This window comes from Carex rostrata, chromosome 18 (genome assembly GCF_964058835.1).
Source record: "Carex rostrata chromosome 18, lpCarRost1.2, whole genome shotgun sequence".
Lineage (NCBI taxonomy): Eukaryota > Viridiplantae > Streptophyta > Magnoliopsida > Poales > Cyperaceae > Carex > Carex rostrata.
The window spans coordinates 7,882,415-7,954,503 of NC_135935.1; the positions used below are offsets into that span (position 1 = coordinate 7,882,415).

The window sequence follows — 72,089 nt, forward strand, 5'->3', positions numbered from 1 at the left end:
CATGAAATCTTAGGATTTGGTATTTGCAATTGAGAAATTGAATATTAGGTCCAGACCATAAGGAATAGGGTATTTGATAGGCTAAGTACCGAGATGTGATGCTTGTTTTACACGGGCTTTACCTAATAGTTTAGAAAATTATGCCAAGTACCGAGAGGTGAAAGATAGTTTTCTAGATCAATTGGGACAGTAAGAACTTAATGACTTTATATTATAGTAGCCAAGTACCGAGAGGTGACGTTTATTCTAATTTAAAGATGGTATTAATATAGAGATATCACTTTGTACCTACAACATCCAACTATGCCTTCATAAATATAAGAACAAAATTTACAAACTAATTAATTGTAACACTAGTGGATAGGAACCCTAAGAAACCCTAATTTCTCATACTTGTTAAAAATCAGATTTTGCTTTAAAGACTTTAGTTTAATTCAGTTTAATCGCAATCAAAACCAACGTTTGAACAAACAAAAATCTTTTTACTTTCTTTTACTAAATTAAATTGTTAGGTTAGACTTTGATATTCCAACTTGTCCCTGTGGAGACGATCCCTAAGTACTACTCGACAAGGTTGTACACTTGCAACCGAATTGAGCGTAAATTAGGATTTATTGCTTGTATTGCAGACAACACATCAATTGATATAATAAATTTTTTATTTATATTTTATTGTTTTAAAGTAATTGATTTAAGATATTTTTTATTTATATTTTATTTAACCTATTAAAAATAAATGAACATTTAGAAAATATATTATCAATTTAAAATGAACGTTTAGAAAATATATTATCAATTTAAAATGTAAACTAAAAATTTCGAGGTATAAATAAATTATGAAACTATATAATTAGAATGATAATTTGAAAATAAAATAAAATGACTCGTGTAAAGAAATAAAAAAAAATAGATTTGTACTTAGCTGAATAAATATACAAATTTTCGCACGAATAATTTTTATATATAAGTTACAAATTTTATTTATTTAGGAATTATAAAGATGTGACTTGATAATTTTATGTATATATATACACTATTTGATATTGAACTATTCAGATTTTAAAAGTCGAATTATAAACACGTAATAATATTCATACGACACTGTAAAAAAAACAGGAAAAAAAAACAGAAGAAAAACAGAAGAAAAAAATAGAAAACAAAAACAGGAAAAAAAATCCGGACTGGAGTGCCCCTACCCTGACCGCCCGACCCCCCGACCCTCGTACCCGTGAACCTGAGAAGGGTACGGGTATGAAACGGGTAAGGTAGAGTTTTAAAAAAAAACCCGTATACCCGTACCTGTTCTACCCGAGTACCCTTTGTACCTGTACCCGTTGCCCGCCCCGGGTTTACCCGTACCCGACTCGAGGTAGCCGCTAGCAAATGTCTAATCCAGAAGTTTTAATTTGTCAGAATCAGGATGGCAATGAGCCAAGCTCACAAGTAGTTTGCTAAGTTTATGCCTGGCCTGCCTGTTAAAAATTGATGACATATCTGCTTGGCCCAATCTGATGTGCCTGAAAATCTATGCCCAGCTCTTCCATGAGCCTTTTTTTTCCAAGTTCATGTCTACTTGTCCATACCCGCTAACCCATTCATATTCAACCACATCAAATAGACCGTACAAGACAGCAAAACAATTCATAATGTAATTTTTCTAATGGAAGAAAAAATAATTCATAGCTTACCAAGAAACAACAGTATAATTTTGCTACTGGAATAACAAAATAATTCATAGTTTACTAACAAATAAAGGCTACTGTTCTACTTTTTTTTTAAAACATAAAGGCCCGTGGGCTTCAACATAAGTCCAAACCTGATTTGATCTGTCCTTACCTGGCCCATCACAACATCGGGCTGATCGGGTAAAGACAGGCTGGACAGATAAGACCAGGCTACCGGACTAATTGTTACCCACCCAGCCCGCCAGATTAATTGAACTTTTATGTCATTCCTGGAATCAGCAGCAGATCCTGTAAGATAGAATGGAGATTCATTTTCAAAATTTTCTATGGATGTTGTAAAATAGTACAAGTATTGTAGATTTGGCTGTCATACTTACATAAAAATTTAATTTTATTGATTTTAAATGTGTATTTAATCTCAATTTAAAAGTTTAACTCTGTCCACGACCGGAACCGATTTCGCCATATTTCATGCTCATGATATGTTATATATTTTGTTTGAGAGAGATATATACCTAATTTGGACTCCAGATAGGTCCAAAATATAATCGAGCCCAAAGCCCATAACTTAAAAGGGATTTTAGACTTCTAGTACAAGCTCGTTCATCCGAAATACATTATAATATTTTGTTTTGTTTTATCATTTTTTTTCTTTCTACAGTGCAAACTCGAAGATAAAAACAGAAGAAAAAAAGAAGAAAAAAAGAAGTCAGAATATAGGTTTCTCATATCATGCCACGTGTCACGTTACATAAAAAAATGGCATGCATATACGTTATTTATGTTATACGAATCGGTTTTGGCACGTTACAAAATACATCACAACATAATATATGATAAATGTAAATATATAAATACATCATGAGCCACGGTACGAAAACATCACGTCACGTAACGAATAAGGGTATATATTTTTTTAAAACAAATAATACGATTACATATCTTTACTAATTACACATAACTAATTACGTAATGTCACGTCTTCACATCGTTAGATAGAGAGCAATTTCTCTCAAGAGATAATTCTTTTTGTATTTTGGGACAACAATCAAAGAGGAATGCAAATTGAATAACTACTCCCTTTATTTAATAGAATAAAAATAAAATTTTACAATATGATCAAATAATAGCTGCCAAATAATAATTGCTATTTTAGAAATGAGAAAATATCTTCATCTCTAACTGTATATCTATTTTCCAATTTTTTGTTTTCAAACTTCCTCCAATTTTCTAACCATCAAAGATTTTGAATGAAAATTCAGCTCTTTCCTACCCGACCATGTTCTTCTCTCATAATAGTCATCTCGCTCTTTCTTAATCCCTCTCGCCTCCGCCTCCCACACTACTCTCATTCTTGCTCTCGCCTTGTTGCCGATCCCACCTCCTCCTCCCTCCTCCACCCTGTCACCGCTTTCCCTCCAACCGCTGTGTCACCTACCTCGACCTTCAGCCTCTTTGTGTTTGGCAATTTACAAGATAAATAAGAGTCATTTAATTATAAAAAAATAAAAAAAAAAATAGAGAGAGAAATAAGGAGATGGACTATTAATATATGTTTTGGTGCACTATTAAGATTTTTTGATAGAACTATTAAAACTTTCTAACCACAATATTAAGATATGTCAAAATCAAATAGACTTATTAAAATAACCATTAAGATTTTCTGAAAATACTATTAAAATTTGTGTGAAACACTATTAATACTAACAATGTGAGATATAAAACCTTCATCATGGATCTTAATTTTAAAGAGAAAATCGAGTACATTAAGTACGTAATTTTAGATTTACAAAATTTCTCACAGATTGTTAGAAAAATGAACAATAATAATCGGAGGCAAAAAAGAGAGCGGGTGCAATGAATTTTTTTTTGTTTTTTTTGACTTGGAGACAAATTGAGAGAAAAAATAGTTATCACCATTAACTATTAAGACTTTGATAAAGCACTATTAACACTTGTTGATTTTCTTTAATTCAGTCGGTGCTAACTTTGTTGAATACGGTGGACGTCAAAAGTTGTCTAACTGGAGATCGAATCATCTGCCCCCCTGGGGGCAGGAAATTCCTGCCCCCAGAGTCACTGTTAGTGGGCCCCCAGTTTAAAAATAATTAGTGACCGGTCCCAATTGCAGGAATAGAGGGGGCAGGATTTTCCTACACCCCAGGGGCAGAGGATTTGAGTTCGTCTAACTGTCAAAATCCCTGACCGTTAGAGTTGGAAGACGGTTGAAAAATTGTAATTGAAATACTATTATCACATCAATCTAGAAAAATTCTGATTCTCTAAACCATTAACTCTGATACTGAATATATCAATTTTCAAATAAAATTATATGCTAGCCTGTCAACCTTTATCAATGAAAATTACTCGATCTAAAGGCCTAATTTAAAAAATATTGTTTTCATAACATTAATTGGTAAAATTTAAAGCTAGCACCAATTAGGCTTAAATAAGATAAGGTCAGTGGAAAGCGTTGATCCACTATAACGGTATAACCTTAAATAAGTCCGAATGGGCCCATAACATTCCAACACAACCATTGGATTGGACAGTGCATAATTTTGCTATTTGTTTAAAATCAGGTATTAGGGGCTGCAAACGAATCGCATCAAATTCAACTTACCTCAGTTTGAGTTTGAATAAGATTCGAACTAAATTGGTTTGATTTGTTTCAGAACGAACTAATTTTAAATCAAATTAATTGCGAACTACAAAGTTTTTGAAATGAAGTCAATCAAAATACGAACTACAAATTTTTTTGGCAGCCCAAGTTATATCAATAGTTTATGCATTAGTTTTCTTCACGCGGAACAAAATTTATACGGTTTTCTCTCACCTTTCATGAATTCACACTGATAGATTATAGGCCAGTTCAAGATTTCCTTATCTTTTACGCTGCTGGATTGATTAAAATTATGGCATGAACCTAGTCAAATGGAACTTATCCATTGTTAATTTGTTACAATATTGAAACATTTTTATATTATAAGTTACCATTATATTAACAATTTTGAGCTTTGATATAATTTCGGTTCCTGCATTATTAAAGATTGATGATTGAATCCATTAGTTATATTATTTGAGATTCGAATCTAAATAGTTCGTGAATCAATTTCGAACGAATATATACCCAGTTTGAGTTTGATTTGAATAAAATTCTAACTGAACTAATTTGATTTATTTCAGAACGAATTAATTTCAAATCGAATTAATACGAACTTTTTCAATTCAAACTTAAATCGAATCACAAACTGTGAAATTTTTGTGCAGAGCTAGATATACATGTGTGATTTATATTTATATTAAAAGCAACCAACTGCCATTCTACCACCTACTTTAAAACATTAATCACACCAGCAGACAAAGCACCTCATGGCAATCTCCACCGATTCAGTACAAGTGCTTTGCATCTCCCCTAAAATCCCATCTCCTTGTTTTGCCCCCATTAATTATTTAATAATACTTGTAATATTTTATATATAGTTATTATTTTTTATTTAATATTAGAATTAAGAAAAAACAATATAAATTATATTATTAGACTAAAAAGATCTGAGAACTAGTCTTTGGTCTAGTGGCAAAGACACATGGTATCTATATGAGAGATCATGGGTTCGAAACTCAGATGGAACAAATTATTTGTTATAATAATAAGGGTATTAAATAGTTGGGTGGCTTGACCTCCAACCTTTACTCAAAAAAAAGACTAAAAGGATGTACAATTAGAATATAGAGCAATGTTCTAAATAGTGCACTATAGTGTTTTCGGACCTTAAACGCTATACTATGGGATAAAAGTGCGCTATTTCAGCTATGACCGTTATAGCGGTAATAGTAGTTTGTTATCTGCGCTATACGCTACGCACTATAGCGCACGCTGTGCCACATAGGCTTTATATAAAAATTCAAACTGAAAATTAATTTTAAATATCATTTTTTTCAAGGTCCAGATTGATTTTGTTTTTAAATAAAAAAAAAGATAGTTTATTCCATGAAGCCTATGTTTTTTTAATAGAAAAAATATATAGTTTATGCCGTGATGCTTAGGTTATTTTGAATGGAAAAGAAAGATAGTTTATGATATTATTACAAATATTTTGAATAGCAATTTAGACTTTGTATTGGTTCAATATGAATATCTTAATTCCTTAATCAATTTTGTACTACTTATTGCTCAATGAGATTTTAGATAATATTAATAATTAGTAGAAATATAAAATATATTTTTTTAAAAGAAAAAAATGCTATTTAGAATAGATTTTGCTATAGCTACGCTATTCACAATAACTTTTTTTAAGCCTTTTATGCTATAACGCGATAATCGCTATTTAAATCTTGATATGGAATGTGGACTCAAAGGCAGGAGCTAGATTCTTGTGTACAATTTGGGGCGCTTTAAACATTAAGTGCAAACAGTTCCGTAAATCCGTTAACCCACAAACCACAATCTTTATCTCTCCCCAACTGCCCGATGGAATTCTTCTTTTCTCATTATTATCCTTTCCATATCAGGTCCATTGAAAATTCTTAGTGCGTCAAGCCTAGAATTTAATGCGCGCACCAATATTGGAGAACATCAAGTTAATGAACATCAAGTAAAGCATAGATATATATATTAAAAAAAAAGTAAAGCTAAAAGTTTAACCAAAAGTAAATTTTAAACATATAAAAGTGAAGCTATAAAAGTTAGAAAACAAAATCCATGCATTTTATTATTTCTGAAAATGAGATAACAATTTTTAGTAAGCGTATATGATTGTGTTATTTTAAACATTGATTCTCATAAATTAGGTAGTTGTATGTTGCTATCATTTCATTATTGTTTTGGATTTCTGATTCATTCTTAGTACGTAGCCAAAGGTCGTTTTGTTTTTTTCCTTTTGAAATGTTCCAATAATTAAAGCCATACAAGTAAAAAGTAGTTCATAAAATAAAACTATAAAATTCCATTTTTTTAATATATAACTTGTGATGGCATATTATTATAATTTAATATGCTCAACTAACCTATTTATATCTGTATTAATGGACCTTAAATTGACGACATTCTAAGAAGTAATTCCACACCCAATGCCACTGTAGTTGAAAAAGAGTTGTCACTACCTTGTTATTTTTTATTTTTTGGCTAAAAATTTATAGGCAGTTTCATTGATCGAAAAAGTTACAAAGTAGTTGTTACATAATATTAGACAATTAGTATATGTGAAAAACACAATTAAAAAAACAAAAACAAAAAACACAGAGGTATGTGCATCCTGTGGACGCAAATTGATTATCTTTGCTTGATTAGAGTGATAGGAGCCTAGCGATAGTGTCATCTGTACGCATATCACAATCGAGAAGACACTGAATTCAAACTAGACCGAGAACTGAATCGACCGGACCAAATCCAAACTAGACCGAGAACTGAATCGACCGAACCAAAACAGTCACTCATCAGCTCAGCAGGCACTACCTTGTTATTTGCGTTCAAGTTTAAAATATTTCTTACGTAATTATAAAACAACTTATAATTAGAATGAAAGAGTTAATAGCATGAATTAATATGGTAGAATTAAAAAAAATTACAATCAAAATATATGAGAATTTATACGAAAATCCATAAAAAAAGAAGAATAAATTTGTATGTTAATTAATTGCAGCATTTTGTTATTAGTTTAATTTCCATAGTTGTGTTTGTCTAGAATATAATGATGAGCTAAACCCATCTAAAAATCCCCTCCTCTTAAATTACATTTCTATATAAGCTCCTCTTTGCTTGAACTTTTCCTGAAAACACACTGACACCGTTACTCCAAAGAAAAAGAAAAATTGTTCTATCAAAATTTCTCTCCATGTTGAATCTTAAAAAACAGTTTTTCATCCTCTTGAGCATAGCATCTCTAGTCTCCTGTGATGATTCATCTCTCCAAACCAAGTGCTCACCACAATTCTCCAAGTTGATGCCATGCCTCGACTACTCAACCGGCAAAGCGAACGCGCCTTCGTCCGAGTGTTGTAGCTCTGCAACAGATATAAGAAAAAGCAACGCAGCGTGCCTCTGTTATGTGATCCAGCAGACGCATGACGGCAATGAAAACATTAAGAGTCTCGGCCTCCGGTTTGATCGGCTCCTCTTGTTGCCTGCCGATTGCAAGTTGGCAAACAGCAATGTCAGTGATTGCCCAAGTAAGTTTAACTTGAGCTTTGAGAATTGAACTCTTATTAGTCTTTTTAGCAATCACAATTTGAAGGGTTAATTTAGTCAGGATATATAAAGAGCAAATTGAATTAAATATAAGATTACTAAACCTTTCTAATTGGTGATTTTCGGTTGTGTTACCTGAACTGGAATATGGTTGGGATTCAAATTGTTTTATTTCTTAACTTTTTAAAAAATATCGTTTTTATGGGATAAAATAACGTCAAATCATTCAATTATAAATAATCATAAGGAATCTCAAAATGAGTTTTTTTTTTTTTTAAAGTTATCCTTAAAGTCCAAAGTTTAGAAGAACCAGTCTTTGATCTAGTAGTAAATAACAACACTCTCTGTGTGAAATGTTGTGAGTTCGAAATCCAATGAAGATCCTTTATGAACAATTAAATGAAAATTGGTAAATTAGACTTCTATTTTTTCTACCTAGAAAAAAAAAAAATGTTCAAAGTTGATCCTCATAAAGTATATAATATAAAGTTTGATTATTCCCCATCAAGTTTCAGTTGGAGTACATTTATAATTTTAAATTTTGGTTCTACGAAGTTATGTACTCACTTGGTCCATTTATGTCCTTCTTAATTCTAATTGTACATTCTTCTGGGTTTCTTCTAAGATTAACTTTTTTCCTGGCCTTCATAGAACCAAATGGGTCTATTTTAATATTTGCATCTCTTCTCAGAACTTTATCCATTGTTGAATACTCTTCTATTTTTTTTTTTTTTTCCTATATGAACTTTACATCTTCTGAACTGTACCCAAAATTTAAATATGTTGATTATCTGGTAATATAATCTTAATGTTTTGTGCAGAATTGCTGAATCTCTCTCCAAGCTCACCAGACTACAGCATCTTTACAAATACAAATGCCAGTACAGGTTATACTCTTAATGTAACTGTCATTAGTTTTTTGTATCAGGTTTCATAGCAATGACTGTTAATTTTACTTAATTTCTCTAAATGTCACATTTTCTTCCTTTATTTCCTGACTTTCAGGCAGTAGTTCATCAAATACTGACACTGCATCTAATGGCATCAAGCGTCAAGTTATGATGCACTTCTCCAGTATCACTGCCCTGATATCTGCTATCCTTTTGTCAATCTTCTAAGATGTATATGAACTACAAATAAGCACCAGAACTCAACAATTAGATCCCAAATGGTTGGGCTTTTATTGGATGTAGTACTTACAGTAATAAATTTCAGGGGGGGACAGGACATAACAATCCTTTTTTTTCTTTTGTTTTATTAAAAATTTGTATTGTAATGATTTTTTTTTTTTTCTGTTTTTAACTTTTGAGTTCATCTGAGAAGTAATCTGGTTTTTTGTGATAAAAAGAAACTTAACTATTTGATGTTCTTACTAATTATTTTTCGTTTATTTTCGAAACTACTATAAAGAAAGTTCATTTCTTATGGTGAATGATTCGATTCCCACTCATTCTTCATTAACACGCGTAACAACTTGTAGTTCCGATTTACAGTTACTTTGTATTTCTTAAAACTAGGGGTGAAAAAGGTGTGGATATATCCAATCCGTATTTGATTTTACGTTTCAATTATATGTATCAGAATAATAAATATATATTATATAGTTTAATATATATTATGAAAAAATTATGTTATTCACCATTATAATTAAGTAAATATTATGAAGGTTAGTATTTTTTATAATATTTTTAAATATTTTTTTAATAAATATCTGACTCGATCCGTATCTGTATCCTTATCCGTATCCATCTAATATTCAATTTGTATCCGTATCTGGAAAATTACAAAAGAGATATGGATATGGTTTTACCACTATCCACTCTGATTTCACCCCTACTTAAACCCCCCCCCCCCCCACAAAAAAAAAAAAAAAAGTTTAAACACAATTTCAAGTAGTAAATTTAATATCCAACAGAAATTGAGAACACTTATTATTTCTATATTGATTTACACATAACAACATAGTACCGATAACATCAAGAGCTTAATGAGTGCAGCTCCCCTGACATCTAATTGCCTTTGATCCATGCTGCGAGCCGAAATTGGGGCCAATTTCTATGAAGGCCATTTTTTGTAAGGTTCATTTTGTAAAGGTCATATGTGACATGTGACACTGTTAAGGCTCTTTCCTAAAGCTGATAACTGTGAAAGTAGTAATACGGAAGGGATACTCCATTTAAGGTTCTTTTCGGCTTTTATGATGCTGGTATGGATTTGGTACAGATTACAGTTGTCATGTGATAAAATGAAATCAATGGGATGCGATAAAATGAAATCCAACGGTCCAAGTAAGACAGTGTCCTATAAGGCTTAGACCTGACCCGTTCCACAGCAGCATCTGAAATTATAATTTTGTAACCGAGTTTATTTATGCAATGCCACTTTTGTTGTATTAATGCCCCTGAGTTTCTATAATTTTATCATTTAGTTAGTTATTTCTGCGTATTTAATCATTGGTATATCTGGTTTAGACAACAAAGTTTCCAAGAGAATAAAACTTAAAACTGTTGAAATGGAGAAATTTTATCATTGTAAATTATGTTTATTGAAATCATTGTTATTGTACAAGTGATATATCTATTTTTCCTTCCAATCATAGTTTAAGAACCAAAATGGGAATTTTGAAACTCAAAAAGCTAAAATGAAAAAAAAAAAAAAAATGATACTTTTAAGGACCAGTAAATGCATACCATCTAGTTTTATACTACATTTATTATTTATTCATTTTCAACTAATCAATACAATCATCCCAACAAAGATATTTACAGACCAAGAGTCTCTCATTTTATAACTCAATCCTTAATCCGTGTAAAGACTCATTGCTGATACGGTACCAGTGATAACCAGGAGGAAAACCCACAAAAAAAAAAACACTAAAATAACCTTCATTGAAAAAATCAATACAATCATCCAACAAATGACACTCAGTAAGCAGATTCATTGGTAACAAATCAAAATTGTACCATTAGACCCTTAAAAAAAACAAATAACACAATGGCAGAATTGCTCTTAGCAACATTTCTGATGGGAGGAGACCCTCATCATTTTATAGGCAAAAGCTCTTAGCACCATTTCTATCAGATTCTTTGGCATCCCACGGATCCATTACTCAACTAAAATTTGAACATTTGCAGAAACAACCCTGAAAATTTTGAAATTACCAGATTGAAAACATATCTCGTTTCTTTCAAGCCACACAGTCGGCAGTTTGCTGAAGAAGCAATACCAGTAAAGTCCAAGCAAGCATTGAGAGAATGCACAGAATAGTTCCTTTTAATTGTCCCACATCCAAACTTCCAGAGTATTTTGTAATTGAAGCCATATATTAAAAGTATTGCTATGCAGGTGTCTTCTTAAAATCAAAATTAGTGCTAATATTACCTAAAGCCTAAAAAAAAGAAAACTAATATTAGGTCCTCTAAAAGAAGAGGAAGCAAAGTTTATACAGATCAATGTTCACCACACCATCGATTTTGTAAAAAACTTATATTTTTTATTAACCCCTTATAATTGGATCCTGTCTCAATTACCATTTTCTCAGCATTGACACCTTTCCAAAGACTCGAGTAATGACTGTAATTGTTACTATTACAATATTTAGAAGCAATTAGCTCTTTTCACCATCCATGAAGAAGACATCAATTCAATTATTTCCAGCATTATTCTGGTAAGTAGACTTTATTCATAATCGCTAAGTTGATAATGCATTTTCCCTCATTTTCTTTTTGTCCTATATATGCACCATTTTGGCATTTTCCTGTTGACCAAAGTATACTTTCTCCTAATATTGTCTCTTTTATTTCTAACCATACTATGGCAGATAAAACACTGTGCAGCATTATCGATTTCTTCACAATATACCCCACAAGTTTATCAATTTTACACAAAGGTCCCTGTTTTTGCAATTACCAGTATCTCAAGTTCTCAACAGAGGAGTACCCAAGCATCACAACAACATTACAAGTCATCAAGCACAACTATACTACTACACAGAGGGGTATAAGGTGATACCATCTTGACCGAGTTGGAAAAATCAACAAACCGAACTCGGCAATTAATCAATTCAATTTCTACGGGTTCTCTAACTAAATAGATCGACATAAGTCACACTTGGCACATTACTTCTATTGAGTCGGGAAAATCAACAACCCGACTAGATGCTAATTTATCGGTTCTACTCTTTTCGGTTATCACGACATCAATTAGAATCAAGGAGACACAAATTAGATAGATGAAAAGGGTTTGTTTACCGGAATCGATTGCTCCTCTCACTCGGCTGGTAACCAAGGCAGCACCTTGTTTCACGGCTGCCACAAAAATCGGAAGTGCACAGTCACACCGAGACAACAAGTTCAGATAGCACCGGATAGGGAGTCACTCGGCTCCACAAATTGATACCAGCAACAAAATATCACAAGCACACACCAAGCCCTTAACGGGTCAAGGCAATTTGCAGAAAATCAGAGGAAACAGGGAAAAGAGAGAAGAGGGGTGCTCAACACATGAGAGTAAAGAACACTGTACAGATAAAACACTGTGCAGCATTATCAATCTACCATCTAAAGACAAATGAGAATTTCCTATTGTTGCAATCGACCTCAAATCATATCAATAACATGGTAGCAATAAGCCCTAGTAATATTTTTATAATGATTGGGTTTGGTATACTAAGTATTTGAGAGCAAAAGTACTTCATCTTCTTGAGTCCTATCATTTCTGCTTAATGAGAGCACATATTCTGATATTCAAATCAATATTAATAGGAACCAACAGAATCAGTACTAATGGGAAGTTGGGAACCAACAGTTCAAAAGAGGTAAGAGTAAACATTTAAAGCATGGTGATTTTAATTTTTATTAGAGTGCCAAATTTTTAAATTTGACCTGACAATGATATTATGGCAGTCGGCAGATGAATTGTCATACTCATACAAACCTCAGTATAAATCTAGCTGCAATTATAGGTGAGGTGTTTCGTGCCGACACACTAGCGCATTTTTTTTTGGCTATTTCTGATATTTATGAGATTGATTCTTTATCCAATTATGCAATTCCACCTCGGTACCTTCTCTTACTACTTGGTGACTGACTGAACACTTATCTTATAGAGATTTTCAATCTCCTGAAAGAAAGGATAGAACTCATTCCTGTGGTGTGCTTACGGGTCGAAGAAGTTTCCAATCATATCGGTAATTTATGTAGTTCGTGATTCGATTGACTTCAATTCGATTCGAAAAAAAAATTGTAATTAATTTGTTCGATTGAAGTTCATTCTGAAACAAATCAAATCAGCTCAGTTCTAATTTTATTCAAACTAAAACTCAATCTAAAGTTTGATTTGGTTCGATTCGTTTGCAGCCTAGTTGCAAGTTGCAACACATGTTTGCTATACTAGTCATATATTAAATTTACAATTTTGCATCCCTCTTGTAGTCTTGTGTTTCTAGGAACCATTTACTTCTCATAGTCAACACGTCCCTTTCTCATCTCTTCCCAGTCAATACATTTCACATGTTTTCACTACTAAAGAGCATATCCAGTTCTATTTTTCTCTCTACTCCCCACACCTCCTCCCACATTATCTCTTCCTCTCTCTGTATATTCCTAAACTCTCGCCATTGTTCATAGCACACAAAAACCACCAGAAAATAAAAGATAAAAGAAAAAAAATGGTGTTTGCAGGAGGCATGGATGGAGGTTTGCCCATGGGCCAAATTCTCACGCCCAAGTTTGCTGTGCAAGTGGTTCGAAGCCGATGGTTCATGGTTTTCGCATGTCTCCTCATCATGTCGGTTTCCGGCGCCACCTATATCTTTAGCATCTATTCGAAAGACCTCAAATCATCTCTAGGCTACAATCAACAGACCCTAAACACTCTTAGTTTCTTCAAGGATCTCGGTGCGAATCTCGGGATCTTATCCGGCCTGATCAACGAGGTGTCGCCGCCATGGGTCGTGCTTATTATCGGCTCTGCCATGAATTTATTTGGCTACCTCATGATATATCTTGCTATCATGGGTCGTATTGCGGCCCCAAAGGTGTGGATGATGTGCCTCTACATATGTATTGGAGCAAACTCTCAATCCTTCACCAACACTGGCACACTAGTCACATGTGTGAAGAACTTTCCCGAGAGCCGTGGCAATGTGATAGGGTTGCTCAAGGGTTTCGTCGGGCTAAGTGGTGTGATATTCACCCAACTCTATTTGGCCATCTATGGCAACGATTCAAAATCCGTTGTGTTACTTATCGCGTGGCTTCCAGCCGCAGTCTCCATTGTTTTTGTTCACACCATTCGTATCATACCATACAACTCGCCTCAAGCAAGGAACACCAAGCCCTTCTTTTGCTTTCTCTACATCTCCATTGGGCTTGCAATGTTTTTATTAATTATAACCATTGTGCAAAAATTTGTTCAATTCTCGCACTCTGCCTATGCAATTAGCGCGTTCATTCTTACTCTCATCCTTTTTCTCCCCCTTTCAGTTGTCATAAAAGAAGAAGTTAAGAACCTAATTGAAGCAAACAAATCATTCGAAACACCACCGACGACCATAACCATTGAAAAACCCTCCACCATCCCCAACCCATTACCACCACAGTCACCATCACCATCACCAATACCGAAACCGAATTCTTCTTCAAAAGTGACCTCATGTATAATCACCATGTTCAAGCCACCTGCAATGGGAGATGACTATTCAATCCTGCAAGCATTAGTAAGCATAGAGATGATACTTATCTTGTTTGCAATAATTTGTGGTGCCGGAGGTACACTTACTGCCATAGACAACATGGCTCAAATCGGCCAGTCATTGCGGTACCCTGCAAAGAGCATCAACACATTTGTCTCCCTGATAAGCATATGGAACTATGCGGGTCGTGTTACGTCCGGCTACGTATCCGAAATTGTGCTTGCGAAGTACAAGTTCCCCCGACCATTGGCTCTCACTCTCGTGCTTCTCCTCTCTTGTGCCGGTCACCTTCTCATAGCCTTTGGAGTACCACAATCGCTCTACCTTGCCTCCGTCATAATAGGTTTCACTTTCGGGGCACTGTGGCCATTACTATACGCTATTATCTCTGAAGTGTTTGGTCTTAAATATTTCTCTACACTTCACAGTTTTGGGTCAGTTGCAAGCCCGATCGGGTTGTACATTCTTAATGTTCGAGTCACCGGCCATTTCTATGATGTGGAAGCAAGGAAGCAGAATGCTGGTAAAGATCTGACATGTATCGGCGTGCAATGCTTTAAGTTGTCATTTATTATTATCACAGCAGTGACAGTGATTGGTGTTATGGTGTCTCTACTATTAGTTTGGAGGACATGGAAGTTTTATAGCACCGATATTTATGCAAAGTTCAGGGAGTCGTCAGAGGCTGTTGAGACGAATAGTTCGACAGGAATGCCACTGGAGAGAGTAAATATGGAAAAAAAGGAGAAGAATGGTTGTGAATGAAAGGCAGAAAGAGGTAGGCCAATGCGAACAAGGGACACAATTAAGAGGTGGTTAGATGTTGAATCATAAGTCAAAGAAACTTAAATAGTTTGGTAGCTAGATTCTTCTTTTTTGTACTCATTCATGCTAACTAGGTTTTAAGTTCGAACAACTGTGTGCTGAAATTCAGTATATGCAGGTGCATATATTATAAATTAGCAATTGCATATGGGACTGCATATTTAATATATATAGCTTCACTTTTTTTATTTTGGATCTTTTTTTTGTTTGTATTTTTTGTCTTCTTTTCTTTCCCTTTTGGAATGCCCAGTTGTAAAGCTTATTGTATGATTAACTCAGAAAATGAAAGATTGATGTACTTTTTCAAAGCAAATTCTTTGTTTAATGTATAATCATACAAAAATATAGGTCATGAAGAGAGGAAAAATAACAGTAACTTATTAACCAGCTAGTAATTATGCATTAGTTGAGAACTAGCATTTGATCTGATGACAAAGTCATAAACTCATAATGAGACAATCCTATATAATTATATAAATAGAAATTTGAAGAAAATTGATAACTAGACCTCCATCTTTTATTTCAAAAACTACGCACTAAGCTGTAGTGGTATACTATTGTACTATATACATTAAACATGAAAATTTACTGGAAATCTTGCTGGTATATTAATTTGTTGCATTGACTAGTTTTCTAAGTGATAAATTAGTCTTGTTTTTATGATGAACAAAAAGTTTGACTACAGAACTTTCCATTCTGAAAAAAAAGTAGTACTTTTCCCGAGGATTTTTGAAGAATTTTTTTTTTTCGAATAAATTTTCTGAGGATTTTTTGAAGAATAGTTTCTTATCTGAACTTCTAGCTCATTTGAGTTATTTCTCCTTTTTTTTTTTTTTGAGGTATCATGTGGGTTATTTCGGATAAAGATTTTAACCGAGTATATTTGATTTATGCAATATACGGACTATTAAATTAAAACAGTGCTGTATATAGTTCGTGAGTTAATTGCATGAAGTAAAATCTACTCTGTTAATATCTTTATCCGTTATTTCAAAGCACGAAAAAGATATATAAAGAAGGAGTTAGACTAATATGACACTAGTGTTATATCAAACTAAATAACACTACATCTTAAATCCTTAGATCTGCTTTAAGATTCGTACTATCCGCTTTTACTGTTCAAACACTTCATTTAGTACGAATCTTAAAGCAGATCTAAGAGTTTAAGATGTGATGTTATTTAGTTTGATATAACACTAGTGTCATATTAGCCTAACTCATAAAGAAGACCTGTAGATGCTGAAAGAATATGTTAACTCGCCAATCATTCCTTTAAATAAATGGCAGCAATCATGTCACCGTTTTTTTAGTTACCACTCTAATAAATCGATATTAAATAATTATCACCCGTTTAGCTATAATTTTATTTCTACCACTCTCGCAGACTGAATCCGTACACAGATCTCGATCAGTTCGCAGATCACGGATTGTACTTTTGTTTCCCTTGATTTGATGATTGGCAGCCTTTAAAAAATACATTGTGGCAGCGAGCTGTTGTTATTTCATAGAAGACAAAAATAACTTGTCTTTTTCCACGTTTTCTTCTTCTTTATTTGTTGAACTTTCTCACGTTGATTTGATGATTGGCAGCCTACTTCATCCGACATTTTTATTTTTACCCCCATTCAAAAATTATTTTAATAATAATAACCAAAGTTTAGCAAAAGTTTTAAAAATACCCATATGTAGAAATTTTCCACGGCTGAAATTTTAATTCCCGTTTTTTTTTTTTATAAAACAGAAATTTGTTTTTATTTTTTGTATTGAAATATTAGAAATGTTGGATATATTTCTTTGAAAATAGAAGGAATACAATATAATTTGATTTATTAGAAAGACTGTAACAAATAACCCGGATCAATATTTTTCAGATCGGATTTTTCGCGGCTGTAAGAAAAATTAATATATTTTTGTATGTGTTATTGGAAAAAAATAAAAATGTTTAGATTCTGAGTTATTGATCCCGGTTCAAAAGTCACTTCTATGTAATCTAGAAAATATTGTGATCATTCTAGGACATTTAATTTATAAAAAGTTGTATCTATTTTGAGAATTCTTTTTGAATAATAATTATTAAATAACTTAAATTTTTTGTTTTTTTTCAAAAATAGATACAACTTTCCATAAATTAAATGTCCTAGAAGGATCACAATATTTTCTAGATTACATAGAAGTGACTTTTGAACCGGGATCAATAACTCAGAATCTAAGCATTTTTATTTTTTTCCAATAACACATACAGAAATATATTAATTTTTCTTATAGCCGCGAAAAATCCGACCTGAAAAATATTGATCCGGGTTATTTGTTACAGTATTTCTAATAAATCAAATTATATTGTATTCCATATATTTTCAAAGAAATATATCCAACATTTCTAATATTTCAATACAAAAAATAAAAAATAAAAACAAATTTCTTTTTTTTTTTTTTTAAATGGAATTAAAATTCCAGCCCGTGGAAAATTTCCACATGTGGGGTATTTTTAAAACTTTTGCTAAACTTTGGTTATTATTATTAAAATAATTTTTGAATGGGGTAAAAATAAAAATGTCGGCTACTTCATTCAATAGTGCCTTAATTAAATTATGTGTGGATGATTGCTTTGAAATGAAAAAAACAAAAATATACAATCCGTGCGCAGACAGAGTTTGTGAACTGATTGAGATTCGTGCACGAACCTAGTTTAGTTTGTAAGAGTGGTAGAAATGATATTTTGATTAATCGAATGATAATCATTTAATTTTAATTTATTAGAGTGGTAACCAAAAAAAGTTTCGGTCATGTCCCTTCATATACTTAGTTACTAGCTGCTATATTTCAATAAAAAAAAATAATAATAATAGCTGGCATATCACTGGCAAACGGACTTGTGGCGATTGATGTAGTGGGTGACACTAAAAAAACCCTAAAAAAAATTTGTGCATAGAGGTATAAAAATGTTACAAATCCATATGCATAATTTTTTGTTTTTAATTAAGGAATTGGGGTGTTCTGATGGCCAGTATAATTTGATCTCATCAAGATTCACACAAACAACTTTTCAATTCATACGAATCAAGTTCGTATGAATCTTCATATATACGAATTGGACAGTTCTTATCTGACATTGCACCATCCTCCACCACTCCACAAAATACAACTTATATCTGTATAGTTGAAGAAAGAATCAAAGAACACATAATATTGTCATTTTGGACTTTTTTAATCTCATTTGGAAAATATTGTCAAAATTACCGAAGCCAATATTTTTTTGGGATCGACTAACAGTCCCCTACTTCAGTCCCCTATCTGTCCCCCGCACTAAAAGACAAAAAAATTAGTTAAAACGTGCTAACTACCACCAAAGAGCAAGATTAATGCTATTTTATTAATAGTCAAAACGTATAGTATTCATACCTACAAATTTATAGTATTCATACTTATTATCAGAACCATTCATCATATGTAAACACAAGCTGGAGGGGACCAGTAACGACCAAGGGGACCACTGACGTCTTGTGACAGCCTGGATTGGGGACCGCAATCGTCTGAAAGCGACATTTGCCAAGATTGGGGACCACTACAACGAAACAATATATTATTCATATCTAAATAAAGAAGTATTCATATCTAAACAAATGAAGTATTCATACTGACGATTACGAAGTATTCATACATGTTTGAAATAATTTATACAATTCAAAATTCAAAGTCAGATTCATCTCTCTCACCCCACCTCTTCCAAGAAGTATTCATACTGACGATTACGAAGTATTCATACATGTTCAAAATAATTTATACAATTCAAAATTCATTGTCAAATTCATCTCTCTCACCCACCTCTTCCAAGAAGTATTCATATCTAACATGAAGTATGCATATCTAACAAATGAAGTATTTATATCTAACTAATGAAGTACTCAATATCTAACAAATAAAATATTCATATATATAACTATTCATATCTAACTAATGAAGTATTCACACATGACACTAACAATATTCACACCTGTCCAGATTGGGACCAAGAAATATTCTCAACAGACTAGTATGCATATCTAAAACAATGAATTATTCATATCTAACTAAAGAATTAGTCATACTGATCATTACAAAGTATTCATACATTTTCGAAATAATTTATATAATTCAAAATTCAAAGTCAGATTCATCTCTCTCATCCCACCTCTTCCAAGAAGTATTCATATGTAACATGAAGTATGCATATCTAACAACTGAAGTATTCATATCTAACTAATGAAGTATTCATATGTTGCACTGTGACAACCTTCGCTGGGCTAGCATGAACCCCCTCCAATGGTGCACCACGCTCTCACCGCCGAATCTTGACGGTGCACCATGCTCTCCTCGTTGGATCTCGACGGTGCACCACGCTCTCCTCGCCGAATCTCGACGGTGCACCACGCTCTCCTCGTCGGATCTCAACGGTGCACCACGCTCGCCTCGCCGGATCTCGACCGCCATCACAACTGTCGGCGTGGGTAGATGGTGGCGAGCAGTAGAGGAGAAGAACAGGACGAGTTTTGAGTTGTGTTGAATTTTTTTTTTCTTTCTAAGAGAAGATTAAAGAGGGTGGGTTTTGACCACGTGAGGGAACAAAAAATGAAGGTTGTTAGGGGGACAGATAGGGGACAGATTCAAGGGGGACAACATCTTTACTCTATTTTTTTTATTATGTCAAGGCAACTCGCTATACAAAATGATTTGTGAGAAATGACATATTTATCCCTATATAATGTTCGGGGGATAAGACAGAAAGATATTTTTTTTTTGTCTCATGAGGAATTGCCAACACAACAAGTTATCTTGTTTTCACATGTAATTGCTTGATTGATCTGCGCTGAGTACAAGGATGAAGGATCTATCACAATTGCGTCTCACCAATGATTCCATCCGCTCAATACAAAATCTATCACAATTGCATCTCACCTTCTATTTTTATTTCTTTCATAGTGATCCAAGTAGATGTATGCATGCATGATTGGTTGTAAACTGTGTACTCGTTATTATCGAACTACGTACCAGTACCACCTGTTTCATTGATTACCAACCTTCAAAGAAAAGATCTTCTAATTTGTTTTCTATTTCTTTAATATCTAGATATGTATAGAAGTGAGAACGATGTTTGTCATAATTAATGATCCTTTCTCCAAGCTAGCTAGGGACAAATTCATACATTTCCATTCCTTTAATCTTATTCTACTGTAGGAAGAGATCAAAGCAAAAAAGGAGAATGAGCTGTTGATCTGATAAATGACCTCGAATTTTAGAGTCTTTTAATGAAATAAGAAATTTCAAATTTAACTATTGTTCTAAATAGGTAGTTATAGCTATGTTATAGCTGCGCTACAGCTTTTTCGAACTCTAAAAGCTATGGCGTTATAGGCGATATATAGCTAGCTATCGGCGCTATAGCTAGCTACTTAGTGCAATTGCTTATTTTTTTTAACCATCCCGCTATACCGCTATAATCGCTATTTAAACAATTGAATTTAACCATTATATCAGTGATAATTATGAGCTCTATTCAAGTCCTAATGTTCAAATGGTTAATTATGCATGAACGGTAAGGTTGATTGTTGCCAATTTAGGCTTAAAGACATAATAATTATAATGAGAAAGCTGAACATAAATTAATTAGCATTATTGGCAAGTTTATACCCCAAGAAGCTCTAGGGTTTCGGATAGATTATTGTACAACAATTTTATTCAATTTATGATTTGTTCACTACTTGAAAATTATAATCTATGTATAAAACTAATTTTGAAATAAACAAATTTTATCATTAGAATAACGGATAATTTGAGTCCTAACAGTAACCTTTTTTCTGATTCGATCTTGTCTCGGATTAACACAACAACGAATTAGCTACATCTCTATTCTTCTTCTTCGTGTCAAATAAATGCACCAGTCACAGCAGTTGTGTCTCTATCAGTATTCATATATACTAACAGATTCGAAAACAACCATGATTTAGAGTGCTAGCGCCGACTGGCAGTCCACTCTTGCATCTTTCTCCTTCTCTCTCGGTTTCTGAACTGATGTAAACTTAACTAGATCAGATTTTCAGTTTTTTTTATCAAAAATCTGTTTCTTTGTTTTTCTCTATCTTTTTCTGTCTGTTCTATCTAATCCGAAAACATAACAAATATTAGTTTAATCCGAAAATCAATAGTACATGTCTATATAATACATCGCACCCATTCAGTTTGCACTTGATGAGAGAGATCTATCCAGATGGATCAGATATATCAGATCAGAGAGAAGAATTTCGGACCCATTACATATCACATATGCAGCCCAATAAAACTCAACAAAACGGATTGGAGCTTCTGGTTGGTAATTGGTAACAAAGATTTGCCCCAAACGGGCCTTTAAGAAGCAATTGAGCCTTAAAAAGCCCATTTTCTCCAATTGGCAATTGCAACCTTCAGTTGGAGGTCCATATATACTTGGATCATTTTGAATGTTCCTTTCTTTCCGTTGCTCTTTTGAGCTTAACATGGCACTAAAGTTGGTACGTTGTTACAGTTTTGTATTTCTTTCTTTGTTTCCTTGCTTTTAGTTGTTCAAATTTAATTCTTTTTTTTATACATTGCATGTGTTAATTTATCCTACTATATACACTTGGTACGATATTCTCACTGGTACCTCCATTCCCTTAATTACTGATTACTGTGAAAACTGCCAAAATTGGCAATCTGAATGTTAGTCAACATATCAATAAAAAATATGTACTCTTTTCTTTTTTCTCCTATTTTTCTTAATTTCTAAGGATAAAAAATTTGCCTTCCAGACGCTCTTTTGGAGGACACGCGTCAGCGCGTGGGAGGTATAGCGTAGCGAAGTATCTTTTGGAGGACACGCGACGCGACGCTCTTGTGCAGGGATTCCTTCTTCTTTTTTCGATTCACTGTGAACCGTCCAATTGTGTCACTGATATCTAAGAATAAATATCATCCTTGAAATTTAAAGATTCTCCGCGCGCTGAAGATGAATTCGTATCCTCTGAGATATCTAAAACTTTGCGTGACTTTATGAAAAATCCTAACCGTTTAAATACGTTCTGCACGAAGCTCAAATCACACATAATACTGATCCCCTACATCATCCCCGAATAGGCACCGGACACGTCGGTCACGCAAAACTTGAGATATCTCGGAGGATACGGATTAGCGCTGAAGATGGTGCTACCGCAGGAATCCATATCCCCTCGGGGTACCGGAGGATACAATGGAAAATTTCCGATCGTTCTTTTAACTCTACCACGAATCTTAAAACGGCCCCTATGTTGGGATTAAATCCAGACCGTTCTTTCTCTATTGTACTCTTAGGTACGTGAGGGGATACGGATTTGCTGTGCCTGTGTAGGAGAGGATGATAATGTCAACTGTACTGACAAATCCGTGGTAAGAGTAAAATGAATATTTTTTTTTAAAGGATAGAGGTAAAGCTAGGCTATGTCATGGCTAGAGGCGTACTAAAACTGAGTCATCTCTAGAGATTTTTTTTTTTTTTTTTTTTGGACGAGATCCAGAGATTGTTTTAGTAGCAAACTTTGTATTTATAAAAATTATTAAATTCAAACATATAAAAATAAAAAGAATGTCTTGTTTTCAACAAATATAGAAATATCTGACTCAATGATCCAAGTGAAAATATTATACTTTTCTAGGATCATATGTGGATCAGAGCTTGATTCTCCTCTAATTGGACGGTCTGAATCCAAACTAAATAAAAAAAACATGGATCTGAATCATTGAGTCTGATCCGTAATATTTAAATCGGACTCAATGAGTCAGATCTTTCTATATTTGTTGGAAATGATGTATTCTTTCTATTTTAGTACATCTTATTTTAATAATTTCTATGGATAAAAGATTTTCTTTTAGTAGTCCTGCTCTAGACCTATTTTGTGTGATTTTAATTTTTTTGTTGATGTATATTTTTACTCTATCTTTTCTGAAGTAAATAATATTTTTATAAATTATTTCAGATATTATGTATTAATTTTGAAAATATAAATTATCTTTTTTATTATAGTTAATTTTAATTCACATAAATTCATTATGTTATTCGAGTGTAAGCAATTTATTTTTGCGTGGTATTGGACAATTTGATTTCAATTTGATAGTCAATGCATTGTTTATTTAGAATATAAATTAATGTACTATTATTTTTTATTTCAATTTGTTTGTCAATTTTTTTTTTTTAAATTAGGTGCTGGTACCTTTAAATTTTCAATTTGGATGCATGTGAGTATGTGAGTATAAATGGATAATTTTTAGATATGAGTATATGACCGAAATTTTTATTAATATCTAAAATTAATAAATAATTTCAAAATCTACATCCCATACGGAGGAATTTTGAAATATGTTCAAACCTGAGTAAATTCCCGGTTTCATACAAACTTTTCCCAAAAAAAGTATCTGGTTCTAGGCATTTTGAAACCGAAAAAAAAATCGGTTTGCGGAACCGGAAATTAAATTCCCGGTTTCTCATTTTTTTTTAAAACAGAAAAATTATGAATTATTTATTTTTATTAAAAATAGAAATATATTTTATATTTCTTTGAAAATAGATAGAATGCTATATAATTTGATTTATTAGAAGGACTGCAACAAATAATTGGATCAACAATTTTCAGACCAGATTTTTCGCGGCTGTAAGAAAAATAAAAATATTTTGAATCTGAATTATTGATCATAATTCAAAAGTCACTTCTAAGTAAATATAGAAAATATTGTGATCTTTCTATTTAAAAACAAAAAACAAAATGTATCAGAATACAAAAAAATCTGTTTGAATTAAAACATTTTCTTAATTTCACATTTCTGATACATCTCTGACATATTTTGAAAAACTTTAATTATTTGCGGTTTGAATCAATTAGAACGGAAAAAAAAAATGAAACGAAGAAAAAACTTAGAACCGCAATTTTTTTTTGTGGTTTTGGAATTCCAAAACTGCAAATTTGTTTTGCAGTTTTAGACTGAATTACCGCAGAAAAAGTTTACGGTTTGGACAGATTTCGAAATAACTCGGTATAAGGTATAGATTTTAAAATTTAATATTTATTTTGTATATTATAAAAATTTCGGAGTATATGAGCTACCAAACGTACTGTTATATTTAATTTTTTAACATTTTTTAAATTTATTTATAATCAAAACTATATGCCAAGGAAACAAAAAAAAATCAGTTTTAAGTCATTACTTAACCTTAGACTGTAATTGGCCATAAATAATTTAAATCAGTCTAAGTTGAAATAATCAATTTAAGTCTCCTTAATCTTATAGACCTCTATCAAACACCATCTAATAAGGCTCTGTTTTCTTATCCACCATATTATGTAGTTTTTAGAAAATTATGATCAGAAGATGTCAGGTTTATAATATGGAAAGTTTTAGTCATAATAAGATATAAAAATTGTTTGATATAGAATTATTGTTATAGTGGTTTTCATTATGTAGTTATATTAAATACGTTAGAAAATAGTTACATAATAGTACAAAAACAAATTAATTATGTTATAAAAAATTATATAGAATTAATCTATTTATTTATATAATAATTACATAGTGTTCGATATTGCATAGTATTCTAATCTAATCAAATATGGATTATTATTTTAGTTATCAATTAGGGCTGGCAAAGAGCCGATTCGGTCCGAACTAAACTAAGCTCATGGCTTGCTCGTTTTAGCAATGAGCGAGTCATGAGTGAGCCAACATTCGGATCCAAGCTAAAAAAATGACTTGTGGCTCGCTTGTTTTGGCAACGAGTGAGCCGAACCAACTCGTAAAAACTCATAGGCCAAAAACCCAAATGTATTAAATAATGTATTAAATAATGTATTATAAAGTTAACTACCATAAATTAAGTTTGAAACTAAATTCATACATACTAAAATACTAAATCTCCAAATTCATACATACATAGTTCACAAAATAAATTCATGCATACTAAATTCACACAAATTCATAATTGGACCGAGTTGGCTCATTAACAGCTCAAACTTATTAATTTTGAATCGAGCTAGTAATAAGCTGGCTCGTTAACAGCTCGGTCCACTGAAGAACAAATTGTTAACGAACGAGTCAGATGCGAATCATAATCGATCCTCGAGCTACGAGCTTTTTTTCCACCCCTAGTTATCCATATATATAGCATCCAAACAAAACAGTTCTTCCACATACTTCAGTTAATATAGAAAAAACAGTTGTCTTGCACAACAGCAAAATCTGCCAATTTTATATTTTGATTCTTGTTGGTAACCCATTGACGAGATAATATTTTATTCTTTTCATTTTTGTTATGCGCTACATAAATTATCTCATAGTGCTTTGTAATTAATAAGGCAGTTAGATATTTTGTCTTTACTATTTAGAAAAAAATAAAAAAAACAAATTGATGATATATCTGGTACCCATTTCCATATCAGGGGAAGATTAATTTCATCATTTTCATGTTCTCTGCTAATCCTGGTATAACTTTAGACTTATATTAGTTTAAGTATTTCTGGTGAGCCTTATCATAGTTATTTATCATGCAGAATATTTGAATACATTTAAGTCATTTATACCTTAAATCATTTAAATGTATATATAAATTAACAAATAAAAATTGGAATGGAATGCATAGTCATCAAAATTTAAATGACATCAAACAAAATTGAACCACAATTTTTTTATGTCAAACTTTTTTAATTACCATTAAAAAAAAATAAACGGAGTTGACATGGATTTGAAAAAAAAATTCAATATTATTATATTCGGTACGTAGATATTATATGCGCACCACTCAAAGGATGGCATCCTTGTAACATGCAGACATCATCAAATTCTTGGATATTGAATTTTGAATTCAATACTCATGGTGCTAAAATCATATCAAATTATTTATATATGTATTCTATTTAGTAAATATTGAAATAAATAGTATATTCGATGTTATGATTCAAAATCAAACTTGTAATTAAATAAATACAATATGAATTTGGATGTAAATTTTAAAACTAATAATATTATAATACTAACATATAAATAAAATAAAGTTGTGTATTTACCATTTACATTAATGAAATAAAAATAAGAAAATTGATGACATATATATATATATATATATTATTTGATATTCATAATAGATAACAAGCATATAAAAATGAGAGGACTTCAAAAAGACTATAATTCAAGATGCATAAATAAAAATTATAATAATATCAATAATAGAGATGCAAAAAAGGGGGGAATTTTGTGTATACACTTCCAAAAAAATGAAATTACGTATTTACCCCTTGAAGATTCATAATATCATATTTATCATTCTAAATTTCCAAAACTCACAAATTTATATAATTTATTACATTTTCTATTAAAACTCAATTTAAATTTATAAACTTCTCATTTTATTCTCTATTAAAAAAAATAAAAATATGTAATCATTGCAAGAAAAATATCCAATCTTTGAATTGTTCGATTTTCAATATCAAATAATTTATTTCTCTATTTGTGATGAATAACGGTGAAATTTGCACTTTTATTTTCTCACCTCCCCCATATTTCATCAGAAAATGAAGTACCGGAGATGTAGTATTTTCTCCATTTAAATTGTAACGGAGAATGTTAAAAAAAGAAAAAATAGTAACGGAAAGTAATTTACTTTTGGTATCTTATAGTAGTAAATGTTGGAAAACTTTATAGAATGCTCGTTTTTTCAAAAATTAAAAACAAACATTTTTTTTTGTAAAAATGTCCTCGTAGGTTAAAGAACTTGATTTTAACCCTTTCCTCCTCTTCTCTTTCCCTTTTCCTCACTTCCAAAATTTTAATATTTTTGCTCCTAATTAAAATTTTTATAAGCTTCAACATTTTATAATTAAGAAGAATTCAGCTTTGTATTTTACAAAAATATGTATGAAGTATTATATTAAAAAAAAAAATACAATGTAGATAGCGCTTCAAAAACTTCAGGGGTAAACATTAAATTTGTACCTATACAATTTTTAATGGCTTGTAAGTGCTAGTTATGTGTTGTAAAAGTTATTTTGCATTGATTATTTTTACATGTTATGTTTATGAATTGAATGTTATATGCATTTTATTTCATGAATTTTATGTCTATCTTTAGAAGTATTCAAAAAGATGTATTTTATTTTGAACTATAAAATTCTATATGATAATAAACATGCATCTCTAATATGTTTGCAAATTTGATTATTGGCATGGGAAACTAATATACCATGATAAGTTTGTTATGTTGATTAAATTGCATTGTAGTTCTATTGTTAACATAACATAGATCCTCTATATAGGTCGCATCAACTGAACAAAAAAAATAAGAAATGATATTTTATTCGTATGATATGAAATAAAATACATGTGATAAAATATTTTTAAAAAAATGGCTGCTTAGAACAAATATAAATTTACGAAAAATGTGCATATTGTTTATATAATGTGGTGCACATTATATAATATAATATACGTGGCACATAGATATAATAATGTATAGAACATTGTTGCAACATGAATTATTAAAGCCCAAAATTAGTATGAGTTAGAGAAACGAAAAAGAGCCAAAACAGACAGGACCCAACGGGCCCTGTGCGTCTGGAAAGGTGCGGCCCATGGTGCTCTCTTTTGTTAAGAAGAGTTACGCATAGAAGGTTATGCAAAGGAAACCCTAATATTTTTGTATATAAAGAGAGATGGAAAGGAGTTTTATGAAGCCCCCTTCTTCCTTCTCTCATATTATAGTCTCTTTCAATTAAAAGATAAAGAAGAGCTAGAAGAGTTATAACTAAGTTATAAACTTAGATTAGATTGAGATCTTTAGCAACATCTGTTTAATCTTTGTTTAGTTCAAGGTGAACAGTAGGATATCGTTTCGACAAATAAAGGTATTCAAGAGATCTAGAGAGAATACGGCTTCTCTACTTATCAAATTGATATTTGATAGAGGTACATTCAAATCTTCTTTTTTGATTTTTTTTTTTTTTTTTGAAAAATCAAATCTTCTTTAGTAGATAAATTTATGATTGATGAATAATGAATAGATAATTATTTGTATTTAAGAATTGCTTGTATAAAATTAGCATAATAAAGCAGGTTCATGGATGCCTGTAAAAGAGAAAAAAAAAATAGTTTTTACCGTCTTAACGCATCATGGAACTCTTCCTTTGAATTTTGTTGCTTTTATGAAAATAGTACACTTTTAAAATTTAGTATCATGGAGATAGAAAATTACAAAAGTCAAGTTTAATAGTACGAAAATTTGGAACTTAAAAATAAACAGCACAAATATTGAGAACTTCAAAATTTCTAAGTACCATATAAAAAAAAAATTCATATTTAATCATAATAACTACTCAGCTTTTCATGTATTCAGTCATTCTATATTCCACAAATAAAATGGTTAGTTTTACAATTCAACATTACTACTATACATTTACGAAATTATGAACTCGTTATTTGTATAAATTAAACATCCAAATATTTTGTCTTCAAATTTTAAATTAAAATTTAACATTTAATTTTTTGTCGATTTATGAAACTAATAATCATGTTTCAGAGTTCAATCAATATTATATAATATTAAAAAAATCACTTTTCTTATATTTATTTCTATAACTAATTTTAAAATTTATATTTTTAAAAATTTTAAAATTTATATTTTTTAAACTTGAACAAATTACAACATATTCAAATTTTAGAGGAGCAGATTTTTATTTTGTGCTTGAAGAATTTTAAGAATTATCCTTTGGACATATTATTTTAAATAATGAAGCTATAAAATTTTGGTGAGATGTTGGAGGTTTTAAAATTTTTATTATGAAAATTGGAAAATAAGTTTGTAAAAATATGAAAAAGAATGGGAAATAGGTGAGGGAAAGAGAAGGAAGAGAGAAACTGTAAAAAACAATTTCATGGGACTAATCGGAAGGTAATTTTATTAAAAATTTAAATTCAAGGATAGTTTCTTTCAAATTTTGACAAAGAAGATAATTTTTAAAATTTTCCTATATTTTTTGTAATTTTTTTTCTTTAGAATGAGATGATTTTTTTATGGAAATAAATATTTATGTAAGGCAAAATTAGTGCCTGGTGCATTGTATGAGATTATTAGCAGTGTAGAGTGGCTTCATGGCATTAAAGACTAGCAAATAGAAAAAGATATACTAATTATTAAGGGGTTAAGACCCTTATAAATATAAATTGACATTTTATACTTTAGTCTATTAAATTTTATAATTTACATATGTATTAATACCTTTTAATTCTTCTTATAAAATAAAAATTGCATTGTATTTGATTTTTTAGCCCTCTCAATCTCTATTTTCTAGTTCCGCCCCTAGAAGCTCTCGCATATATACAACAGTTATACTTATATACAAGCCGTCGCATGTTCTAACCTATGAATTTTACAAATAAAGATTGTCTTGTGTCATGTCAAAATGATATATACAGGAAAGTAAAGGTAAAATTGCAATTATGCCATTTCGTACTGTATCTTGTAGAATTTACTGGCTACTTAATTACCAAGTTGGATATATCAACAATATAAAATTCAATTTCAATATTTGTTTTTAAAAGCTTGCCAACTTATAATGTTTCTTCCATAGAATGTTTAAAATTTCATTATCACAAATGAAAATATTTTTTCCATTAAACAATTAGTACCCAAATTTTCATGCAGTTTACCATTCCTCTATATATTATATAGATACTGTAATGTAATATTCGAGCACTTATTTTTTATCAATTGGAAAAAATTTCAATATTTTTTTGTAGTAATTTTAGAACTTATTTCGTCCCTTCCCTTAAAAGGGACAAATTTTAGTTTAAAGAGTATTAGTTTTAATATTAAATGTAATATAATATTAGTTTAATCAATATTTTATTCATTCTCTTCATTGCTATTTCAAATATATAAACCAAACAACATGTTTACTAACCCGAATAGTTCAAAATTAGCACTATTCTCAACCATTAATCTAAAAATCGTTATTCTTACACTAATCCTTGCACAATTCAAATGGTACATCCAAATGTACCTAAAAGAAAAGTTTGGGATTTAGAAAATGTAGAATTTTTTTGATTAAATTTCCGGCCCAACAATTAAGCCATGAAATAATACTATTATCTCGTTTTATTCTTCACTATTCTAACTATATAATCCAAACACCACTTACACTATTTTAAATTGCCCAAAATTATCACTATTCTCATATTATTTGAATTAACACTATTCTTATACTACTCGCAACCACTAACCTGGACAAGAACTATTCTCATATTATTTTCTCGTAATTCAAATATATATAATATAACTATAATTTTTTTATATATACATTTTTTTAGTTCAACTTGTTGAATTCAAATTTTCACAAGACATAGTAAATTCTTATTGAGATCAATAAAAAAAAAAATAAGATCAACTGTGAGATCAATAAAAAAAATAGTTTGAATTAATTGCACATTTACTAATTTTTTTTTTATATTAGTAATGCGATGTATATGTGTAAAGTGTGAAATGAATGAATTTTAATTAGAGACGGACATAGAAATTTGATGAGAGGTAGGCAAAAGATTAAAGTTTACCAGTAACTTATTGAGATTTCAACTACTGAGATTGAGCTTATCTCAATCTCGCCGAATCTCTTCATCTGCACCTTGTTGTTTCTCTTTTATTTTATTTTTTCTTTTGCTAATTGTCTCTCCACTTCTCAGTTTCTCTTTTTGCAATTGAGATTCGAAATTGTTGATAGGTCTCCAATTGCGCACTGTAAGTTGTAGCAGATAAAAAAAATGCAGCGAGTAGCAATTAATTTTGAAATTGTTAGACTGCGAAAAAGAAATAAAATAAGAAAATGAGTTCGGTTGAAGAAGTACCAGACTCCGAGAGGTAACATGCGCAAGCAAAACTGTTCACAAAAAGTAGACAATAGTCCAATATATGTGCTAATTTTTAGTTACTACCACTGGGTTTTACTGGGCTTGGGCCTGGGCCTGGGCTGACCCTAATTTTGATAATGATAAAACTAATTATTTTATATGTATTACTCGTCTATAATATCTTGTTATTCAATAATTTAAACAAAAATTAGGACACAAATAAAATCAATTCTTAAATAATAACAATAAGGGATAAATAAGTTCAAATTTTAATAAATATGAGTATAAAAATATAAAAATACAAAAATACTTCCATCCGACTTGAGTATAAAAATACTTTTACCTAACCCGTATCGTATAGGTGGAGATCTTTTAAAAGTCTTTTGTCACTTTGCCAAACCAACCCTAGACCCCCAAAAGATTGCACCTTAAAGAATAACAATAAGGTATAAATAAGTTTAAATCTTAATAAATATGAGTATAAAAAATATAAAAATGCTTTCACCCGACTCGAGTATAAAAATACTTTTACTGACTTGTATCTGACCCATATCGTATACGTGGAGATCTTTAAAAAACCCTTTGTTACTTTGCCAAACCAACTCTAGACTCCCAAAAGATTGCACCTTAAAGAATAACAATAAGGTATAAACAAGTTCAAATCTTAATAAATATTAGTATAAAAAAATATAAAAATACTTCCACCTAACTCGAGTATTAAAATACTTTTACCTGATTTGTATATGACCCGTATCGTATACGTGGAGATCTTTAAAAGACCTTTGTTATTTTGCCAAACCAACCCTAGACCCTCAAAAGATTTCACCTTAAAGAATAACAATAAGTTATAAATAAGTTTAAATCTTAATAAATATGAGTATAAAAATATAAAAATACTTCCATCCGATTCAAGTATAAATATACTTTTACCTGACCCGTATCATATACGTGAAGATCTTTAAAAGCTCTTTGTTATTTTGCCAAACCAATCTTAGACTCTCAAAAAATTGCACCTTAAAGAATAACAATAAATATGAATATCAAAATATAAAAATACTTCTACCCGACCCCACCGACCCGATACGAGTATAAAAATACTTTTATCCGACCCGTATCGTATATGTGGAGATCTTTAAAAAGTCCTTTGTTACTTTGCCAAACCAACCCTAGACCCCAAAAAAATTGCCCTTTTCCTGCAGCAGCCTAACCATCGGATCCCACCTGACGTACACATCGACTCTTCGTCTTCCTCCCTCTTAATTAACGAAACATACTCTTACGCTGCTCCCAATCTCTCTTCCCTTCCATCAATCCCATCCACCGTGAAAAACAAATCCAATCTGAAGATACAACCCAGTCACATACAGACTAGAAGGAAGAATTGGTGCAACTCGAACGGTAAGTCTCTTCCGATTCAAGCATTCTTTTGCGCAAATAGTCCGATCGTGGGCTGCCGATAGGTTTTCCAAACCATGGTAGCAGCAACATACTGTTGCTTGCTACGGTACAAGGTCGTAAGTTTAAGTAAGGTACCTCACAAACAATGGAATTTGGGGGAGGGGCGGAGGAGGTGGTTGTGCTGGGGCCCCGCTGGCCACCTCCTCTCTCCGTCTCTGATTGCTACTGGTTCTCTGTTTAATTGACGAACTGTAATTGCTTGCATTTGGTGTTTTCTTATGAAAGGAATAAAGATGGTTCGTTCTGTTTTTGAGAATTAAGGAGAGGGTCTCTATATTTTGATTATATTTTGTATTTACTGAATTTTGGTTGGCTTTTATTATATTCATATCATTCGTTTTTCAATTAAAGTTTTGGAATTTAATTATTCAAGTTTTTTTGTAGCTGATTTGAAATAAATGGTTATTGGTTTTTTTTTTTTTTTTTGCTTTCAATCTTGTGGAAAGTTAATGGTTCAAGTAGAATTGGGGTAACCCTATAGCATTGGTAAATGTCCGCTATTAGTGCTGACTGTTGCTCATGGTGAGTGGCATAATATTTATTTAGGAAAAACAAATGTTGCAAACTTTTTAACAAAATAAATATGGTGGAACTTGGTTTTGGAATCATTGGCTGGAATCAACCAGCATGAACTGGTATCATGCGGGTACAGCACTAACCAGAATGTATTTCATTATGCTTTTAATGTTGCATTAATTACATGCATGCCGTGACGAACAAGAAGCTGTCATGTATACCCTCAGCAAAATGAGAAATATCTCAGTTGGCCAGTTGTCCAGAAACCCCTATTTTGTTCCGGTTCTCTTAATACAAAGAAACCAAAAGGATGATAAGTTTGGCAATTTGTCAATAGATTAGGGGAGAGAGAGGTGTAGTTGAGAGAACCAGTATCTTATCCTGGTAAAAAGGTCGTTCCTTATATCTCAGGATATACTGACTATATTATACTGCAGGTATTGGTGTGACAAAAGGTTCTTTAATATCCAATTTTCTCTGAAAGTTTTTGTTATTTCCTTATGTAGGTCTTTTGAAGATGGCAGGGGCTACTGTCAAATAGAACCATGACAACAACCTAAAATCGTAGTTAAAAATAATAAAAAAAAAGGAAATTTTACCACTCAGAAAATCCAAAACGTGAACAACAACCCTCCCAAGTATAGAAGTATGGAATGTAACCGGGATGATGCCCTACGGGCTAAAGAGCTTTCAGAAAAGAAATTACTGGCAAAGGATCTAGTGGGATCCAAAAAGTTTGCACTCAAAGCTCAAACACTTTTTCCACCCCTAGATGGCATCTCTCAACTGATTTCAACAATTGATGTATACCTGGCGGCCGATTCTATGGTTTGTGGGGAAAGGGACCTGTATGCCGTTCTTGGTGTAAGTCCCTCAGCTGACGACGAATCTATTAAAAAGCAGTACAGGCGTCTGGCTTTACTGTTGCATCCTGATAAAAATAGATGTGTTGGTGCTGAGGGGGCATTTCAATATGTTAATGAAGCATTTAACGTGTTGTCAGATAGAGTGAAAAGGTTGATGTATGATCAAAAGAGGAATATCAGAGTTGCTAAGAAGCAAAATGTTGCTACTACTGGTGCTGGTGGTTCGAGTGGTACAACAAATGGGCTTTATGGGCATACTAAGCATGCAGAGTCGAAGGCCCGGGCTCGGGCCACACAGACGGCTGCGCGGGTTCCTCCAAGGCCGGCTTCAAGGCCGAAGACCCAACTGAGCACCTTTTGGACGTGCTGCACTTTATGCAAAATGCAGTATGAGTATTTGCGCATCTATATGAATCATAATTTGCTATGTCCCAATTGCAAGAAGCCGTTTCTGGCATTAGAGACTGCACACCCTGGCTCTAGCAAGGCACCATTCCCAGCAACTGCAACTGAGACGGCAAACACTGGCTCCAGCAATATGCCATTTCCAGCAACTGAGGCAGTACACACTGACTCCAGCAAGATGCCATCTCAATCAACTGAAACAGCTCACCCCGGATCCAGCACGCATGGTGATGCATCTACTGCTAATAAATTCAAGTGGGGCCCATTTGATCGAACTGCCGGGTCTGCCAGTGCCCGTGCCTCTGCAGAAGAGGCAGCCTATGCAGCCGGTAAAGTGAGCCAGGCTTATGGTTTTGTGAAGAGAACAAGGGAGGAGGCACAGGCGGCTCTTAAGAGAGAGAGAGAAGATGTAATAAGGAGGCGGAGTGAGGGCTCTATTAAAAAGAGATCCAGTAATGCTGCTGAGAATGTAAATGTGAATACTGGGTTGGGCGGAAAGAATCATACACAACAATCCAGTAATAAGAGGATGAGGACAGGGGAAAGGGTGTTTACCAATGGCTTTGGCAGCAGTGGATCAAGTCAGATCCCGGGTCAGCATCTGAACTCAAGTTTGTTTAGAGCTTCCTTACTCAAGTTAGACTACAAGGGAATGCTTTTGAAGAAAGGTCTGTCTTATGTACAGAGAAAGCAGGATGAGCTGAAAATGCAGGATATGGCGAAGGTGAAGAAGAAACAGAAGTTAGTGGATGAGAAAGATGCGATGCAGGTTGAGAGGGAGAAAGGGAATGCACCAAAAGCAGATGAAAATGAAGAGGTGAAGAGTGGAAAGAACGGGGAGAATGATGACATATCTGATTCAACTGCTCACAATCAACATGATAAGCTGGTTTCCATGGATGTGCCCGACCCAGAGTTCCACGACTTTGATGGCGACCGGATTGAGAAACTATTTAAACCAGACCAGATCTGGGCCACTTATGATGATGAGGATGGCATGCCTAGATTTTATTCCTTTATTCAGAAGGTCATATCTGTAAACCCATTCAAGATCAAGATGGCCTATCTAAGCTCCCGTACTAATTCTGAGCTCGGAGACTTGAACTGGGTCTCGCATGGCTTTGCCAAAACCTGTGGTGAATTTCGTCTTGGCCGGTCTGAATTAAACAATACGGTCAATATGTTCTCCCACCAGGTCAAGTGGGAGAAGGGGCCCAAAGGGGTGGTTACAATATTTCCCCAGAAGGGTGACATATGGGCCCTTTACCGGAACTGGTCCCCTGACTGGGATGAAAACACCCCAGATGAGACCATGTACAAGTATGATATGGTAGAGATATTGGAGGAGTATAATGAGAAAACTGGCATATCTGTGGCTCCACTAGTGAAAGTTCATGGATTCAAGGCAGTTTTTAGGCAGGACCCGGACCTGGCAAATGTGAAGCGGATCCCTAGAGAGGAAATGTTTCGCTTCTCCCACCAGGTACCTTCCTACCGGCTGACAGCTGATGATGCTGGTGCCAATGGTCCAAAGCTCATAGGGTGTCTGGAGCTGGATCCTGCTGCCACTCCACTGGAGTTGCTACAGGTGACAACGCCAGAGGCTGCACAGGAGGCAGCCATGGCTGACAGTTAGAATTGCCCATGCCCAACCCCCCTTCCATTCCCCCAACCCCCCATTCTCTCATATAGTGGTACTTTGAAGTTGGATTTTGAATCTGTATAGAGTTTTATAGCCCTTTTTTTGGACAAGCTTTAAAGATGCGGATGGAGACTGGTGATTTTCTCTCTTTATGTAAGGTCAGTTTCAAAATCTCTCTTTTATGCACCTTAATTTTTATAGTTTGTTAATGACAAGGGTGCAAGCTTAGTCTGGAAATTCCAATAATTAACCTTCTTTGATGTATGTGATATGTGCTGTTCCAATATTAATTTCATAATATTATCTGATGTTTCATAGATTGAAACAAAGTAAAAATAAAAAAAGTAGTGATGATTGTATTAATAAGGAAATTTAGAAAAAGATCATCGGTGATTATTATATTGTTAATCAGAACCCTAAGCAGTATATGTCAGATTTTGGAAGGGAGAAAGTTTTAGTAGAATATATAATTTTTATCATAAGCAGCAAAAGGTAGGGTCTTGTAAAACTTTTGTTATAGTATTTAGTAGCAAACTCAGAGTGGCTTATTCAGTTGATCTATCTCTCCAAGATTTCTGAATCAACAACTGTTTAGCCCTAAATTTGAGCAGAAAGATTCAAACAAAATTCTGTAGATTAACAAACAAAAAAAAATCTAGTAATCCTGTATTCTAAAGAAAGAGCTAGATTTGGATTTTTTTTTTTTTTTCAGTTTTTAACGTAATCTTGAAAAGTTAAAACAAGTCAGTGACAGTACTTTAAGTTCAACAATTTAAATGGAAAAATAAGTAGATCTAAGTTCAGAACTGACCTTTCAATAGCTCTTGAACTTTTTTTTTTCTTTCGTCGTAGAACTTAAGGTGTTTAAAAAGAATTTAATAAAATTGTAACTGGAATCTTCAAATCAACTACTAAAGGATTTAAATAAATTACCTTGTATTGAAATAGCACAGATCGACACCAGACAAGATCTCTTGAGTCGCTATCTCTGTATTAGTTTGCATATAAACCACAAGATAAATGGAAGATCAATTGATATATGAATAAAGATCAGTTGAAAGATCAAATCAAATCACTTCACCTCAAATAAAATATAGCATGGATTGCTACGGATTAGATGGGTAGGGTCATGCGATAGCTTCTTTATATGAAATTTGGGAATTCTCTGCAGTAGAGATTGTGGTGCTCGAAAGAAAGGTGAATATTTGGGGAAGATGGAAATTTCTGAGGTGTTAGTATTTGGCAAGAAATAGGGAAAGTTGGAGCCTCGGGAAATCCGTCAACCAATCAACACGCTCCTAATAGCGGTTTCTCCTTCCTCTATATTTTATTAAGGGAAGTACATTGTATAGAATTGCACATTTATGGGGAAATTTTATACTCTCCGAAAACTAAAGGGCTTTTTGGGAACTTTTTTGATAAAATAAAAGGCATGTCCGTCTACTAATCAAATCACTCGTAATGGCCCATTTCTCCTCTCCTACCTTTAATTCAGAAAGAATGCAGTGTATCCTCACAAAATACTTTTTGAGTAAATGCATGGGCAAAATCTATTTTCGGAAAAGTGGGGTGCATTTTTGAGATTTTTTTTCATGTAAAATGGCTTTTAATTATCGAAATAGAAATTTTGTACAGCTTTGGTGAATATTAAGTTTATGTGTGCATGTACTGAGGCGCTGAAAGGATCATGCAAAAACTATCGAAATCTAGGAAATCTTGAGACTTTTAAGGAAATAATAATCTTAATACCTGTTGGCGAGTGTCTAAATTCATAGCTCGAAATTGAATACATCAACAAATACATTGACTTAGACTTTTAGATAAGATTCACAAAAATGAATATTATTTTGTGAACTATCTGGACGAAAAGGCAAAAAAGTGGAGAAACTGATTAATGCATATACAAAATGCCATTTTCATGTTGATCTCACCTCTAGGTGTCGTGTAAACAACCATCTATTTTTAAGTGCACTTAATGACCTAAGTGAAATGCATGTTGGAGGTTTGCATCAATTCCAGGGGCAGGGTTACTTTTGAGTAGGGTGAGGCACTTGCCACCCCTGGCCAAAGTAATTGTTAAATTACACCTGAAGAATTATATTTATAACCAAAAATAATTGTTAAGATTTGCTTTGATTACAAAATTATTACAAAATTGTGCCCTATCTTGTAATTTTGCCTTACCCCCTACTATACTGGCTCCACCCCTAATCAATCCTTGTCTGCAATTGCTTAAAACTGTTTCTACTTCATCAAATCCTCATCTAATTTTGGTAAAATGCATGGCCAAAAGGGATAATTTAAGTGGAGCTTTTGTTCTGTGCCAATTTGTACAAGCTAGGATTTTTGATGCACTATGTTTCTACTGTTATTAATCCCTTTTGTACCATGCTGGTCATACTTTCTGTGGCTATATTTCCCAACCTTTATGGAAAGTCCTGGTGTTTAGGGTTGATAGTTGTCTGGTAAATTCTTTAATAATCTGCTTTTACACTTGTGCAAAATTACTTTCAGGTTGCTAACACTTGTCAATTATTCTTATATTCTTTGTGCAGAACTGAAATAGCAAGGTTTAGGTGGCAGCCGGAGGACTAAAACTTTCTTAAGTTTCTTGATATACCAACATTAATCTAGGTCAACATTAATCTTAGGTCAATCCTCTGACCTATCTCCAGTTGTGGGTGGCAGGGTGTGTAATGAAAAAAAGAAAACTAAAATTAAAAAGGAGTTGTGATTGTTTTTGGATGTTTACTTTTTTTATTTCTGGAGTTGGGTCAGTTTTAACTTTAGGGTTAATGTCAGCTAGTTGCTAAGCTTTCTTTTGACTTGTGTAAAATGGTAGTTAATATAGTATTCAATACTGTGCAATTTTGTTGCTGTGGTCATGCTGCTTGTGAATCTTTTGAGTTATCAAGAAAAGCTATTTTCGTAGGTTTTGCCTCTGACAGGGGGGATATCCTTGTTTGCTGAGTTATGCCATCCAATAAAAACCACATTTGGTTGTGTGATGTGAAAATGTGAAACAGTATTTCCAACAACAAAATGCAGGTTGCACATTTAGAGTCTCTCTAGAGAAACATATAAAACCCTATGTTTTAGTTGATCAAGTATTGTTCCTGTAATGTTCCCTGCTCAGTTGCAGTTTAATTCGGCTATAAGAGCAACTACATGGGGAATGTCATTCCAATTGCAAATTCAAAGTGATAAATTCCTTTTTAATTTTTGAGATGTATGAGAATTTCACAAATAGTATAATTTATTTTAGAATTTTAATGATTACTTTGAAAACACCACACTGACAAAAAAATAATTTCCCATTTGTTCATGTCTCAAAAATTATTTTTTTAGATGTGTAAGATTTTTGTTTTTTCAGTTTTTGGACACTAAAACCATTAAAATTAGTTGTGTAAGTACAGCGTTTTTGAAATTACCTTTTAAGTTAATTTCAGTTACATTTACCCTAATTTTGGCAATGCTGAAATGCACTAAACCATAATTGAAGATATCTAAATATGTGTAAGAAGTCTCTTAATTCTCGTTCCAGTAATAATTAAAACAGGTAGCTAACAGCTATTTTTTTTTTTGAAAACAATTATTGCGCATCAACATAATATTAGCGCAGGAGATAACCTTTGGAAAATACTTTTTTAACATTAGCAATTTAACACTACTAAAGATGAAAACCAGTACTTAGTTTATAATATCACAAAGACAATTCTCAGAATATATATACTTTCTCAAAATAAAAACCGAGGAACACAATATATTGGTTATTTTTCTATTAGTTCCACCTTTGAGACTATACAAACTCAGAAATGGAGATTACACTCTTCAAACCAAAAATTCTATTCAAACCAAATACATTTTCAAAACGCAAAAGCAGGAAGAATCAAAATAAAAATCTGAAGAACAAAAGATCATGAAACCAGTATCTTAATGTTTGTTGAAAGCAGTGCAGTCTTTCCGAATCTCGCCATCCTTACTAGTCTTCACATCGAGCCTCCCGACCTTCCCAATCGCCGTCACAAACGCCTCAAAAAAGGCAGTCTGGTTGCTGGCAAACAGCTGCACAATCGGCCTCGACCTGGTATCGGTATACAAAACCTCATCTGATGTAAGCAGCCCATAGCCCTGAACAAGGTTACTGAAAAAAATGTTATCGAAGGTGATCGGTGTGTAGGGATCAAGGTTGACTGCAATGGTGGGACCAACATTTGCCGGGCAAGCCATTTTCAGCTGGTCAGCAAACACGGGATTGAATGAGGGATCGGTTGCACCATTCTGACCGTTGTAGTTGTACAAGCGGTCAGCAAATCTACTGCAGTGGCAAAAACCAACAGTGTGGGCCCCGGAGAGCGCAACCAAGTCCACCATAGTGAAATTGTGCTTGGCAAATATGTTGAGGAGCTGGTCGAGGTTGAAATCTGGGCCTGGAAGGTTGCCGTCGACAAGACTGGCCTTAGAGACGAGCCCATCGTACCGCCCCAATTCAACAGTGTAGGTGGGGCCCTTAGCCTGGCAGAAAATAGTCGAACATGTTAGCTAGTATATAGGCAATAATGTGCCAGGAATTGTAACTGAGGATTTGAATTCAGTTTGAAAAAAAAGAAAGACTCACAAGCTCTATGGCACAACTAGTAGCAAGTGCTAAGATATCAGCACAGGAGACAACACCTGGGCAGGCATTTTCAACTGCCTTCTTTGCTCGAACAACGGTGTCGAACCCGTCACCGGCGAGAGATTTGTTATCCGATGAATCTTTCTCGGCATCCTCTGTAGGTAATGCAATCATGGCTGATGCATCAGCCCCCTGCAACCAAAACAAATAAATGAGTAGTTAAACAATGATAAACAAATAAAGGTAAAAAAAGAGAGAGACTGGAACAGAAAACTTTTAACAGTAAATTATATTGTGCTTATGTAGTAAAATTTGCTGTTATACTTTCTAGTACCTTAGAGCGTTAAACAAATCGAAACTAATTTTCAATTAAATATAATGTATATGACTTGTAGGTTGTAAACTAATTTTCAATTGATATGTTTTGGGGTGGCATTAATTAGCTGTATTATTTTTATATTGTTGTTAATCCAGCTTCATCAAGAACTTTTTCTTAATATATAATCATTATTTTTCTACTATTTTAATACAAACATTTAAGACTCTGTCATGAGAATTAATGGCAGATTCTTAGTACCTATTGATCATAAAAAAAAAAAATAGTGTTTTTTTAGGGATTAAATGAATATTGCATCAACATAATTTTTTGCAGTACTTAATGGGGTACTTTATAAATATTTATATATTGTTTACAAGAGAAAAAAAAAAGTAATTAGTTTAATCAAGTCTCCGATATAATTTTATTTTGATAAACTTATTTAAATTTGAGAGAGCGTGCCTGCATGTTAGAACTCCATTTGAATAATTATTAGAATAATATTCTTTGTAATAAATTAACAAGTTGCAAGCACATTATTAGCTTATCCTGCAATTAGAAATTAATCAAATTATCAATCGATCAAAGGCATTTGACTTTTATATATTGTCTAAGTGAATGAATTTTTTGGTGTGGGAAAAAGAAAAATTGTTCTCACATTGGCAGGTCATATAAATTTCTCAATGCATAGATGTAACAGAAAAAAGAGGATCAAAACAGGGGTGAACTTCGGTGAATGAATGAATTTGTAGTATAATTAGCTTACCATCACAATTCATAGAAAAATTATGTAGAGCAAGAACAAGGATTGATAACAAAAGAGCAATTCTATTTTTTTTTTTCTGGAATATGGCAATGTACCTTTACTTGTATTTATTTATTTATTATTTTTTTTTTTGGGGGGGGAGGGGGGGAGAGACTATACTTGTATTATAGCCACACACAGCCATAATACAAGATTAACATTAGCATGATTAATTAAATTTTCACCAAGCCAAGCTTGAACTTTCAAATATGATTTCAATCTTAAAGCAAAGACTGGAGCAAATTTTTAACAATACCCTTTGGTGTTTCATTTTTTTTTTTTTTTTTTTTATAAAAAGAGCAGGGTCTAGCCCTTGCTTTCATTAACTATCTCAGAAACTCTGATAAGAGAAAGTAAGAAAATTTTCTTCTTTCTTGTTGTGTCTTCTCCTCCTAAATAAAATTAGGGAGCTGAACATTTCATCTGTTAATCAAATAAAATGCATCCCACAATCCAAGCGACTACGATTTGCGTTGACAGAAAATGTCTCCAATTATGATCAAGCATTATATAACACATTTTTAATGATGGCACAACTATGAAACATTTGGAAATTAACAAAAGGAATAACATTTGAAAATTTATCTACATTGTGTTTCTAAGTTTATGTTTACATGCAATTTCTTGAAATATAATGTTAGATTCCTACAACTGATAGTGTACATACAATGCCTAGCTACTTTCTTCAAAAACAAAAAGAAAATAGAAAAGAAAGTGCATGGTACCGTGATGAAGGCATCGTGGAAGAAGAGCCGAATGGTAGCAGGAATCGCCACGGCTGTCTCGTTGATCTTCTTCTCTACTGCATCACATACGATTTTTCGCACATCCGGACATGTTGTCTGGTAATAATCCAATGACAACGCTTCTCCGATTGCTATGCTACTCAGCACAATCAATGCGAAAATTATGATCGAATTACTTCTTCTCATCTCCATTTTTTTCTTTGCAAATTGTAATAGTTAATGTGAGTAATATGAGCTAGATAATTGGAAACTTGAGAGAGGTAGATGTTAGAAGAATAGCATGTAGATGTGTGTGTATATATATATGTACAAGTTCAACGAGGAAAAGTTGGTTTGGAATTATAAGGCAGGACGGCTTCAAAGAATAAAAGAAAAATTAATATTGGGACGGCTTTGTTTAATTTCAATAGCATAGAGAGATGGAATTAAAGAGCGATCGAGTTAATTAATTATCACTTAATGCAATTAGAGGCCTTCACTTATGGTTCACTACTAATTAAGATATTTGACTTAGGAAAATTGAATAATATATCGTGATGTTTGGTTTATTATTGGGTAAAGAATGGTGATCCAGGTTACACTGGATTTTAAACAATCCTGATTAAAATTCAGTGTAACCTGGATCACCATTTTTTTCCGCGAGGGTATACTACCTTAAAGGTGTTTTTACTATTAGTGACGGTAATATCCGCAATGGTATACTGACAGTAGTATTTATTGCGGATACTGTCCCATTCTTGTAATATAGATCATGAGTTGTTGTTTTATAGATATAGTTATCAAATCAGGGTTTAAGATTAAGGTTGGGGACCTATTTAAGATAAAGGGCATAATTTATCGAAAAAGTAATTTTAATTTTGATCAGGCTAAAATATTTTATAAAGTACTGATCATCCAGTCTAAACAATCAATTCAAACAGGTCAATGTCGATTTTCACAATTTCCTCATTTTTTTATAATTCTTTATTATGTTTTTATATTCTTCTTTCAATTATCAATAAATAAACATGCTTGATAAATCATCACATAATCCTACTATTGAATTTTTTTTTTTAATTGCGTTGATAATACAAATATAGAAATTTACTTTCGTGAATATCACATCTAATTTATTGGATAAGATAATATAATTTTCGTATAAAATTCAACCACAAAAACAAATTATTAGATAATTTGAATCAAGAACTTGAGCCATTTCGCCCGAAATTTTTATTCTTACCATAATCGAAAAAAAATAAACCAAAACACCTCCGTTTTGGGATTTCCACATTTACTCGGACTGCACAACCAATCTGCAACTCATTTATAGAAAGACCGCAGATTGACTTAGAAGTCTCAAAATATAAATATATTAAATATTACAGTGTATTTTTTTTTTACTTTTGGAGACCTCTAAGCCAATCTGCGGCATCTCATAAATAGCCCGCAGATTGACTGTGCAGTCCGAATAAATATCGAAATCCCTCAAAACAAGAGTGTTTTGATTTTTTTTTTTATTATGGTATTAAAAAAAAAAAAATTCGGCCATTTGGCTAACCCAAAAAAGTTTGTCTTCTCTCTTTTTGTTTTCTTCAAAAGATATCAGCCGATTTTTTTATTTTTATCCAAAAATTAAATTGAATTTCAAAAATCAACCGAACCGCATTTCAAATTTTAAAAGTACCCAAACCGCTAAACGGTTAACCGGACCCTAGGTTCGGTTAACGGTTTAGCGGACCAAGGGTTCGGTTAACCGTTTAGCGAACCCTTGGTTCGGTTAACCGTTTAGCGGACCAAGGGTTTGGGTTCGGTTAACGGTTAACCGGATTCGTTGGTTCGCTGAACCGTTAACCGAACCCATTTTTTTTTTTTACTTTTTTTTAAAACAGAAAATTTTCAATTTTTTTTTCTATTGAAAATATACATGAAAATTCGTATTTAGATTTATCAAATTTACACCAAAAATTTTTGTAAATCAAATATGAAATTTAAAATTATAGAAAAATACACATACACATACACATATACATATACATAAATAATATACAGTTACCAATTTTTTTTACTTTTTTTTTACTTTTTTTTACTTTTTTTGAAATATACAGTTACTAATTTAAACTGAGAAATTCATTTTGATGGTTCATGATTACGGATCTTATACGACGAATTTAAACTGAGAAATTCATTTTGGACGAATTTTGGATTAATCCGAGAGTAAATTTTTTTTTGGGATTAATTACTAATTTTAATCGGAGAATTATTAATTTTATTTAATTCTTTGGTTCGTATAAATTTTGAGAATTATTATTCTTGAATCAATTCATAATTATTCTCTATTATTAAAATTTATGGGAGATGCAAAAGTTGGAGACCTTTAACCTCCCAAGAGGCCTCACATGTGCATCTCTATTTTTGCTATATTGGATCTAATACAACTTAAGATGAACAAAAATTCGGTCCAACCTCAATGACAGCCATGCATTTTGGCAAAATGGGCCGAACTTACTGGATTTTGACCAAAAGTTGATTGCATGGCTAATAAAGGGGAAGGACCGAACTATGTGTTATATGTGTTGTATTGGATCTTGACTATATGTTATATGATAGGATAAGATGGGATTGCATGTACAAAAAACTATATGTGTGTATATGTTGCACAAATTGTATTATGTTGGTATTTTCTATGATTTTATATGAATTCATATATAATTTTCGGCCTAATTAATTTTCTGTTGCAGAAATTTATTATATATATTTTCATATAAATAATTTTAGACCTTATTATTATTATTATTATTATTATTATTTTAGACCTTAATAATTGGATGTTGCAGAAACTATATATATTCTGTCGGAATATTTATTTTATTAATATTCTATATAATCTATATACACTAACCCTAAACCCTAAACACTATATATTCTATATAATCTACATATACATATAAAATAAAATTCGTATTTAGATTTATCAAATTTACACACAAAAAATTTGTAAATCAAATCTGAAATTTAAAATTATAGAAAAATATACATACACATATACATATACATATAAAATAAAAAAATACATATACATATGCATTTAAAATTTTCTGTTTAAAAAAAAAAAAAAAAAAAAATTGGGTTCGGTTAACGGTTCAGCGAACCAACGAATCCGGTTAACCGTTAACCGGACCTATGGTTTGGGTCCGGTTAATGGTTAACCGAACCATTTTGAAAAGGTCCGGTTAACCGTTAACCGGAAATTTGGTCCGGTTAACGGTTAACCGGTTTGGGTAGATTTCAAATTTGACATCCGGTTCGGTTATTTTTTGAAATTTAATTTAATTTTTGGATATAAATAAAAAAATCGGAGATATCAGTGATCCAAATCTCTCTATCCTTTTTTTTTTAATATCAAATAAGGCCAAGATATATTTCGTATCTTAATCACATGACATATCTCTGGAACCCATACAAGTGAGTAACACACACTCTTGGATTGTTGCTATGATGTACCAATCAATTCCTGATTGAACAATTTAATTTGAGTTCAAATTGATCACGGGTCCCGCTACAAACCTACCTAATAATGCTAATTGTTGATTACACTTACAAAACTAAATTTGGGTGCTCTAAGAAAATTTGGATAATAATGGCCTACAAGCTGAGATTAAATAGATACTTTTTTTTTTAAATGGGGTTAAATATGAATGTACAAATCGTGTACATTTTTTTTAATATATATTTAGAAAAGAAATTGTTTATTGAGAAAAAATGTTTTACGTATGTACTTTTTGTATGTACTTTTTGTTGTCGCAAACAAATAAATCCGGCTCTTCTTTTGATCCACCACTACTTTTCGTTTTTTTAATTAATACCCTAAAACTGTCCTGACCGCTCAAATAAGGGGCGGCCAACTATCAAGACCAAACCGCCTCCTAGTGGGACGGTCAGCTACCCATACTAAACCGCTCCCTGCCTGGGCAGTCTGGTATAAAACCCCTATATATTCATTTTTTTTTCTCTCTTCTGTCCACTCAAAATGTATTATAACTTCAGAGGAAAGAAAAAGAGAAAAAGAGACAGAAGAAAAAGACGATATATTTCAAACGATTTAAGTAATTTTTATTTTGTTTTTTTCCTTTGACGTAGGTACTTTTTGTTGTCGCAAACAAATAAAAGTGGCTCTTTTGGTCGACCACTACTTTAGTTGTTGAATAATATTTGGTGATAAAAGGCCGTACGTATATGTGGGGAATCATTCTTTGTTAATATGTTGATATGTTATTATGTTATCTTGTCAACCAGTGCTTAAGCATATCATTAGGCTAACAAAAACTAAACATAAATTACTACTTTCTCCACAAATCATTTCTTTGTTTTTTTGTTAGCTCATGTCCACAAGCACCCATCTAAATATATATTGAACAAATTAATATTTTTCCACAAATCCATGATAAAGTAGTCTTGATCATATTTTATTTTTATATACGGAAAAATAGCAAGACACATCATAATTCTTCAAATTTGGAAGAAGAAAAATATACGAGTACAAAAATATTATCTATGATTAGATAATCGTATATTAAATTGATATAATTTTAAAAACAATTTGGTTATTTACAGTAATTTAAATTTTGACAGTTCAATCACATCAAGTTCTGATGACATTTCATATCTCATCGTACTTCACATCTTTTATCTTCATTTGCAAAATCTAAAATGTTGATATGAATTACTTAACACGATCTATCCGTATTAAAATATACTTGGAGATAATTTTTTTTAATTTTTTTTTTTTTTACTACTATTTTAGATAGGTACAAAATCAATATTTTTGGATGGTCTAAAAAAGGTGATTTTGTACCTATCTAGACAAAAAATAAAAAAAATTTCAAAAATATAAGAAAATTGGTCTCCAAGAACATTTTGATATGGAAATCTTGTTTAGCGGTTCAGATAAATTATTTGAAATTTAATGAGACACGATAAATTATAAAAGACATGAGCATTTCAGTCTTTTTCTGATAGGCAAATAAATATTTTTGAAAGTATGCTAAATTCAATACACGGTCTTTGTGCATAATTGTGAACAAAATATAATCCTAAATACTGAACAATGCAAATACCAGATTATATAAGTTTGAATATTGAACAGTTGGGAGTTTAAGTATTGGTCAATTTAAGTAAAAAAAAAAAAAAATCGGTATAGAAATATTTTGATATTTCTACTTACAAAACAAGTTTAATAACTCGATATTAATTCTAGTAAAAATGTCTTAATTAATATGCAAGTTTTAAATATCATATAGTTATCTCAAGTGTTTATAAGAAAAGGAAAACATAAACATGTAATAACGTCAGCAACGTAAGTATGCACAAATATAGTCACAAGATTCGCGAATTAAACCTGAATTATTTGTTTTTTTTGTAATGTCAAACCGAACGCTGAATTATTTGGTTGACCAAACTTTTTTCCCGAATTTTTTTCAGAATATTTTTGTTTGCTCTCTTACAGGAGTGAGATCTCTGATTCGGATAATTCCGAATTACTCCCGAATTATACCCGAATTATTTTCGAATCTCGAATTTTTGACTTTTCCGAACCAAATCCGAATAATTCATGTGCACAATTAAGACTTAGGCGTTGACACGCTTTTATAATTGATGAATTGCAATATATTATTACTAATTACAAAAGGTAAACAATAAAACAATTAGGGTACAAATTTGAAAATTTTAATTTCGGATGGCGTTAGCCGTTCTTCAATTATTTTATTCGTCAGTCGTATAAAAGTATTTAATTTGCTGCGGGTACCGACGTGACATTTTAACAACCAACATTTATTTGGGACTTGACAGTGATATGCCACACCGTGTCTAGTCTAAAATGGCCACAGATGATCTAAGCACCTTCGTAGAGAATGTGCCAAAGACCGTTAAAGAAAAAAACAAAATATTATTATTTAAAAATGAGGTGTGCAGCATGTCTGGTTAACAGAATGCATGCTCGTCACGTTACCTGTAATAAACTTATTATGCCTTGCACGACTTGTTTTTCACAATTTTTTATTTTTAATAATTAAATTCAAATGTTAAGCTTCTCTAATTAACGGTCAAAATTTCAAATTTTGGTGGCACTGCATGCATGCATCCTAAATTGAAAATTAATTTTAAATATCAATTTTTTCAAGATTCAAATTGATTTTTACTTTTTAATAGAAAAAAATAGATAGTTTATTCCATAATGCCTATGTTTTTGTTAATATAAAAAAATATATAATTTATGTCATGATGCTTAGATTATTTTAAATGGAGTAATAATAAAATATAGATAGTTTATGATATTATTAGGGATATTTTGAATAGCAATTTGAACTTTGTACTGGTTCAATATGAATATTCTAATTTCTTAATCAATTTTGTGTTACTTAATGATCAATGAAATTTTAGTTAATGTTGATAATTAGTAGATATATATAATATATTTTTTAAAACAAAAAACGCTATGTAGGATAACTTTCGTTATAGCTACGCTATTTGCAATTCATTTTTTTTTAGCCTTTCCACTATGATGCGATTATCGCTATTTAAAAACTTGATTATGAGCACATTTGCGCCTTGGCTGGTTTAAAATATACATTACTGCTTTAGGCAAGTTATTTTGTGTTCACCTTTGGTTTATTTAAAATTTATTTTTAATATATTATAAGTCACCTTTCAACTGTTCAATATTTACTTTGGATTTTTTTTTTTCAAATTTCAGGCAGATTTGTATCCTCCATTATTTCAGGCGAGTTATTTGCTTTATGTGTTTCCATCATTACTGATGACCGATTTTATTATTATAAAGTTTACTTTATTTGAATTGTTCAATTTGAAATAAACAACTTGAATTTTACAAATTACAAGGACCTTCCAATGAGTCCATTGTAACTGTAAACAGTAAAAACCGCCCATTTATTGTCCTAATTTCTGAAATTTTTCAGTAATTAATGAAACAAATTAAGAAAAAAAAACTGTTAGGGTTTATAGCACACCACATTCATACAACCACAAAAGAGAGAACGTTTTTGGAACAATTTGTCTCTTATTCTCTTTCTATTTTTTTTCTTTTTTTGGTTGGAAGCTCGTAGGCGATTTTATTGATACAAAGAGCAAACTAGTTGTTGCATAAGATGAGACAACGAGTGTCTTTGATAGTATGCAGCTATAAACAAACTAAAAATGCACAGGGAGTATGTGCATTCTGTGGACACAAATTTGATCATCATTGCTTGATTGTAATGATAGGAGCCTAGTGATTGTTTCATCTCTGCGCATAGATTGTCTTGTTCTTGCTGGTAGACTACATCGTAGAGGCACTGAATTAAACCACACCAGGAACTGAATCAACTGGACCAGGACAGTCACCACTCAGAAGTCCCAATAAAGAGCCACCAGTGTAGAGAGAAAGAGAACAGAAAAGAGGAGAGGCAAAAAGAGAAGAGAAGAGAAGAGGTAGGAACAGAAAAGACATGAGGAAGAGCAGTAGCAGCAACAACAACAACAACAAATATATAAAAAAAAAACAACAACAACAACAAAAGTACTACACAAACAGAAAAATAATATCTGCAGTGCGAACCGATAGCTTGTACCTCGCTCTACCATCAAAGCGACAAAGAGAAGAAGAACCGATGCTCTGAACAAAGGTTCTCAAAACAGTAGCTTTTTCTTTTTCTTTTGATTTTGATTTTTGCCTGAATTTCGCCGTTATTTGATTCTTATTCTCTCTCTTCAAAAGTAAATCTACACAAATTACAAAGAGATCCAAACAAAAGACCTATATTAAAATAAAAATGTAATATGTAAATAAGTTATAAACAAAGTCGGAACCCAACAAAAGTACCTATAAGTTTTTTTTTTGAATGTCTAGCAGAGACTGCCAGTTTTGATTTCATTAAACGTACCTATAAGTTATTTGAAAGATTTTGCCAACCTTCCTCATGTTATTAGGATTTCAAAATCTAAATACTTTCTTTTCATGTTTGAGCTGGAATAATTTATTGGCGAATCAGAATGTATATGTATGTGTTTGCATTATGCAATCGTTTGCACGTTTATTGTTTTTTTTTTTTTTTGGGCATCTAAGTCTGTAAGAGTTAATTACCATTATCACTAATTATAAAAATTACTAAAGATAGTAATAATTATAATGAAAGAAACTAAAGGCACAAAATTACAAGAGGAGGCATCAAGTTACAACAACCATTTTCTACATTTTCAAAGTCCAAATCATCGATCCAAACCATTAAATGTGATCTCCACAATAAAATGTGCTTGGAGACCAAATTTTACATTTTTTGGAATTTTTTTACTATTTATTAAGATGGGTACAAAATTCAATGGTCTGAATTTGACTAGTTTTTGTACCCATCTTAATAAATAGTAAAAAAATTTCAAAAAATGTAAAATTTGGTCTCTGAGTACATTTTATTGTAGAGATCACATCTAACGGTTTGGATCGACGATTTGGACTTTGAAAATGTAGAAAATATTTGTTATAACTTGTTGTAACTTGATCCCTCCTCAAATTACAAAGTTACCACCAAAATATAGTATAAATTACAAATTCGAGTAGAACTAGGGTGTTCTTAAGTTCACCAAGTTCCTTGATGAACTCAAGTCTAAAACCTGTCAAATAGTCTTCAAATGACAAATCCAAACCGTTAAAACCCGCCTACCTTACGAGTGATGCATCTACATGTAAAAATTTTAAACATTTGAATTAATTTAGTATAAAGTCAAGCGGTCAAAATTAGAAGGTTAATAAATTAATTTTAATGCATTCATTTTTTGAATGTTTTTTGACCTTTTGACTCTATGCAAAATTAATTTCAAAATTAATTTTTTTTACATGTAAATGCATTACTCGTAAGGTAGGCGGATTTTAACGGTTCGGATTCGTTATTTGAAACCGATTTGACAGATTTTAAACTTGAGTTCACCAAAAAAATTGGTGAACTTAAAAACACCCTAGTTCTACTCTTAAGTAATTATCCTAATAATTTATCTTTTTATAACTTACCATTTTAAATGTCTAATTTATATTTGTTCACATAGACAAAACATGGTCATCATTACACCTTAGTCTATATATCTCATCCTTCTCATGGCATTTAGGTAAGCAAGAAAAACCAGCAATATGCATAAAGCCTCTTTTCTTTTTTATATCCCCAGGAAAAAAAATTTCACAGGCTTGGCATATGAGGAGAAAAATATTTTATTTTTAAAATTTGTATTGGATATTTAATTCATTTATTTTAATTTTAATCACAATCGGGTATTTTATAACTCATGCAATTACAACAATATCCATCAAACGAAATTAAAAATGTTAGAAGTATTTTTTTTTTTGTTGCAAAAAAATGATATAACGGCTGAACATGGAAGTTAACCATGAAAAGTGTCCCCCAGCTGTCAGAAAAATTATTGGGAACATATTCGAAGTAAAAAGATCTCATTTTTCTCTGTCTTTTTTTTCCTTCTCTTCTCTATTTTCTCTTTCTCCTTTCTATTTTATACATCAAAATAGGACCAGAGAATTCCATTCTTTATTTGATCTTTTAGCTAGACATAATTTGCGCTTCTCCGCAGCACTGGGCTCTTGACCCGTTTACGGTTTATCCACATCCGATACCCGGTAAAATTAGATTATATAACAATTTTACAGTTATTGTTATTTTTTTAATTTAACATTTAGTTGCTTACAAATTGTTTTAAATTGTTTATATGTTAGTGATAAGAATATAGCAATAGGCACAACATGAATTTTAGATTCTCACATGAAACCTCCAAAAAAATGAATGTTGGATTAACAGTGTTCTTTTTTTTCAAGAATAAAATAAAATAAATAATGATAAGAATAAGATTACAAAAGGTGCAAATACATATTTTAATCTAAAATTGCAACCGGTTTATAGATTGGTTAGATTTACAGGTGGATATATTTGAAACATATTTGACCCTTGAAAAACTTCCCAACCTGAAATCAATCAAATCAGGATTGAATTTTTGGTCAGAATCTCACAAACATTCATAGAACTTTCTGTTTTACTTTCATGTTAAAAAAAAATTGAAACCTGAAGAACAAAATATAAAGCAAATATCTCAATGCTAATTGAACTTGGTGCAATCTCTCCTAATCTCGCCATCCGCACTCGTCTTCACATCGAGCCTCCCCAACTTCGCAATGGCACTCACAAAGGCATCAAAGAAGGCGCTCTGGTTGGCAGCAAACTGCTGCACAATCGGCCTTGACCGGGTATCAGTGTACAGAACCTGATCTGACGAGAAGAGCCCGAAGCCATTAACAAGGTTAGTGAAATATACATTGTCAAAAGTTATCGGCGTGAAGGGATCGATGTTAACTGCGATGGTGGGACCCACATTTGTCGGGCAGGCCTGTTGCAGCTGGCTGGCATACTTGGCATCTAACGTGGGATCAACCTGGCCAGACTGGCCATCGTTGTTGTATAGGCGGTTAGCAAATCGACTACAGTGGGAGAAACCGACAGTGTGGGCCCCAGAAAGGGCAACCATGTCAGTCATGTCAAGATTATGCTTTCCAAACATGGAGACTAGAGCATCAACGTTGAAATTTGGTAACGGGAGGTTGCCGTCGACCAGGCTGGCCTTAGAGATCAGCCCGTCATACCGGCCCAATTCAACGGTGTAGTTGGGCCCACCAGACTGACAAAAATTATGCGAATGTGTTAGATACTCCTTAGAGATAATGTATTCATAGTTCTGCTAGTTTTTACAGAGCCTGCCTAAGCCTAACCTATGATGCCCTCTCCTTGAATAATTTACTTGCTGCTGCTTATTTGTGTTCAACAGAGGTGTTTAATCCAACCCAAATTGTACAGAAGCACTGGGACATAGTTCTAAATAGATTTAAATTGTCAATTTCAGATTGAATGGTCCAAATCAAACTTGATTGCATAACTATCTCGACCTGCCTGTTCTGTTTCTTTTGAACTGTGCCAAACTTATAAGTGTAGAATTTTGAGAAGAAAAGATAATAGAAAGATACATCAATAGAAGACTTACAAGGGATATGACATCTCTTGTAGCCATTGTTAAGATATCAGCACACGAGACGACACCTGGGCAGGCCGCTTCAACTGCCTTCTTGGCTCTAATGACAGTGTCAAACCCATCTCCGGCAAGAGATAGGTTATCCGACGAATCTTTCTCAGCATCATTGTTTGGTGATGCAATCAACACCGACGCATCACAACCCTGCAATTAGAAAAAAATTAATTCATTAATTAACAAATTAACTATAAAACAAAATGCAAATTGTCATTTAGAAAAAACACCAGTAAAAAAGGATGATGGAAAAGAAACTTTCTAACAGTAATTATAGTGGGCCTGTATATCATTATTTGTTGTTAACTGTTAAGTACCTAACAAGGAGGCTGAATCAAAAAAGCAATCATTCAACAGTGCCCTCAACAAGCTTTTAACACCTCAAAAGCACTCAAAAGTTTTAACACCTCAAGAAATTGTAAGAGTTGAAACAGCTTTTGCTCTACTCCTCATTTTTCCTTTATTGTTTGTTTAGCCTCAGGCCCACACACCAAACCAATCATAGTTATGGGTTCCACAACACTGTTATGTTTTCTAAGGGAATTATCAATCATCTGTATTTTATTTTGTGAAATCAAGAACAATCATGTCCTTTAGTTTAGAAACAAAAATATGCTTCAAATTACTGCTAATCCATCTTTGTAAAGAAATTTCCTCGGCTTTATAATTCCAAAATTTATAACAATTGCAGAGATTTAGTTTATATTTTTTTGAGGATTAATTACTAAACCAAAGCCAACATTGAGTCTTGTGGTGGATAACATGAATGTTACATAAACATCATGAGCTGTCACATGCAATTATTAATCCAAAGACCAAAGGAGCCTTTCGTTCAGTACAAAACAAAGTCACATCTCATGTATGATTGCCTAAAATATATTTGATTAGTTAGTTAACAAATTGACAACTCGGTACGTAGAATAATGATATAAATGTGCTAAAAAAATAAGTTAATCAAAAGGAGCCTTTTAATCCAGTAAAAAAAAATAATTAATTAAATGCATAAACGAAATATCAATTCAACGCCATTTTATTTTACATGATGATGCATTGATGATAATGATGTTTACTTTTTTTTGGTAAAATATCTTTTGATGATTACAACCGCATCTCTATCCTAACAGAAATAACTGGAATGGGAGAATAGAATAATAATGAAAGCTCATAATTACTTTTCAGAAGTAGCATGCAATTTGAATATAAAGTGTACTAAACAATATAAAGGCGTTTGACTTTCATTGATTGTTTCAAGTAAACCAAGTTAGGTGCGTAATAAAATAAAAATTCTCGTCACATGGGCAGCTCGATTGGAGCGCAAATTCATAGATTGTAGATGAAAAGGAAAGGTTCAAAACAGCGGTGCATGTTGGAAGTTTGGAACGAGTTTAATTTTTGGCTCATTTTTTCTTTACTTATCCCTTTGGGGCGGTTCTTTTGTAACATAAAAAGGTGTAGCACTTCGTGTAACATAAAATGGTGTAGCAATTCTTTTACTAGCTTTAAGTACATAATTTGTATTATAATAGAATAAAATATTCACTAATTATACCTCTTTTATATCATTATGAAAATTTTAAAACTCTGTCGAAGCTAATTTTGAATTTTATCATATATTATGATCTTCCTGCTTGATTGCACCCATATTAAAAAGCAAAGAAAAAATGCAACATTATGAAAATTATACACCAGGTATTTTTCTAGAAAACGGAGAACAACAGACATTTCATTTCTTTTTAAAATATAATGGCTTGTACCGTGGGCAACATCATCACATGCCACAGAAGAACCGAGTATAAACGAAAATAAAGTCAGAGAAGACACAGCTTCAAAAGCTTCTGAGTTTGCAACACAATCATGTGAGAATACCCAACAAGCAACGCGAATACCAGAGCAAATGAATTCTACAGATCTCTGATATTAAATCTCAAGCTTGAAGTTTGAAGCTTGAAGCTAGATTTCAAATTTTAAAGCCAAGACTAGCAGGAATTCGTTACAATGTAGTTTTGCTTTTGTGCAATTTTTTCTTTTCCTCTAAATTCCAATGTAATTTGGGGGTTTCAATTCTCAACTTGTACTTGACTAAAAGAGCTTGAAATGTAAGAAAAAGAAGAAAAAAAAAGTACCGTGATGAAGGAGTCATGGAAGAAGAGACGGAGGGTGGCGGGAATCGTAACGACGGTCTCTTTGATTTTCTGCTGCACCGTTTCGCGCACGATCTCTTGAACGCTGGGGCACGACTGCCAGTAGTATTGCGGCATCAACGCCTCTCCGATTGCGACGCTACTCAACACAATCAGAGATAGAATTGTGATCAGATTACTTCTTCTCCTAGTCTCCATTAATTTGTGTATTTGAAATTGCAATGTGAGGTAGCTAATTGGGGAAGGTTTGTTTGGCAAGTGGAAGTGGAGATTAGAAGAGGAGTGTATAATTAGAAATGGAAAGTTTGTGTGGAGCACGGCTTCTAACTTCTAAGAGTAAAAAGAAAGAGGAACAGTAGTGGACTGTCTGGCTTTGTTTTCTATGGCCTAGAACTAGATACCTATAGGCTATATATACACAAAACAAGGGGGAGAGCGGAATTAATATCACTGAATTGTAACCGTCAGATCAGAATCTGCATTGGACCAGATTGGTCTGAATTCTGATCGGACGGTTCAGATCTAAACAGAAATATTCCGTTACTTTATAGGATATGGACAAGAGAAAGAGAATGGGGAGAGAGCAGCTTTCACTTGAAGCAATGAAGGGCTATGAGCGGCTTTCATTAATTACATAAGAATTATTTAACTAATTAAGTGTTTATCTGGGGAAATAGGATGCTTGGGTAGCAAAAATTATCCCTTGATTTATGGCTTAATAATTGGTGGGTGCTTGGTACTGTGTGTGCATGATTCAGGGTCCCATGTTACGGTCAGAGTCATGGTTTTTGCTTTCGTTGGGAAGAAAAAAATGCTCATCAACTCATCAAGCCATCAACCAAATAACGCTGTTTGATATAAGAGGAGGATCCACTTACACCCTTTTTATATGACATCTTATTACACTCTATATTTTCAAAATTCAAACAGTTGATTCAAACTGTTCAATGTAATGGATATATTAAAATGTAATTGCAGATCAAATTTTACATTCTTTTTAAATTTTTTTACTATTTATTAAGATGAGTACAAAAACTCAATGGTCTGAATATAGCGATTTTGTTAAATACTTAATAAAAACTAAAAAAATTCTAAAAAAAATGTAAAATTTGATCTGCAAGCGCATTTTAATATATCCATCACGTTGAACAGTTTGGATCGACTGTTTGGACTTTGTAATATTTAGAATTTTACAATATATGTTTAGTTTCTCACTATGTAATATTTAGAATTTTAATTCTCCAAAAAACGAGGAGGAAAAAAAAGATAATTTAGATATGAACTACGAACTATTGCACCTTATGAAAAAAAAAATTGTTTAGTTTAAAAATTTGTTAATAATAAATGTATTTACATAGCTGAAATTTTTATTTTAGTTTTAGAAATTTTGGGAGAGAAAAAGACTTGTGTAGATTTTAATTATAAATCTATGAATTTTATTTAAGGGTTTTCATTTTTCACAAACATAATTATCACGATGGTTACAATTCAGTGATATATGTTTCTCACTTGTAATTTTTGAATATATGTTTAGTTTTTCACTTATAATTTTTGAATTTTAGTTATGTATATTAAAATTTAATTGAATTGAATTTTTTTATAACTTTTTATACATATAGTCCAGCTTCCCTCATAAAATATCACATGTACATCTGTGGAATGAGATCCGGTATTATTTTTCCCATACTCTTTTGTCTATCTCTCTCCCACGTGATATTCTCTCTCTCTCTTCTCTTCTTTGAAGAGAGAGATAAAGAGAAAATGAATAGCAGCAGATTGGGACTCGTACATCTGTAGCCTAGCGGTTAAATCATATTTTTTATTTATGGAAAGCCTGAGTTCAATTTTTACCAGCAATATTGTATATTTTAAGTTTTAACACCCTTATTATAATTTTCTAGCTCGGTCCCTAGTTATACTTGTTGTATTAACCAAGTTCAAGTGTTGTCTGGCTCGATTCGTAACGTGAGAGGCTTTTAATTTTTGCTGTGCCAGAGTCTCTATTCTCAAATGACTCGAAACATAATTTTAACCTAGACAAGGACCACAGAAGATCAGATATCAACATGAAGTTGGTTCGTACTTCGTAGTTTCTACCGATTCAAGTTTAAGAAAAAAGAACATGGGCCCACGCCAGGTGTTTTTATTGTCTTTTGTTTTCTTTTTTGCTTCACCGACAACTGGAGCCCACCTGTGTGTCTAACGAAAAAGCCATGGAAAATTTTGTTGTTTGGACTCGCACCGTTTTCAAGAGAACCAAATCTAACGCGTTGCAAGCTGCAACCCAAAAGATGTATCATGTATATAATGATAAAGCTTCTAGAGAACTAATTTATCAATGCATTATAAATAAATAATAATTGGTTGTGTATCCACATGGGTTATATTGACAATGAAACAAACTTATTTTATAAAATAAACAGCAAGTCAGCAACTACATTAAGTAGAAGAATTATTTTATTTTATTTAGATTAAATGTGTATAATCTTGGATTATACTTTGAAAACTAACATGTTGCCTCAGGGGCGGAGCCAGACTTACAAGTTATGGGATTCAAACGTGAATGGAAATCAGTCATATAAAATTTTCATGTTGCGAATGGGGGTCAATATAAACGTATCTACAACATTTTACCCTATAATATATAAAAAAAATTGTGTATAAGTAAAAAAAAAAACTAAAATAAATAGGGTTCAATTGATCCCATTCCTTGAATGTAGCTCTGCCTCTGTGTTGCCTACAACTTAAGTAATTTGGAAAAAATAATGATTCGGTTTTATGATATTTGATCAGTAGTCAAATATTATTTAAAGTATTTCAAATTTGAAACACAATGTTAAATTATTAAAATTGTATCTACTATTTTATCAATTGCATATATAAAAAGTTATACTTCTGAAAGAAATAAACAAGAAGAATCAGAGTCTCTGGTTAAGCCCAGCTTATCCTAGTATGAAATAAACAAAAGTAGAATTAATTGCAAAATACAATATTTAGGAATTCAAAAAATAAGTTGGTAGTTCAAGACAGTTGTGTATAAACTGATAAAGACAATTATACATTATGCAATCACTGAGCATCAATTTTACAATAAATTAGTGCATATTATATAAAGTGTGAAAAAATTATATCAGAGCCAGAGGTGGTTGAGGGATAAGTTCAAAAAAGTGACTATCAAATCCTGTAAATTTACATAGAAAAATAATGAAATATGATTTGAGTTCAAACTGATTCCAACCTACCTAATAATACCAACTACTGTTTACAGTTAGAAAACAACTTCTTCTTTTTTCTCTCTAAGTTTGGATTAAATATTCCTTGGAATAGTAGTTGATTAGAAGAGGACACAACGAACTAGTTAAGGTTCCCTTGGGTTGTTAAAAAGTTTATTGTTGACAGAGGAATATATATTCTAATTACAAGAGTTTAAACATATTTAGTATTAATTTGTTGACCTAAAGACAGGCAGCCATGTTGATTCACCGTTACTCCTTCTTGAGTACTTAATTTATTAATTTATCATATGCTACAAGAATATCTGCACATGACTAGAATTATCTTTTCAGGTACCGAATCATTCTTTCTTTCTTTCTTTGTTATCTTATCAAAGAGATAGGATTAGGTACGATGGGCATTGGACCTATTTTAGATTCAATTAGTTCTGACACTGTACGATTATCATTAAGATCTGTGTGCATGGAAATTGATACAGATATGCACGGATTTTAACGGAGCGCACGAATCTTGATGCAATCGGATGGTCACTACACCCATCAAACCTACTCTGAACACCTTATCAAATCTTCTTACCAAATTTTTGCATATCATTAGACTAACAAATATTTAACTAAATTTAGCTTTACAAAATATTAGCAACTAAAAGGATTAAACATAATTTTGTCAAAATATGTCCACAGAAACCGATCTAAATATTTAAAAAATTAGTAATGACTTCTTTCACAAGGTCAATGATGATGAAACATTAATTAGATCTGAGCATTATGTATTATCAACTATTTACCAAAATAAAAAGAATGCATATTCTTGAAACACTAAAAGATTTAGAACTAAATATATTCATTGATGAAATATGATACCTTGATAACAATTTTTCTTTCGATTTAAAAAAAATCATCAAATGTAATATGAATTAAAAGTATACATATATTCAAATAATTATGATAATTAAAGAAAAATTTATCAAGAAAAATTAATAATCCACATCACATATTTTGTTAGGCTCGGTTGCAAGTACTATGTCTGCAAATGAATCAAACCAAATCAAATTTACTCTAGTTTGAGTTTGAGTTTGAATAATATTCGAACTAATTGATTTGATTTGTTTTAGAACGAACTTCAATCGAACAGTTAATTGTGAATCATAAACTACAAGCTTTTTTGGTAGTCCTACTGCCCTTAGTTTTTTTTTTTTTTAAATTGGATAGCTTAAGCTAAGCATTGCATTGCATCTTATCTGATCATATCAGGTGCCTATTTGTACCCATTTGAAATGAAACATTGATTTTGCACTGAGCCACTGGCGTTAGTCTAATTTGAACGGTACTTGTTAATTTGAGATTCGAACCTAAATAATTCGCTAACTAATTTCGAACGAACTATTCAGTTTGAGTTTGAGTTTGAATAAGATTCAAACCGAATTAATTTCATTTGTTTTACAATGAACTTTAATCGAACGAGTTAATTGCGAAAAAAAATTCAAATCAAAGTCAATCGAATCACGAACTATGAACTACGAGTTTTTTTTGACAGCCGACAACAAAAGGTGTTCTGGCAAATAATGCTTACACATATTAGCAATAAAAATGAATAATAAAACAATTAATAGGGAAAGAGCTATTCTGTGCGCCACACAGAGCCCACCACAGATGATCCGAAGTTCCAAACGCCCCGAAGTTGAAGGAATGTGTGCTAAAGACCGTTAAACATAAAACAAATATTATTATTTGAATGTGACATGACAGCGTGTCTGATGAACCAAATGCATGCGCCTGAATCCTGATGCGCACCCCGTAACCTCCAGCTTTTTGTATGGTTTTTTTTTTCTTTCTTTGTCAGAAACTTTTTGTAGCAAGGTTATCCAAGCCAAACACAAATCTTTTGGATAACGAACACTGAATGTGTGCTTCTTTCTTTTCCAGGGTTAGAATATTGTATATGGAGCGTTGTTTACAAGACTATTATAGCTTCATTGTTATCTTAAGAACTAATTCGAATCAACTGTGTTCACTTGAAATTTGAGTTAATACAAAACAAATCCGGACCATCCAATCTGTCCTGGCACAAATATTAAAAGAATTCCGTACATTACACTTCGGACCTAATTAATCCGGATTCTGATCAGACAACCAACTCAATTTCTGCATTAATGCAGAAGTAAAAAAGAACTCGAATTGATGTCCCAAAAATTTTATTAATATCCAAAAAATTAAAATATTTTAAATTCCACCCGATTTTCAGCGGGATTTCAGAAAAATACTCAAACCGGTGAGAATCTCACCGGTTCTATAATCTCTTTCCGGTGAGATTCTCACTGGTTTTTTTTTTTTTTTTTTACAAAACAGAATTTTTTTTAATTTATTTATTTTTTGTATTGAAATATTATAAATGTTTATATTTTTTTGAAAATAGATGAAATACAATATAATTTGATTTATTAGAAAGAATGCGACAAATAACCCGGATCAATATTTTTTAGGCTGAATTTTTCGCGGATATAAGAAAAATTAATATATTTATTTATGTGTTATTGGAAAGAAATTAAAATGCTTTGAATTTGAGTTATTGATCACGGTTTAAAAGTTACTTCTAGATAATACATAAAATATTGTGATCTTTCTAGTACATTTAATTTCTAAAAAGTTGTATCTATTTTGAAAATTCTTTTTGAATAACAATCATTAAATAATTTAAAGTATTTATTTTTTTCAAAAATTGATATAACTTTTTTGAAATTAAATGTACTAGAAAGGTGACAATATTTTATGTATTTACTTAGAAGTGACTTTTGAATCGGAATCAATAACTCATAATTCAAGCATTTTAATTTTTTTCCAATAACACATAAAGAAATATATTAATTTTTCTTACATCCGCGAAAAATTAAGCCTAAAAAATATTGATCCAAGTTATTTGTCTTTCTAATAAATCAAATTATAATGTATTCCATCTATTTTCAAAGAAATATATTAAACATTTCTAATATTTCAATACAAAAAATAAATAAATTTTAAAAATTTATGTTTTGTAAAAAAAAACAAAAAAAAAACAAAACCGGTGAGAATCTCACTGAAAGATACTATAGAACCAGTCAAATTCTCACCGTTTTGGACATTTTCCAAAATCCCGCTGAAAAGCAGAATTTGAATTTTTTTAATTTTTTTGGATATTAATAAAAATTCTCACCGGAACCCAATACACCGTGAGGGGCGCTTATTTATCTAGCCCCCCCTATCTCTCAAATTCTAATTCCATCCCTACACACCATAGATGGCACTCAGCTCAGCTTCTTGCAAGTTGTAACCATATTAATCTTTAGCACAATATAAATATTTTCTTACGCAGTTTATAACAGTATAAATATTTCATTGGCAAAGATAATTTCATATAGATGGCTGATGTGATGATTCTATTTTCAGTGTATATAATAGGAATGCAAGACTCAACCAACTGAAGATGTTAGTTAGATAATTAGTGAACTGTTAGACAATTGGTTAGAGGATTAGTGAGCTGTCAGTTAGTGTGTATGACACTACTAAGGTTTTCCACTAGAAATTCTGCACTACAGATTTATCTGTGCGCCAAAAAACAACCTACACCTGAAACATTGAAACCAACATTTTTCAACCAAAGGTGGGTACTATACAAGGGCCTCAAAAATCCATAAACCTAAAAGGGGTGGGAGTTGACATCTCTACTGTCCTTTTTGCTGTCTGTTCATTCTTTTCTTTTTTTTCCTTCCAACTTCCAGCATTTCAGATGTGAGACATGAACTAGCTTTCTGTAGTGCATAAATTGCCATCTTTTCTACCTGCAAACATAAAATTATATTAACTTTTGGGAAAAAATTACGACCAAGCATTTTCTAACAAAAAACTAGCATCATGAATAGAAAAAAATAATAATCAGGATTTCAGTGAACTTTATTTATCTCCACATTATGGGAATATTATCATTCCGGGAAAAATGATCAGGACTTATAGTGAACTTATTACATAGAGGTAGCGGTTTTTATCTTTGGATTTCCTTTCTAAATGCCAAAACACTCCACATTTCTGGCAACTTTGGTTCTAGGTTCAACTGGGACACAGTATATACTGTTTTGGACAGTTGATGAGAGCCTTAGCTTTCATTTGTAAACTTTTTCTCCTTATTAGTATTCATATGTGTGTATCATATTTCTACCATTTCTACTGGTAACATACGAATTCCAAATGAAGTAGGGATCAGGTTTTTTTTCCTTCCCTTCAATTTTCCCTCTCTGAGCTAAGTTGAGCAAGTCCAAAACCTGGATCAAGGAACTTATGGATAATTCATGCTCTTATTCCTTGATCAAGTTCCTGAATCTAGATGGAGAGACTGATGTTCTTATTCCTATAAAGCCTTTGTTCTCTTGCAAAAGGTGTTAAGACGGAGAGGGGGGGGGGGGGGGTCCTGTAATACCAACCTCAAGTTTATCCTCCTTTTGTCTTGATTGTAGACGCAATTCATCAGCCAGACCCAAGCAGACCCGAAAGCTCTCAAGGGAGACAAAACCAAGTGTGACATTTATGCATGACTGCCCAACACAACACAACACCGATAAACAAACACGAACAAAGTCATTCTTTTGTAAATGACATTCCAACACTTTTCTTTAATTTTAATTTCTGTAATTTTAAACGGGTCTAGGAGGGAGGCAAGAGGGTCAGGTCCAAATGTGATAATTTATCAAACGCAATGTTATAATTCATTTCACAAATTAAAATTACAGAAAAGTGTTGGAAATTAAACAAAAAGAACTCAAAAAAAGCTTAAGGTGTGCCCACTAAAAATTTACATATAAAATCTCATCTGAACCTAACATGTAAGAAATAACATGGATTAACAGATCAAGGTCAGTTCAACAGTGGTGACCATTTAGATAATGAAGTTTGGCTCTTGCAAGTGATGATCACCAAAAGCATGAGGACTGCAAGGCATTTTGATACCAGTATCACTTTCCTAACCCAACATAGTCTCATGCCTTGTTTAGGCACCTACAGTTTCTGATGGGGCCAAGTTTTCGACCACTTGATCCCTATGTAAAATAAACAATTTCCAACTCTTACAGATGTTTAAAGTACCTTCAAATTTCGGAGTTGATATGGGCATCCAGCTGGGACAAGGATGGCATCCCCAAGATTCTGCTCAAATGTCCATGCCTCAATCCCTACAACAGCATTTAGAAGCATTTGTAAGTTTAAAAGGTATCCATCTACAACCCTATTAAATAAAATAAAACACCAAAAGTATTGAACATCCTTGAGACCTTAACAATAATTTTGACTAGTAACAAGTCATATTTCATAATTTTTTAACAGATCAGAAATTTTGGACCAACCGTATTCATCCTGGAGTTTTCTTTTATGCTCCATTGTTAAATATACAGACCCATGATGAATGAGATCACCAGCCTAACAATAGAAAAATAAATAAATGGTCATAAGAGAAGTATCATCCATATGTTCTCATTACATTAGTGCAAAAAAAGTGTTAAATTCAATTCACAAAACATTGACATTCAATGTTATAAACATAGTCAATATTGGAAACTGTTTCCCTTATCTAGTTACTCAATTAATCCATTTTTACCTGAGCTCAACGAAGAACTAAAATCAAATGCAAGCTTCTAAGGTTTCAATTTCAGAAAAGAAAAAAAATACCAATTCAGAGATGAATTTGAGTTGATATTTAAAAAAAAAAAAACAGAGCAGTTTAGTCGTGTTTCATTCCTTAACTTCAGTTATGACAAATGGCATTGTCCGCAAATGACCCATCAAAACGTACATAATATTTCGAAGACAGAATAATAAGGCATGTAGTTGCAAAACTAAAATAACAATTAAAGCAATGAAAAATATAATGCAAACCAAGTATGAGGGTAGATTGTAGCCATTTGTGAAATCTCTTGCATGCTTGGTAAGGTAATCACGCAATTTGGGGACATCTTCCCTTCGCCAGATATCCCACAGAGCACCTCCATAGTTATTAGAGGTGGTCATTTTCTGATCTTCGTCTTTTTTTGCTTTATGTTTTCTCAAAATAGCATTATGCTGTTGTTCACAGAGATGTACTTCCTCAGTGTGCATTAAAATATTCACCTGGCCAAACAATGATAACAACAATAAATGCATACAAATGTTGCTAGAAATGCGAAACCCAAAAAATTGGTCAGAGTGTCTCGTTTTTCTTTCTTTTCTTTTCTTATTATAGGTGTTATAAAACACCCTGGATAAGATGCCTGTCTATCTAGAAACAACATAAAGTGGTCGACAGATGACAGACATCATCATTTCAGCCATCTTGCTATTGCAACGTCTAAATCCAAATCAGATGTTCTTACAAGCTGGGTCTAAATTTTCACATGCTGCATGCGACTTTAATCCGGCCTGATCAAGAAAAGCCATATTTTTAGTACTTATTCAGAGTGACATCAACATTGATGTCCAGTTGTCCACATGTTTATATCACAGTAACCTCTGCACTCAGAGCATAGTAGAAACTCCAGGAAAGAGAATTTTCTTTCTCGCAAAAAAATAAATAAATAAAGAAAAATGATTACCACATCATGCAAGTCATAGTGCAACTTTATAACAGAATCACCCTCTCCCAGCTCCTCGCGAACCCCATAAGCAATATCAATCTTTGGTCCTATTTGGCGCCTCAGTTTAAATGGTAAATAAGACACAAGATTGAGGGGCCCATTCCAGGGGTCAGTGTATTCTGGAAAAGGCAGAACATCCATAAATTCTTCTAAATGGCGCGGCGAATGCTCCGCAAAGGAACTGTCATTGTGACAATATTTTAGCCTCAGCAGTCGAGGCCAGCCATCCCGGTGATACAGCCCTTTTTGGTATCCCATGAAAAAACAGTGGATGTTTATTTCCACCTTCTGATAAGAAAAAAGGAAAAAAAAATATCAGAGGAGTCCAATTTGTAGCTCAATTTGAGTAAGTAGGGATGTAACAAATAAGAAGCACACTAGTTCTGAGCTGACTTGAAAGACCTCACCATTCAACCAAATCCTAATCCCTAATATTCTAAAGCTAGATATCTGACCCATAATCAAATCTTACTTAAACCCTGATGGAAGTAGAACCTGCATGACTGGAAAAAAAAAAAAAAAAGCAAACTCAAACATAACTGACTAGAAACCAAACCTACAGCAGACTTATAACACAGGGTATAACTGAAAAAAAAAAAACGGAGTTGAAGCCAAAACTTTATTATACTTTTAGAATTAACTCAATAAACCAAATCAATACCAGTAGCCCAAACAGAGAGTTTAGGTATAATAAAGTTGGGCTGCTGGTATTGATTTGGTTTCAGATTTGGATTTGGTTAGGTCCAGCCCAACCAGAGAGTCCGGGTCATTCAACCCAAAGGCAAAGATGACCTGGACCTAACATGAATCCAAATGTACAGAACACAACCACCTGTTTGACACAGTTAAAATTCTAGTTGACCCATACAACAGATAAACTAGAAACCTTCAGCATTCAGTGATTCGCATTTCGCTCGTCAAAGCATCTAGCAATCAATAGAAATAGATAATTCCATGTCGCAACGCAAGAGGAGTGAAGTGAAGGGGCAAATGACCAAATCATTTTTTCATACAGGTCATTTCAGAAAGTTCAGCTCAGCATAGGCAAATGCCACGACATCCAAGATTATTTTCATCATTTAATTCTAAACTAAATCTTTTACAAAAACTTATTTACTATGTGTTAAGATACGCCCTAATGTTCTATTTATTCTCATTAAGACCCCAATATTTTCTGGGTTATTTACAACTTGCAAAAGCAAAGTCAAGTCAACAAAAAATTGAAAAATTAAAAAATTTACCAAAAATTTTGTAAGGAACTCATCCAAGTTGCATCCCAATAATTAATCTAAAATTATATCCAACCTCCAAACCAAATAAATTACTTGAGCTAGAGTAAAGGGTAAAAGCATCTTATTAAGTCACGGTAACCTTTCAGGTGAAGTACAATTTCCATATATACCAAGTCACTTATTATTTTCCAAATTTCAAATGCCAGGTGTAACTTGAAAATTTCAAACATAAGTGTATTTGGTGGAACTTACAACAGTAAATATTCTGTTCAGTTTGCAAGAAGGGACAATTATATGTTCTGTAAGCAAAACTCACCTCAGACCAATCACGACAGTCTACAGCAAGTGCTGACAGCTTGGGTCCTTGTCCTCCATTGTCCTTCTCTCTCAGAACTCGCCACATCACCATGGGATCCCAGCTTAGACCAGATGTCAGCTCCAGCACATTCCTCACAATTACCGGTTCACCCTTCACCCAGTGAAACTCAAAATGACCAATATCCCTGCCCTTGACTTCCTTCGCCATGGGACAATACAAATTAACTTTTCCAATAGAATTGGTCGAGCAACAACATTTGCTGATATTACCCGTTGATTCTTCAAAATTTGGATCATTGTTAATAATTTCACTGACCTCTTCATATAATTTAGATATGAAGCTTTCGCTGAGTACAGATTTTAACTCCAGAGGAATATCACATATGCCATCATCAGAATCTGGACCCCACTGGTCAGATCCAACACATGGTAGGGCCTCGCTGGTTGTGGTTATGTCTGGCTGAAGTAACTCTCGCCAGCATGAGAGGCAGCTGATGCAAGTACAATTGCGGCAGCTCCAGTGATAATCGACTATATAGGCATTGCATTTATAGCTAAAAAGTTAAAAGTTTAGTTTATATTAAGTGTTAATTTGACCTTTAAGACCTTAAAGATTGCAATCAGTTCTGATTCATTGAAACTTTGCATGGAATGTAACTCAAAACAAAAGGTTAACAATTAATGGTGTGGAGGCAAGTACCAGTATATTTGCTCATTTTTATACTTTGCTTCCGGTATTAAGAGGTCACGTGCATCAACTCCTTTACAAAACCAAAAGCATCAGCAGCCAGAAGTATAAAACAACAAATTGAACGAAAAGGAAAAAAGAAGTGTATCACTAATGTTACCTATCTATGCACCTACATATACCTTTAATTTCAGCCTCCCTTTTCTTCTCTTCATTCTGATGTTCATGGAACTCTCTCAACCAGGGGTATAAATATCGTATCACATGCCATGCATGCTTCAATTCATCAGCTGAACACATCGCTCTTCTAAAAGGCTAAATTTGAAAGAAAAGAATATAACGAGCTGGAACTCCCAATAATAGTTAACACCCTTATCAAAGCATAGCCAATAATTATTCTTGACATTTTGTTTCTTGTTTTTAAAATCCTGTGTTAGTGTGCATTTATGCTCAACAATCAAGAGTGGGGCTGCCAACTGCAATCAAAGGCTTCAAGCAATCGAGCAATTCAGTAAAAGATATGAATATATATTTGTGCGCATTCACAAGGACAAATGATCAACAGTTCAATTGGTTGATTGCTCGATTGCACAAAATCCTGATTGCATTTAGCAATTTCTATTCACAAGGAAAAGTCACATACCAGATAAGTCTTCTTTCTCAGGCAGCACATGCAATTGCAGTAGCCACGGCAGACAGGACACTTTTCAGCAACTTCCTCTTCTGACAAGAGAGGATACCTAAAAAAAAAGTGGATAGCTATTCACATATGCAATTAGATTCATTAATCATAAGAATGACATGATTAGAGGTGCATACTAGATAGTAAAATCAAGGAATTCACAAATCCATGTATTATTTTTTGTTCCATGGCTTATGAAGTTGCTTTCATTCATTCGTGTACAGCTTAATGCATTAAATTGCATGCATATGACCAGCAATGCCCCCAACCCCCCCCCCAAAAAAAAAAAAAAGAAAGAAAGAAGAAGAAGAGTGTATCAATCGCAAATAGAAGAAATGTGGAATGCTACTTGCAAATATGTGCATATATGGTGTAATAAACAAAACATGAAATAACAATTGTACCACTTAGTAATGCATCTTATGCAGAAACGTTTCGTACGACACATGGCGCAGTTCACCACCCTTCCATTATCATTACGTTGGCACTGGTGGCACATGCATGACTCCTTCCCTCTAGATGAAGGTTTCCTTTGAAACTACATCGATTAGATAATCAAGTAGGTATAAGTACATAGCTATTTGGACCCAGAGTCTAAAGGCTATATTTTCATGGTCAGCTATCATTACTTGACCACGCCTCATTATATAGTACTGGTAGAAACTGCTACAATAATCCACAAACTTGGCTAGCTGGATCATTATTTACAGCCTTTTGACATACACAAAATTACTATAACAAAAATAAATAACCATAAAAATAAAAAAAATGAAGAAAAGACCAAACTTGGGATCAAACAAGCAACTATTTCTGCTGCATACAACAAGTACAGTATAAGTAATTAATTTGCTATACAGGGATAAAATACAGACCTTGGTATCTTGGAGGATATTTTCTATTTTACGCTTCTTTATTTTGGATGGAGCTATATTATTATCATCCTAAAGGAAAGAACAAATACTGGAGTTTAAAAAGAGTGAAAACTTGGGATCAAACAAGCAAATATTGCTGCTGCATACAACAGGTACAGTATAAGTAATTAATTTGCTATACAGGGATAAAATACAGACCTTGGTATCTTGGAGGATATTTTCTATTTTACGCTTCTTTATTTTGGATGGAGCTATATTATTATCATCCTAAAGGAAAGAACAAATACTGGAGTTTAAAAAGAGTGAAAACTTGGGATCAAACAAGCAAATATTGCTGCTGCATACAACAGGTATAGTACAAGTAATTAATTTGCTACAAAAACAGGGATAAAATACAGACCTTGGTATCTTGGATGATATATTCTATTTTACGCTTCTTTATTTTGGATGGAGATGTATATTTATCACCCTAAAGGAAAGAAAAAATACTGGATTTTAAAAGAGTGAAAACTTGGATAGAAGCCACTTGTTGTAACAAAAATACAAAAAATCAAGCAAAAGATAGCATGTGACAACTGCATTTCCTAAACACCTTCAGCTTTCTTTTTTGAACATATAAATAAACTGAAAAATAAAAGAAAAAAAACAATATAAATTTTAAGATGTGCAAATAATATGAAAGGCAGATTCTCATATGAAATTTATTTTCGAAGTTATAACTGATCATCTAGGATTATCTTTTAATTCAACCATCCATACCCACATTAAATGTTTGCCTGATAAAGCATATCAGACATTAGGGGCCCCTATTTAAAAAACCAAACTTAGTTTATCACTTTTGCCATGACCTCCAAATTTTGGGTTATGCTATATAATTATAGATGATGGCATTCTGACTGATCTATTCCAGGGTAAAATCATGTGTACGTTTGGATGAATCAAGGAATAGAGCAAGAATAGAGTTAATTTCAAGTTTGAGAATAATAGCTAATTCAACTTTTGGTTGGATTAGTAGAATAGTGAGTTAATCCATATAAGACAAACAAAGAATAGTGGATTAGTGCTATTCTTGCTCCATCCAAACATTGAATAGCTCATAAGAATAGTGCTATTCTTGCTCCATCTGAGAAGAAAGAGAGAACCTTGGAGAGGCACTGTGCTCTTCTTGACAAGCTTTTTTCTTTTTCATTCTGCAATGTAACACAGTTATCTATATCTATTAAACACACAAAAATTATAAAATTAAACAATTTTTAATACCATAAAAAATAGCATTTAATAGGGTAAAGAGAAACAATTAAAAACCTATTGGATCGTATCATAAGAAAAAAGATACAGCTTTCAAAAAATCAAGGAGGGTGGCAACAGGATATTTTTGAAAAATCTACAATGTAATAGCAATCTCCTAAATCATAAATATAGGAAACAGATTGATTTCAACATCTCATTGTGGTTTTATTTCATAATTTTGAATTGACGACTGTTAAACAGTCTCTACTGACTGAAAGTTTACGGAGGGTTTATTTATGTAATCAAAAATTTCAAACAGAAACGAACTTTAACAAGTAAAAATATTAAAGTTAGCACCTGACGATTGCTCACAAAATGGGATCGTGTCAAACTCACCGGCGAGATTTCCTTCCCTTTCCCAGCACGACCTTTTTTCCCTTTCATTATTCACCGGAATAGAAACTCGAAAGTGAACAAGAGAAATTCAAATTCAAAATTTTCGTTTTTGTTTTGGAACTCGTAAGATTCAGTAAGTCGCCGTCGACGCCGTGCATATGACGAATCAATGGTTTGATTTGAGTCACGGCAAATAAATAGAATTCGCATCCTCTGAGATATCTCATATTTTGCGTGACTTTTTGAAAAATCTCAACCGTTATAATACGTTCTGCACGAATCTCAAAGCCCAAATAATACTGGCCCTACGTCACCCCCGAATAGGCACCGGCCACGTCGGTCACGCAAAATATGAGATATCTCAGAGGATACGCACTCAAATAAATAGGCATGACAATTGACAAGACGGTTCAGCGGTGAGGCGCCCGAAATTTTTATTAATAGGAAATATAATAAATAAATATCCAAATTGAAGAAAGCTTTTGGATTTTTTCGAGATATAGGGAAAACGCGATGATTAATCACGGCCTCTGGTCGTTATGGTTTATCACGGACAGGATTAGCGATGCTAATCACACATATTAACTTAAAAAAAAAAAAAAAAAAAAAAAAAAAAAATTATGTCCGTGACTATCAATCACGGCCAAGCAAACTATAGGCAAATGATGTTACTTCATAGGCAATTTCTGTCCGTGATTATCAATCACGGCCAGGATTATTTTTTTTTTTTTTTTTTTTTAGTTAATTAATAAGTACGGTGATTAACATCGCTAATCCTGTCCGTGATAAACCATAACGGCCAGAGGCCGTGATTAATCATCGCGTTTTCCCTATATCTCAAAAAAATCCAAAAGCGTTCTTCAATTTAGATATTTATTTATTATATTTCCTATTAATAAAAA

General features: G+C 32.5%; 6 protein-coding genes across 8 annotated transcripts; 3 read left to right on the forward strand and 3 right to left on the reverse strand.

Annotated features, from left to right (window-relative positions):
• The first annotated feature begins 7,447 nt into the window (after positions 1–7,447).
• Positions 7,448–9,242, forward strand: LOC144569403 (non-specific lipid transfer protein GPI-anchored 1-like). The gene is made up of 3 exons (XM_078319741.1): positions 7,448–7,853; positions 8,694–8,759; positions 8,878–9,242. The coding sequence occupies exons 1-3, from the start codon at positions 7,520–7,522 to the stop codon at positions 8,988–8,990; spliced, it is 513 nt and encodes a 170-aa protein (XP_078175867.1). The 5' UTR covers positions 7,448–7,519; the 3' UTR covers positions 8,991–9,242.
• Positions 9,243–13,397: 4,155 nt separating this feature from the next.
• LOC144569560 (protein NUCLEAR FUSION DEFECTIVE 4-like) lies at positions 13,398–15,686 on the forward strand. Its single transcript, XM_078319959.1, has one exon. It carries the CDS (start codon positions 13,541–13,543, stop codon positions 15,329–15,331), a length of 1,791 nt encoding a protein of 596 aa, XP_078176085.1. The 5' UTR covers positions 13,398–13,540; the 3' UTR covers positions 15,332–15,686.
• Positions 15,687–32,459: 16,773 nt separating this feature from the next.
• LOC144569333 (uncharacterized) lies at positions 32,460–39,049 on the forward strand. The gene is made up of 3 exons (XM_078319628.1): positions 32,460–32,692; positions 33,775–36,339; positions 38,737–39,049. Exon 2 carries the CDS (start codon positions 33,917–33,919, stop codon positions 36,173–36,175), a length of 2,259 nt encoding a protein of 752 aa, XP_078175754.1. The 5' UTR covers positions 32,460–32,692; positions 33,775–33,916; the 3' UTR covers positions 36,176–36,339; positions 38,737–39,049.
• An 886-nt stretch (positions 39,050–39,935) lies between these two features.
• On the reverse strand, positions 39,936–42,956 carry LOC144569558 (peroxidase 35-like). Its single transcript, XM_078319957.1, has 3 exons — positions 42,646–42,956; positions 40,800–40,991; positions 39,936–40,696 (listed from the first exon to the last, which is right to left on the reverse strand). Exons 1-3 carry the CDS (start codon positions 42,856–42,858, stop codon positions 40,115–40,117), a joined length of 987 nt encoding a protein of 328 aa, XP_078176083.1. The 5' UTR covers positions 42,859–42,956; the 3' UTR covers positions 39,936–40,114.
• Positions 42,957–52,696: 9,740 nt separating this feature from the next.
• On the reverse strand, positions 52,697–56,282 carry LOC144569559 (peroxidase 51-like). The gene is made up of 3 exons (XM_078319958.1): positions 55,890–56,282; positions 53,725–53,916; positions 52,697–53,364 (listed from the first exon to the last, which is right to left on the reverse strand). The coding sequence occupies exons 1-3, from the start codon at positions 56,103–56,105 to the stop codon at positions 52,789–52,791; spliced, it is 984 nt and encodes a 327-aa protein (XP_078176084.1). The 5' UTR covers positions 56,106–56,282; the 3' UTR covers positions 52,697–52,788.
• A 6,472-nt stretch (positions 56,283–62,754) lies between these two features.
• Positions 62,755–71,305, reverse strand: LOC144569901 (lysine-specific demethylase JMJ26-like). Of its 3 annotated transcripts, XM_078320387.1 has the most exons (15): positions 71,188–71,274; positions 70,704–70,751; positions 69,962–70,030; positions 69,562–69,630; positions 69,094–69,227; positions 68,651–68,747; positions 68,190–68,322; positions 68,020–68,080; positions 67,318–67,873; positions 65,728–66,054; positions 65,036–65,266; positions 64,507–64,579; positions 64,250–64,335; positions 63,592–63,702; positions 62,755–62,955 (listed from the first exon to the last, which is right to left on the reverse strand). In XM_078320387.1, exons 1-15 carry the CDS (start codon positions 71,233–71,235, stop codon positions 62,839–62,841), a joined length of 2,160 nt encoding a protein of 719 aa, XP_078176513.1. In that variant the 5' UTR covers positions 71,236–71,274; the 3' UTR covers positions 62,755–62,838. The 3 variants fall into 3 exon arrangements, with proteins under 3 accessions (XP_078176513.1, XP_078176514.1, XP_078176515.1); XM_078320388.1 differs by lacking the exon at positions 70,704–70,751 and having other exon boundaries at positions 62,755–62,951; positions 63,588–63,702; positions 71,149–71,305; XM_078320389.1 differs by lacking the exons at positions 69,562–69,630; positions 69,962–70,030; positions 70,704–70,751; positions 71,188–71,274 and having other exon boundaries at positions 62,756–62,951; positions 63,588–63,702; positions 69,094–69,356.
• Between the last annotated feature and the right edge of the window lie 784 nt (positions 71,306–72,089).

Excerpts from the sequence above, each read along its gene's own strand:
- LOC144569403 (XM_078319741.1), top strand. The coding sequence starts at position 7,520 with ATGTTGAATCTTAAAAAACAGTTTTTCATCCTCTTGAGCATAGCATCT. Across the intron at positions 7,854-8,693 it reads CAATGTCAGTGATTGCCCAA|AATTGCTGAATCTCTCTCCA; the intron begins GTAAGTTTAACT and ends TGTTTTGTGCAG. Across the intron at positions 8,760-8,877 it reads AAATACAAATGCCAGTACAG|GCAGTAGTTCATCAAATACT; the intron begins GTTATACTCTTA and ends CCTGACTTTCAG.
- LOC144569560 (XM_078319959.1), top strand. The coding sequence starts at position 13,541 with ATGGTGTTTGCAGGAGGCATGGATGGAGGTTTGCCCATGGGCCAAATT.
- LOC144569333 (XM_078319628.1), top strand. The coding sequence starts at position 33,917 with ATGGAATGTAACCGGGATGATGCCCTACGGGCTAAAGAGCTTTCAGAA.
- LOC144569558 (XM_078319957.1), bottom strand. The coding sequence starts at position 42,858 with ATGGAGATGAGAAGAAGTAATTCGATCATAATTTTCGCATTGATTGTG. Across the intron at positions 40,992-42,645 it reads TCCACGATGCCTTCATCACG|GGGGCTGATGCATCAGCCAT; the intron begins GTACCATGCACT and ends TTTTGGTTGCAG. Across the intron at positions 40,697-40,799 it reads CTAGTTGTGCCATAGAGCTT|GCTAAGGGCCCCACCTACAC; the intron begins GTGAGTCTTTCT and ends ATTTTCTGCCAG.
- LOC144569559 (XM_078319958.1), bottom strand. The coding sequence starts at position 56,105 with ATGGAGACTAGGAGAAGAAGTAATCTGATCACAATTCTATCTCTGATT. Across the intron at positions 53,917-55,889 it reads TCCATGACTCCTTCATCACG|GGTTGTGATGCGTCGGTGTT; the intron begins GTACTTTTTTTT and ends TTCTAATTGCAG. Across the intron at positions 53,365-53,724 it reads CAAGAGATGTCATATCCCTT|TCTGGTGGGCCCAACTACAC; the intron begins GTAAGTCTTCTA and ends AATTTTTGTCAG.
- LOC144569901 (XM_078320387.1), bottom strand. The coding sequence starts at position 71,235 with ATGAAAGGGAAAAAAGGTCGTGCTGGGAAAGGGAAGGAAATCTCGCCG. Across the intron at positions 70,752-71,187 it reads AAGGGAAGGAAATCTCGCCG|AATGAAAAAGAAAAAAGCTT; the intron begins GTGAGTTTGACA and ends GTTACATTGCAG. Across the intron at positions 66,055-67,317 it reads ACTGTCGTGATTGGTCTGAG|GTGGAAATAAACATCCACTG; the intron begins GTGAGTTTTGCT and ends TCTTATCAGAAG.